Here is a 72089-nt window from a genome sequence, read left to right on the forward strand (position 1 = left end):
TATGAAAGAAACACATATTTAATTCATTTGACACAAACACACCTGAAAGATTGAATTCTCAATTAGTTTGTGAGAGGTGTATCCCCATTGATCCAGTCTCTAAGAAGCTGGTTGAAGAGTGCAGAACAAATGTTTGCTCTGAGCACATTGCTGAATCTTTTTGCTTTTTTAGCTGCAATAACAAACAAGCACGTTTGAGATTCTTATTTAATTCCAAGACTAGACTAACAGAAAACCAACCTGTTGGAGGAGATGGAAAAACAAGGTAGGAACTGTTTTGTCAGTTCCATTGTGGTTCCATTGCGGTTCTATTGTGGTTCCATTGCGGTTCCATTGTGCTTCCATTGTGCTTCCATTGCTCGTGTCTTTGTAGATCAAGCGTTTTCTTCTGCAACACAAACGCTGTTCATTTCTCTCCCTGTCTGTGACAGCAGAGTGCCAAACTCATAATCTCTTATTACAATTCACCTCTCAAATCAAATTGTTTTCTTGTTATTAGGAATAAAGTCCATCATTTGGTCTTGCCAGTTTAGCCTCCCAATTAAGGACCAGCACCCTCCAGCCTTGTAATGGGGAATGAATAGTGTGTATACCTCCAGGGTGGGGTCACACAGGCAACTTCAGTGTTCCAGGTTTTCAATTGATGTTTCACAGTCACAGCAACACTTTATAATGAGAAGATACTGAACCTTTCAGTGGAAAATACTGTAATGTGCAGGAAATTCCTTACAAATTCTTGTTTGTCAAAACTTTGCTCCAGTTTTCAACACCTCTGAAGATCCATCAGCAATACATATGTAGTTTTTTATTTTTACAATATAAATTGTTACAATGTTCCAGAAACTTTCTCAAACCCAGTATATGGAAGAAATATTACCAACCATATGTCAGTTCTTGTTGTTTTTGGGGTACACAAACAGAACCCTGTTTTAGGGGACCAATCCTCCCGACAGCCCGTTGCAAATGCCACGTTGGTATCTGCATCACATTGTGCTTCTACTGCAACTACAAGCTGCAGAAACTGGGCTGGGACAGTGGAACTGATGGGGAAATGTGCTATCTAGTGGAGACACAAAAAATAACCATAGACAGCTGCAGTTTAACTGTTTAAACTCCAATAGTCCTTCCGATCTCAATCAGCACTTATGTTTTACTCAAATAATAATGCATTCCTCGAGCAAAAACTAGGCAGACACATGCTTGAAATTACCTTCCAACTGCATTAAAATGCCTTCATGTATTCATATCAGTGACTAAAACCCATTGAAACTGCAACTATAGTTAGAGTTTGAGTAAAGTGGAGGTTTGGGTTGTGTCGTTGATCAGTGGGTGGTATGGTATAGCTGGACAGGTCCTGTAACACTGTATGAGAGCTCTGCCTCATAATGCTGTTCCAAGTTAAATATGGGAAATAAATTCAATATGTGAAAATGTAGACTTGTCCTTAGTATGTATTTAAGTACACACTATGAGTTTAATGCTGCTGTGGAGTTTGATGTGAACCAAACCGTGTATCCCAGTGGTACAAATCTCTCAGGCACATCTATTAAACTCCTTCTGATACTCAAACTACTCTCTGGGGAAGATTCAAGATACACCTTGAAAACCTGCATTTTAAAAACATATAATGTCTACTAATCTGCAGTTCAGCGTTTTACAAATAATTGTTTTAGTATGATTTAATTTACCCTACTACTGCTACTACTACTAATAATAATAAAATAATAATAATAATAATAATAATAATAATAATAATAATAATAATAATAATAATAATAATAATAATCAGGCATATGAATTATCTAAACTGCACTTAAAAATGTAAAAAGAAATCATACTTCTACTTCTAAAGATGTTCAGTCTTTGGAATATGAAATAGCGTAAATATTTATGCATTTGTCGTTGATACTGTAGAGAAGTTACTGGAGACTATTTAGGACAGAGACCAAGTACAAACTCTATCACAGCAGCCTCTGTCTACAGCTCCGTCTGTGAAACAGTGTTCAAGTACAAACTCTATCACAGCAGCCTCTGTCTACAGCTCCGTCTGTGAAACAGTGTTCAAGTACAAACTCTATCACAGCAGCCTCTGTCTACAGCTCCGTCTGTGAAACAGTGTTCAAGTACAAACTCTATCACAGCAGCCTCTGTCTACAGCTCCGTCTGTGAAACAGTGTTCAAGTACAAACTCTATCACAGCAGCCTCTGTCTACAGCTCCGTCTGTGAAACAGTGTTCAAGTACAAACTCTATCACAGCAGCCTCTGTCTACAGCTCCGTCTGTGAAACAGTGTTCAAGTACAAACTCTATCACAGCAGCCTCTGTCTACAGCTCCGTCTGTGAAACAGTGTTCAAGTACAAACTCTATCACAGCAGCCTCTGTCTACAGCTCCGTCTGTGAAACAGTGTTCAAGTACAAACTCTATCACAGCAGCCTCTGTCTACAGCTCCGTCTGTGAAACAGTGTTCAAGTACAAACTCTATCACAGCAGCCTCTGTCTACAGCTCCGTCTGTGAAACAGTGTTCAAGTACAAACTCTATCACAGCAGCCTCTGTCTACAGCTCCGTCTGTGAAACAGTGTTCAAGTACAAACTCTATCACAGCAGCCTCTGTCTACAGCTCCGTCTGTGAAATAGTGTTCAAGTACAAACTCTATCACAGCAGCCTCTGTCTACAGCTCCGTCTGTGAAACAGTGTTCAAGTACAAACTCTATCACAGCAGCCTCTGTCTACAGCTCCGTCTGTGAAACAGTGTTCAAGTACAAACTCTATCACAGCAGCCTCTGTCTACAGCTCCGTCTGTGAAACAGTGTTCAAGTACAAACTCTATCACAGCAGCCTCTGTCTACAGCTCCGTCTGTGAAACAGTGTTCAAGTACAAACTCTATCACAGCAGCCTCTGTCTACAGCTCCGTCTGTGAAACAGTGTTCAAGTACAAACTCTATCACAGCAGCCTTTGTCTACAGCTCCGTCTGTGAAATAGTGTTCAAGTACAAACTCTATCACAGCAGCCTCTGTCTACAGCTCCGTCTGTGAAATAGTGTTCAAGTACAAACTCTATCACAGCAGCCTCTGTCTACAGCTCCGTCTGTGAAACAGTGTTCAAGTACAAACTCTATCACAGCAGCCTCTGTCTACAGCTCCGTCTGTGAAATAGTGTTCAAGTACAAACTCTACCACAGCAGCCTCTATCTACAGCTCCGTCTGTGAAATAGTGTTCAAGTACAAACTCTATCACAGCAGCCTCTGTCTACAGCTCCGTCTGTGAAATAGTGTTCAAGTACAAACTCTATCACAGCAGCCTCTGTCTACAGCTCCGTCTGTGAAACAGTGTTCAAGTACAAACTCTATCACAGCAGCCTTTGTCTACAGCTCCGTCTGTGAAATAGTGATCAAGTACAAATTGTGTCACAGCAGCCTTTAACTTAAAACAATTCATAGATTCACATCATGGCTTTTAAAAATACAAAGCAGAGAGCAATCCCAGTAAAACCTTGGGATGTTATGAGTTCAAAATGTTAAATGTGGTGAAATGAAGTGTCTGCTGATACATTGTCTTCTGACACTGTGTGAAATGAAGTGTCTGCTGATACATTGTCTTCTGACACTGTGTGAAATGAAGTGTCTGCTGATACATTGTCTTCTGACACTGTGTGAAATGAAGTGTCTGCTGATACATTGTCTTCTGACACTGTGTGAAATGAAGTGTCTGCTGATACATTGTCTTCTGACACTGTGTGAAATGAAGTGTCTGCTGATACATTGTCTTCTGACACTGTGTGAAATGAAGTGTCTGCTGATACACAAATTCTGTACTAATATTGTAACGTGACTATCAGAAAATATACGCCAACTAGGACTGGCTTCAATGGTTGTGTACAAACATACCACATATAACAGTAAAGCCCCAGTAATGCCTCTCTACAGCCCAGCCCTACGGTCTTGAATAAAGAAGACTATGTGGCAACCTGATCAAGCATTCAGAATTCTAAAAGGTTTGACAATGTCGACCCAGGGGACTTTATCGACCTGAAAAAGAAACAAGGACCAGGGGTCACAAACGGAGATTAGATAAAGGGGCATTCAAAACAGAAAATGGGAGACACTTTTTTTACACAGAGAATTGTGAGAGTCTGGAACCAACTCCCCAGGAATGTTGGTGAATCTGACACCCTGGGATCCTTCAATAAGTTGTTTGATGAGATTCTGGGATCAATAAGCTACTAACAACCAAATTACCAAGACGGGCCATTTGTAAACTTTCTAATGTTCTTATTTTTGTATTATTTTATCTCATTATTGAACCCTGCTGGAGCCTGGCTGTGCTGTCTCATTATTTAACCTCTCTTGACAATACTTCTGTCCCTCTGCCTCCTGGCTTGCAAACTGTACAAGCTGCTAGCCCTTGTCTTTGGCACCCCCTGGTGGTTGACTTGGTGCTTGGATCCAGTGAAGTAACTTTGATTTAAAAAGTATTTCACAGCCACTCTATGACAATAAAATGTAATTGTGCAAATAAAAAACCTTTGTATAGTATTGTGACAGTAGACATTTAAAACGACTGAGAAATTTCACAATGTAAAAGTTATTTACTAGCAGGCTCCACTTTCTCCTCTTGAGATCGCCCATAAGAGGTTGCTCCTTTCCTTTTTGGCTATAAGATTAGAATGAGCATCCTTTCTTGGATCTACCTTCCTCACAAACAGGGACATGAACCAGCTGTCCTCACCATGTCTGTGGTTGGAAGCTGCCAGCTCCCTGCTTGAGAAAACAGCCAGTCCTTGTGTTTGGAGTCTGTTTCAGGGTTTTATTGAGGGTTCATGCCTTCTCAGCTGGTTTCACAGACCCTGAGTTTCAATGTTTTATAGAGGGTTTGTGTCTTGTTGGCTGGTTTCATGGACCCTGAGTTTCAGGGTTTTATTGAGGGTTTGTATCTTGTCGGTTGGTTTCACAGACTCTTAATTTTGATGTTTTATTGGGGGTTCATGTCTTGTCGGCTGGTTTCATAGACCCTTAGTTTCAGGGTTTTATTGAGGGTTCAAGTCTTGTTGGCTGGTTTCACAGACCCTGATTAACATCATCTTCGACTAGGTAAGGAAGTCCAAGTTCAGCGTAATCGGGGTTCGTGAAACACAATCAATATATTTGCTTTATTATATATAAATGATGATGATACAATGAAATCTTTAGTTAAAATGCAAATAAATAAAATAAACCAAAGACAACCAGTAGCTAACTTTCCTGAGAGGTTATATTAAAAAAAAAGATAAAATTTAAAAAAATAAAATAAAATTGAGACTATGCACTGTAAAACAAAATGCATCTAAATCTAAATTAAAGAATGAATCCTTTTTCACTGAGTTCCTGCTCATCACTCACGCCTCAGCTAAGCTCTTTTCTATTCTCAGTTTGCTACAAAAAAAAGTAACAATCCCTACAGGGATTTTGTGGAAGTCTTTAGAGTCACAATCTAGTGTATTATTATTATTAGTAGTAGTAGTACTGGTAATACTACTACTACTACTAAATAATAATATATAATAATAATATAATAATTTATTAATTTTATGTTTTGTTTGTTGGGGGAGTGGGGGGTGGGGGGGGGTTTCTTGTTAGTGTCTTTGTAGGCCTATGGATCATTGAAAGGCTGTACCAGTTGCATGGTGCTTATTTAAAAACAAAATCAGATAATAACTATTGAAACAATGGTTACACTCAAAATTATACTTGAGTGATTTTGTCTCTTTCATTGGCAAGGGATTGTGACAAGTGGCGCTCTGGCTCCCTCTGGTGTTTAGAGTTGGAACGGGGCAGGCTCAGATTCTACATGAATTACTGAAGTACTTTATTGCCTGGCACTGAAGCTTTTTTTATGTCTGTGATCCATATTGCAACATTTTGTGTTCTATGTTCCTGCGGATGCTTGAATGTTAATTAAAATTATCATTAACAACAGTAAGATTTAATTATTATCACTTGCATGTGATTTCTGTCATATGGTACAAGGCAATAAAGGCATACACAGTTTAACAAGCCTCATGCCCAGCTATGATCAGCAAAGCAAAACTGTATAAGAACAACATAGGCTATGTAATAACCGCGGACAGATGAACACATTGCTGATGTTTCTTACATTTATATATGGCACAAATGCAGCTCCTATATATATACATTCCCCTCCATAATGAATTATAAAGTGCAACGCCAATCACATTGACAATAAAAGCTTTTTTTTTTTTTAAATGCAATTCTCAACTCTGCAAAACATAAAAGTGTCTAATGTTGTTTTGAAACTGGAATTGTAATGGTTATCATGCACAGGCATGAAGGGAAGTACTGTACAGTGACTATGTTTGTATTTGTCACCTTGCTTTGCTTTAACTCTTTTGTGCAAACTCCACGAACCAAACATGTATTTAAGAAAAATAAAACTGTACTCAGTTCTTGTCCATGCTGTGAAAGAGCTCCGCTCCCCTCCTCCATATACAATTGGCCCGCTCCGCTCCCGGCTGTTATAATTCATTGACCCAGTGAAATCGATGTCTGTATTTGATATGTCTGTATTCAGTTTGAATCAATATGAAAATATGTCTGTATTCAGTTTAATAGTGCAAAGTCAGTAACAATCTACAATGCTACTGAGCGCTATTAAATACAGTCCAGTCTGTTTGCAGACTGTACATGAAACAGTATCAGTCAAACACAAAATCTCAGTCCCCACAACTGAAGGAGAGCTGCACCAGTCCCCACAACTGAAGGAGAGCTGCACCAGTCCACAGTGACTGAGGGAGAGGTGCACCAGTCCCCAGCCTGAAGAGCCGCACCAGTCCCCCCACAACTGAAGGAGAGTGAGGTAACTAGCTTGAGTGCCTGTGTTCAATGAGATGCAGTCTCACTGTACAGTGAGGTAACCAGTTTGAGTGCCTGTGTTCAATGAGATGCAGCCTGCACTGTACAGTGAGGTAACCAGTTTGAGTGCAATAGAGGGGCCCCTGTGTGTGTTAGAGGTATTAAAGTTCTGCTACAACTTACAGCACTATATTCAGATGAGGGAGATTGCCAGTGGTTTTAATTACCCAAGGCCTGGCGTTATGGGCGGGCCTGAGGGGGCCTGTCCTGTCCAGTTTAGGTCCAATGCCGCCCTAGTTTCAGATTCTAAATTGATTCAGTACCGTCAGCCAATCAGCGTCGAGTTCAAGTGGAATGTCTCATCAGCAACTGTGAATCAAGCAAGTGCTGTTTCTTTCTTTCTTTTTAACTTGCTGTATTTTTAAGAGTAGTTCACTATTGAACAGTAAATACTAAACAAAGACACACTTGGTCCAAATTAATTTTATTATCCACCAAAACCAGCCAATCAATACTTTGCACTGATGAAAGCAACCAATCCTGTACTAATAACTGCCGAGATCCAATCACAGCCTGTCAGCTCGACTGGCGCGCAGACACAGCATCTTTCAACAAAAACAAAGCGAGACGCGGACAGTTCAGTAATATTGCTCCATTCACGTACAGATTCAGGAGAGAAAGGCATCGTCTGAAGTTGAAAGTAAATTGCACTCACTGCAGAGGGCCTGCTCACTGTATGATTGTATTCATCTCAAGTTGCCGAGACACCCCCCTTGTTGCTGAAGCGGTAATAATAATAATAAAAGAAAATCGTGCTGTGTGGATAGGTCATTATATTGCGCTGTCATGTGATTTATTTGTTTATTGTCATCAAAGTAAAGTAAAATTGTAGAGAATACCTATAGTTATTGAGGACTTTAGGGTCTAAATTGTGTTTCTTAAGCATAGGCGTAACCACAGCGACCTCAAGCATAGACTACCACAGCGACCTCAAGCATAGACTACCACAGCTACCTCAAGCATAGATTTTACCACAGCTACCTCAAGCATAGATTTTACCACAGCTACCTCAAGCATAGGCTTTCCCACAGCTACCTTAAGCATAGGCTTTCCCACAGCTACCTTAAGCATAGGCTTTCCCACAGCTACCTTAAGCATAGGCTTTCCCACAGCTACCTTAAGCATAGGCTTTCCCACAGCTACCTTAAGCACAGGCTTTACCACAGCTACCTTAAGCATAGGCCTTACCACAAATAAAAATCAAACAAAACCCTAGCTCTTCGAGCACAAACTAAACATAAACATGAACCTAAATCAAACAGGACAGCTAAGCTGCTCACCTGTTAAAACAAAAACAACCAAAACAGAAACAGTACCTTTTTCTTTCTATACGCTTGAACACACTCTCAAACAGGCTTCTTCACACACACCAGCCCTGAGCCAACTGGCTGCATGCTTTTTAAACCCTGCACCTGGCATTAATTTACAATCACTACCAGGTGAGGGTGATAATTATACAAATTAGGGCTTTTCAGCCTGTTTCCTTCTGGAAGGTGTAGTCCTGTGTTCCCCACACTCCAGACTATACTTTCTCACACTACACACATACATATATACACACATACATGCATACACACATGCACACACATACATACATACATGCATATGCACATATATATATATATACACACACACACACATACATACATACATACATACATACATACATACATACATACATACATACATACATACATACATACATACATACATACATGCACATACACACACACACTGTATTCCACTGGTTTGTGTATAATGTCTGTGACAATATTTTTTGTAAACAAGACCTGAAAGCCCCACATTGTACTTTTTAACTATTATTTACAGAATACTTAAAAACTGTTGCTATAACCATTCTTCATTTATTATTAATACCGTCATAATTAAATTATACCAAATCACATTTTTTTATTTACAATGAAGGTAACCTATAATGTGTCATCCAAATGCTTATAAAGTCAGCAAAAACATGTTTTCCCTTCATTGTAAATAATAACGTGATTTGATATAGTTTAATTATAACAATGTTAATAATAAACATATCACAACATGGTCCTAATAGCAGTTGTTAAGTATTCTGTAAACATTTTGTCTAATAGTTATGTTAAAAGTGCAATATGGGGCTTACTTTCAAAAGATATTGCCATGAACGTGAATGTAATACCTAATATGATCAAGATTATGGACATGAATTTGTAAAGTTGTCAGACCCCCCCTCCACACACACACACACTGTATGTACAGTGTACACTCTCACCTTTACACGTCTGTATGCACATATTAGAACATCATCTTATAATACTGTAAGTGTTTGCTGGCTACTTCTATTCATGTTTATTTATCGCAAAGGCGAGCAAACAGTACCAGAGAAAATGCATGATTAGAGGAATTCACCAAGCAATTCATTATAAACAAATTGTGTTTTGCGTTGGGGAGTTCTATCATAATTGTAAAAGCTTAATAAATATATAATGAAGTGTTACATACATGGTATGCATGTATAATAAATAACAACTACTAACACCTATGGCACTTGAAACATATGTATTTATATATAGCCTACAATCGTACATAGTAAAATACTGTATGGATGATCCAGGCCTTGATGTCTTGAATGCAGTGGGCCGGACCATGGCAGAGGGGCTTCCAGGGTCGAGTTTTATTAGCACAGCCTGCAATGCTTTCCTGGACTCAATGGAAAGGTTGTTTGACAATCACCTGGGTAGCTAAGAGAGCGAATAAGAGACAGCACAACACAGCTAGCCTGGACTGTAGCCAATGTTCAACTGAACAAATTAAATCAATCCGGAGTTTAAAACAGTGCTGTACCTCAGTGTGGAAATACACTTTTCATCAACGCTGAAAAAGCAAGCCCCCAGAAAGATCTTTATGAACTGTCTCAAGTATTACAGTTTGAAATCTTTAAAAAGCTATTTGATTTCATGGTAAAAACAAGCTTGCAATTAATAGGGTTGTGTCTAAAACTACAGTAGGTTTGAGACTAGAAAAGAAGGAAACTTTAAAACCCCAACTTTTCTTAAAGACTTTAGTTAACTTAATTTGGGTGAACTTGAGTTTCAAAAACTTGCTGTCAGTTTGTGGGCATAATGAATGCCTTTCATTCTCTACTAGCCCTTACTGCAGGAGATCCACAGTGAATTTCAACACAAGGTGTAGCACGATGTGGGCATAATAAACACATTCTCATTCTCTACTAGCCCTTACTGCAAGGAGATCAACAGTGAATTTCACAGAAGCAAAGGTGTTGAGACCTATAACTGCAGCAGTGCAAATTACTGTGCCATTTCAAAACTGTAGCCGATCGATGAGGCCACTCCTTTAGCATGGCGGAAGAGGCAGAAAGTGGAGGCATTTGTCTGCAATGCCCAGAGGTAGAACAGCAGACTGAAACAGGCATGTAGTGATCTAAGATTCTGAACCACGATGACTGGCTCAAACCCATATGAACCCTAGGAAATAGAGAAGGCCAATATCTGTAGATTGTAGAGGTTCAATCAACAATCAACCAGTTAATCAACTATCAAACCAGTAATAAAAAAGACAACAAAATGGGTACTACAATACAGCTGAACATATGCATGCACATATTACTGTACATGTAAATCAACTATCATTCAGTAGTAATGATAGTTTTAAGTTTCAGTTACAACGTAATGTTTCTGTGCAGTGACAAGCCCTCACTCTCACTGTCTTTGTAAATGACTTCACTCCTGTCTGGCATTCCGGTCTCTCACACTTCATTTGAAACAGACTTAATAATAATAAGTTAATTTTAATACCCTCGTATTTGTTTATGTTAGTGTTCCTTGTTATTTGATGGTGTTTGTGGCTCGGGTTTGTTTAGCATACTATTGCGTTGCTGTCATTTTTCTACAAAACGCTTTGGCTTTGAGTTTGTCTGGTGACTCCAAGTGCTGCAGCTGAACCGTTCAAGTCATGTGACAACATGATCTTTCCACAGGGCTGGCAGAGTTGAAAGGTCATGTTTGTCACATGACTGGATGGAAACCACATAAATAGTTATGGAAGTTTAAACAACAACAATTATATGCAAAGCTACTTTAAAAACGACAGCAGGGGTGAATAAATCCACAAAACATACACATAACTTATTTTTCATGACTAAATTATTATTATTACACACTTTACAGGAAGAGAGAAACTGGTAATAAAATATATAGATGTCACATTTCATCTTTAATTGTCAGTACATACTCAGGACGCATATCATGCTCAGCTGTTGCTATGCACTGTAACGGGTTAAAAACTGTTTATTACAGGAGTCTTTCACTTTCGGTAAAGCTCCATCGCTCCTTCCGCTATCCGCACTTCACACTCTAAAAAAGCCACGTATCATTATTTCCTTCACATTTTCCACCGACCAATTAGCGCCAGGAACCCCCGAAGGTACGGTACGAAATCCCTTCAGTAGTTACTCACCCTTAGCAACGACTTTGATTGACACGATATGCTATCCATTCAACTGCTACATTGGTTTTTCTGTAGTACTGAATCCACCAATCAGCTTACGACTGACTCGAAGTCACCTTTCTATTCGTCAAAAGGTGCGTTTCAAGGAGCCAATCGCCAACTCCAGCCACGGCTGCTGTTCAAAGGTGGATTGGGCTTTTCCATCCAATCAGCATCTGGAGACGAGGTGGGCAGAGTGCTGCGAAAGCAGGCTTGGCTTTTAACTGTAAAGGGAGTAACATGGTGCCCTGGTGGCTGTTTGTGTTTACGTTAAAGAGAGAGGTATTTCTGTTGTAAGTACGGTAATCCACACACACATTTCATCCCTCGCTATTTATTTGTATCAATGTGCAATCCCCCTCGATGGGAAAGGGTTTGCGGTTTGGAAACCTGAGCATTTCTGTGGCGCTTCTGCTCCTGCTGAAAGTAGCGCTCACTGGGACATCGTACACCTCCGCCGAGGGGAAGCCCGGAGCTGCCGCCGCTGAGGCCGGGGCGGAGGCCGGCGAAGATGGTGGCAGTGCAATAGAGAGAGGGCTGGAAAGCGTGTGGGCTGCAGCGGCATTCGGGGATGTCACTGTGGAAGACGATGAAAACGCAGCGGCCGAGGAAGCGGGCGATTCAACAGCGGAATCAAGTGGGGACGGAAAGATCAAAAGGTTCATAAAAACTTATTCTACGTTCATAAAAAGGACGTTCACAAGCGCTTTCAACGTTTGAGGCACTATATATATATATATATATATATATATATATATATATATATATATATATATATATATCTCGCGCTTTGGGGGAAATCCCGAGTCAGTCATTAGTGGAGCAGCAGTGGTATTGTTGTTGTTTGTGGTCTGCGACTTGTTGGAATGTGTTGAGACAACGCAGGGTACCAATACTATACATATGAATCCAGTAACTTGATTGTATTTCACACTCGATATGTCTACTTGATTTAAGTGCCACTATTTCTTATTCTGTCGAGACCGAGAACAAAACTTGTTTTTAAATAGGATTTCTGCACAAGACACATTGCGTGGAATTGCAAACAAATGTAATTTTATAGCAAAAAAAAAAAAAAATTGGGGGCAAGAAGATATTTAAAGTGAGCAAATCGTAGTGAAGCAAGCTGCTGTTTGACTTGGACTGAGTGACTCGCCATGCATGTTAATACTACTGGGGTAGACAACGTAATTTAAACAGCAAAACGCTTTTGCTAGTTTTCAGTTGTGTTCTCTGTAAACCTGAAAACGGTTTGTACATTTGTTTGTCCTGACAAGTTTCTTAATATTATCGGCGCTTACTAGTGCACCATTGTACTTCAGTACTACAAATACTCATTTATTCGCAACATCTTTCTTAAGTTGCTTTCTTAAGTCTTTCGTATAACTGCAGACCCTTTTAAAATGATAAAACGCTTAGTATAATTTTTTTTTTTTTTTTTTTGTAAGCAACCATTGATAGGATGTTAGAAGTCGTAGAATGAGAAACTCCTCTTCAATGTTGTGCCGCAGTAGAGAAAGGTGCTTGACCAGCTGCTGTTGTGATTTGTGCGCACAGTCGAGTCCCTTCATGTTTCCAGGGTAGTTGTTACAGACTGGTGATCGTGCACACTGTGTCCCTGGTAAAATAAATCTGTATCTGAGCTCTTACAAGGCAGGGCACAACCTGCTTCTTAAATCTTGCTTTTAATAGATAGTTATGACTAGTTATTTCAACTGTACATCATGTTTGCTCTAAATGTAAAAAATAAATTGATCTAAATTACTGTATACCTATACCTTTTATGAAGTAGTAGTTTGTGGGAAATTGGAATACACGTCTCCTAACTGGGAAAGCTAAAGTACAAGTACTTTCAGGGAAAACTAAGAATACATATTGAAACTCTAACAAGTCAAAGAACTTGACATGATGTAAGGATGCTTGGGTTCTTGTAGATCTGTCTGGACCTGTACTTTATATGGATGGCCGTTTTCCTCCGAGTTGTCGTGCAAGTTGATCTCCCTAACAGAAAGCAGCAAAGCTGATTAAATACGGAGATATTGGACTAAAACAAACTTTACTGCTACTAAAATATCAACTCTGATTCTACTCTGTATTCTGTAAACCAAGAAGTTGGCTGTGGACGCGGTGCAGAAACCTCAAATCTTTTTAGATCTGACATATGAAGCATCCTAGCAAAGTCACGTTGGATATTACAGAATGTATTTGAGGTAAGACTGTATATGGTCTTGGATAAACTGAATGTCATGCCATATGAAATCAATAAAAAAAAAACAGCCATTTTTTGCTTGACCTCTGATTTTGATAACCTTTTGCACATATTGTCTTTGGAAGAAATGATTACACTGTGAATTGTAGGCCTGAGTGACCTCCCATTGATGAGATGCAGTTCAACACAGCTTGACCTGATTTGGACACCCACTGTGCCTTTCCATTGTCAGAACTTCCTCCAGAACTGACATAGAAAGCTGGTGTTGGTGTTTTCAAGCTATCAAGTAGACTATATCAAAATTGATGTGAAGTTCAAGACAAAGTTATGTGAATCTGTGACCTTTGACCTCACCCAGGTCAGATTGCGTAACCATGGAGCGGTGAGTTGAGCCTAAAAATTAGGTGAAAAAATTGTAAAAAAAAATGTGAACCACAAAATACTTTTTTTTTTTTTTTTTTTTTTTAAATGTATGAACTTAATGTTGCTTTAATTTGAAAACTTAATTTTAAAGGTTGAAAAGTTCCTAAATGAATGGGATTTGGTAGGACTTTTATTACTTCGTAATTTTACGTATTCTTTTTTATGTATTAATTTTATGTACCCTATTCTTCACCTGTGTGTTTAATTTAGTCAGCCCACAGTCCACATTGACAGATTCCATAGGGGTGTCTGTGTTGTCTATACATTGTTTACGGCGAGGCTCGGAGAGTTTGGTGGCTGACTTTAACAACAGTTCGGTGAGCACATAGGCTGACTGGTGGAGCAACCGGAGAATAAAACAACACGTCCACTGTATCACCCTGCTGGGCAAGTTAATAGCAGAGTAATGTGTTAGGTTGTGTGTTAAAGCCATTCAAAACAAGACAAAAACAAGCTTATGGATTATTTGTTTAACCATTCTGATTATGTGTTTACCATATGTTTAAATGGTAATGGCTGATCTATTTTAAATCTGGCTTGTTGTACATTTAACCTGCTTTGACAAGATGACAATATAAAAATAAAACCGGTAGTTATCTGCAATAAATTCACCCAATGTTTAATTTTTGAACTATTGTGTTATTTTTATATACTGTTATTTTTGGCTTCAGCGTTGCTACGGGGTCAGAAAATTTAAAAAAAAAAAAAAAAAAACTGTTTATTTTAACTGTGGAAATATGGGGCGGGGACAGTGCGAGAAACTGAAGCTGGTAGAACTTTTTTCAGACACCAAAACACGACAAAACTCACAAAATAGTAAAACATATTCAACCTTTTCTCTAATTACTTTAAGCCATTTAACATGCACACATTGGCGCGCTTGTCAGAAAATGAAAATACTGTTAAGATTTGAAAATGTATGTGTACAAATGATATTCGTTTTTTTTACAAGCAAATTTGCAACCGAGCTGTTAGCAACGCTGAAAGATTAACAGATTTATACTAATCATAATAGTAAACCCTGTTCAAACAATCCTAATTGATTTCATGACCCCTGAGTGAATAGCCTGGATTAGCTTATCAGATTCACTGCTACAAATGCATTTGAAATACACTTCAGTATCTGTACATAACTGTCCCAGGTGCAATTTAATTTGTGATGTGTGTAATCCATATATTCTAATGCTAATCCATCACAGAACCTTCAACAGTATTTCTAATGTGAAGACCTCCCAGCACTACGACTTGCACTGTACTGCTCATTCCCTGCACACATTGAGACTCCTGTACTGTACTGCTCATTCCCTGCACACATTGAGACTCCTGTACACATTGAGACTCCTGCACAGCACTGCTCATTCCCTGCACACATTGAGAGACTCCTGCACTGTACTGCTCATTCCCTGCACACATTGAGACTCCTGCACTGTACTGCTCATTCCCTGCACACATTGAGACTCCTGCACTGTACTGCTCATTCCCTGCACACATTGAGACTCCTGCACTGTACTGCTCATTCCCTGCACACATTGAGACTCCTGCACTGTACTGCTCATTCCCTGCACACATTGAGACTCCTGCACTGTACTGCTCATTCCCTGCACACATTGAGACTCCTGCACTGTACTGCTCATTCTCTGCACACATTGAGACTCCTGCACTGTACTGCTCATTCCCTGCACACATTGAGACTCCTGCACTGTACTGCTCATTCCCTGCACACATTGAGACTCCTGCACTGTACTGCTCATTCCCTGCACACATTGAGACTCCTGCACTGTACTGCTCATTCCCTGCACACATTGAGACTCCTGCACTGTACTGCTCATTCCCTGCACACATTGAGACTCCTGCACTGTACTGCTCATTCCCTGCACACATTGAGACTCCTGCACTGTACTGCTCATTCCCTGCACACATTGAGACTCCTGCACAGCACTGCTCATTCCCTGCACACATTGAGACTCCTGCACTGTACTGCTCATTCCCTGCACACATTGAGACTCCTGCACTGTACTGCTCATTCCCTGCACACATTGAGAGACTCCTGCACTGTACTGCTCATTCCCTGCACACATTGAGACTCCTGCACTGTACTGCTCATTCCCTGCACACATTGAGACTCCTGCACAGCACTGCTCATTCCCTGCACACATTGAGAGACTCCTGCACTGTACTGCTCATTCCCTGCACACATAAGAACATAAGAACATAAGAAAGTTTACAAACGAGAGGAGGCCATTCGGCCCATCTTGCTCGTTTGGTTGTTAGTAGCTTATTGATCCCAAAATCTCATCAAGCAGCTTCTTGAAGGATCCCAGGGTGTCAGCTTCAACAACATTACTGGGGAGTTGATTCCAGACCCTCACAATTCTCTGTGTAAAAAAGTGTCTCCTATTTTCTGTTCTGAATGCCCCTTTTTCTAAACTCCATTTGTGACCCCTGGTCCTTGTTTCTTTTTTCAGGCTGAAAAAGTCCCTTGGGTCGACACTGTCAATACCTTTTAGAATTTTGAATGCTTGAATTAGGTCGCCACGTAGTCTTCTTTGTTCAAGACTGAACAGATTCAATTCTTTTAGCCTGTCTGCATATGACATGCCTTTTAAGCCCGGAATAATTCTGGTCGCTCTTCTTTGCACTCTTTCTAGAGCAGCAATATCTTTTTTATAGCGAGGTGACCAGAACTGCACACAATATTCAAGATGAGGTCTTACTAGTGCATTGTACAGTTTTAACATTACTTCCCTTGATTTAAATTCAACACTTTTCACAATGTATCCGAGTATCTTGTTAGCCTTTTTTATAGCTTCCCCACATTGCCTAGATGAAGACATTTCTGAGTCAACAAAAACTCCTAGGTCTTTTTCATAGATTCCTTCTCCAATTTCAATATCTCCCATATGATATTTATAATGTACATTTTTATTTCCTGCGTGCAGTACCTTACACTTTTCTCTATTAAATGTCATTTGCCATGTATCTGCCCAGTTCTGAATCTTGTCTAGATCATTTTGAATGACCTTTGCTGCTGCAACAGTGTTTGCCACTCCTCCTACTTTTGTGTCGTCTGCAAATTTAACAAGTTTGCTTACTATACCAGAATCTAAATCATTAATGTAGATTAGGAATAGCAGAGGACCTAATACTGATCCCTGTGGTACACCGCTGGTTACCACACTCCATTCTGAGGTTTTTCCTCTAATCAGTACTTTCTGTTTTCTACATGTTAACCACTCCCTAATCCATGTACATGTGTTTCCTTGAATCCCAACTGCGTTCAGTTTGAGAATTAATCTTTTGTGCGGGACTTTGTCAAAAGCTTTCTGGAAATCTAAATAAACCATGTCATATGCTTTGCAATTATCCATTATCGATGTTGCATCCTCAAAAAAATCAAGCAAGTTAGTTAGGCACGATCTCCCTTTCCTAAAACCATGTTGACTGTCTCCCAGTACCCTGTTACCATATAGGTAATTTTCCATTTTGGATCTTATTATAGTTTCCATAAGTTTGCATATAATAGAAGTCAGGCTTACTGGTCTGTAGTTACCTGGTTCAGTTTTGTTTCCCTTTTTGTGGATCGGTATTACGTTTGCAATTTTCCAGTCTGTCGGTACCACCCCTGTGTCAAGAGACTGCTGCATGATCTTGGTTAGCGGTTTGTAAATTACTTCTTTCATTTCTTTGAGTACTACTGGGAGGATCTCATCCGGCCCAGGGGATTTGTTTATTTTAAGAGCTCCTAGTCCCTTTAACACTTCTGCCTCAGTTATGCTAAAGTTATTTAAAACTGGATAGGAACTGGATGACATGTGGGGCATGTTGTCAGTATCTTCCTTTGTAAAAACTTGTGAAAAGTAATCATTTAACATATTTGCTATTTTTTTTTCTTCCTCTACGATTTTGCCATTTGTATCTCTTAAACATTTAATCTCCTCTTTGAATGTTCTCTTGCTGTTGTAATATTGGAAAAACATTTTGGAATTGGTTTTAGCTCCCTTAGCAATGTTCATTTCTATTTCTCTCTTGGCCTTTCTAACTTCCTTTTTGACTTGCATTTGCAGTTCTGTGTACTCTTTCTGTGTACTTTCTTTTTGGTCCTTTTTTAATGCTCTGTAAAGTGCCTTTTTTCGCTGAATATTTTTTTTTAATTGATCTATTAAACCATTTTGGCAATTTAGTTTTACATTTAGATTTGTCTACTTTAGGGATATAATTGTTTTGCGCCTCTAGTACTACGTTTTTGAAGAACAACCATCCTTCTTCTGTGGGTGTTTTCTCTATTTTACTCCAATCTACTTCTGTTAGTCTCTGTTTCATGCCTTCATAGTTTGCTTTTCTAAAATTGTAAACCTTAGCTTTAGTCTTTACTTTTGAGGATTTAAAAAACACTTCAAATGAGACCATGTTGTGGTCTGAGTTTGCCAGTGGTTCTCTGACCTCTGTTTTAGTTATTCTATCTTCGTTATTTGAAAAGACTAAATCAAGGCATGCCTCCCCTCTAGTGGGTGCCTTCACAAATTGTGTTAGGAAGCAGTCATTTGTCATTTCCACCATTTCTATTTCATCCTTCGCGCTACCCACCGGGTTTTCCCATTTTATTTGGGGGAAGTTGAAATCCCCCATTAGTATGGCTTCTCCTTTGCTACACACATTTCTAATGTCATTGTATAACAGATTATTGTGCTCACCGTCTGAATCTGGCGGTCTATAGCATGCTCCTATTATTATGCCCTTTGAATTTTTGTCTGTTATTCTGACCCATATTGATTCGGTTTTATTTTCTTTGTCCAGGTTTAACACCTGGGCTTCAAGACTGTTTCTTATGTATAGCGCTACCCCTCCTCCTCTTCTGTCCTGCCTGTCTTTCCTATACAGTGTATACCCACAAATATTATATTCGTCCCCATCACTCTCAGATAACCACGTTTCTGTAACACCTATCACATCATAGTTACCTGTTAGTGCAGTAGCTTCAAGTTCTAGAATTTTGTTTCTGATACTTCTAGCATTTAGATAAATACATTTAATGGTTGTCTTACCTGAGTTGTTGTTCTTGTTTTGATGCGGTCTCCCTTCTGTTTTTTTGTTGATTTCTCCCCCCTTCCTTTCTAGTTTAAATGCTTCCGAACCTGCTCGAGGATCTTTTCTCCAAGTAGACTAGTTCCCTTGTTATTTAAATGCAGTCCATCCCGTCTATACAGATAGTCCTCGTTGTAGAAAGTGGTCCAATGATCAAGATAGGTGAAGCCTTCCCGTGTGCACCACGTCTTCAACCATTGGTTTTGATTTATTATTTCCAGCTGTCCATATGGTCCTTTGCAAGGTGCGGGTAGTATACCAGAAAATACCACAGTTTTGGTTTTCTCTTTTAATTTCCTTCCTAGCTCTCTGAATTTGTTTTGCAGGGATTTTGGTCTGTCTCTTCCAATGTTGTTTGTACCGATGTGGACGACTACTACCGGGTCGTCTCCTGTTCGTTCTAGGAGCCTGTCCACGTTCTCAGTGATGTGCTTGACCGAGGCTCCCGGAAGGCAGCACGTTGACAACATAAGGGTTACTACAACACATTCCCTGCACACATTGAGACTCCTGCACTGTACTGCTCATTCCCTGCACACATTGAGACTCCTGCACAGCACTGCTCATTCCCTGCACACATTGAGAGACTCCTATACTGCTCATTCCCTGCACACATTGAGACTCCTGCACAGCACTGCTCATTCCCTGCACACATTGAGACTCCTGCACAGCACTGCTCATTCCCTGCACACATTGAGACTCCTGCACTGTACTGCTCATTCCCTGCACACATTGAGACTCCTGCACAGCACTGCTCATTCCCTGCACACAGTGAGAGACTCCTATACTGCTCATTCCCTGCACACATTGAGAGACTTCTGTACTGCTCATTCCCTGCACACATTGAGAGACTCCTGTACTGCTCATTCCCTGCACACACTGAGACTCCTGCACTGTACTGCTCATTCCCTGCACACACTGAGACTCCTGCACTGTACATAAGAACATAAGAAAGTTTACAAATGAGAGGAGGCCATTCGGCCCATCTTGCTCGTTTGGTTGTTAGTAGCTTATTGATCCCAAAATCTCATCAAGCAGCTTCTTGAAGGATCCCAGGGTGTCAGCTTCAACAACATTACTGGGGAGTTGATTCCAGACTCTTACAATTCGCTGTGTAAAAAAGTGCCTCCTATTTTCTGTTCTGAATGCCCCTTTGTCTAATCTCCATTTGTGACCCCTGGTCCTTTGTTTCTTTTTTCAGGTCGAAAAAGTCCCTTGGGTCGACACTGTCAATACCTTTTAGAATTTTGAATGCTTGAATTAGGTCGCCACGTAGTCTTCTTTGTTCAAGACTGAACAGATTCAATTCTTTTAGCCTGTCTGCATATGACATGCCTTTTAAGCCCGGAATAATTCTGGTCGCTCATCTTTGCACTCTTTCTAGAGCAGCAATATCTTTTATAGCGAGGTGACCAGAACTGCACACAATATTCAAGATGAGGTCTTACTAGTGCATTGTACAGTTTTAACATTACTTCCCTTGATTTAAATTCAACACTTTTCACAATGTATCCGAGCATCTTGTTAGCCTTTTTTATAGCTTCCCCACATTGTCTAGATGAAGACATTTCTGAGTCAACAAAAACTCCTAGGTCTTTTTCATAGATTCCTTCTCCAATTTCAGTATCTCCCATATGATATTTATAATGTACATTTTTATTTCCTGCGTGCAGTACCTTACACTTTTCTCTATTAAATGTCATTTGCCATGTGTCTGCCCAGTTCTGACTCTTGTCTAGATCATTTTGAATGACCTTTGCTGCTGCAACAGTGTTTGACACTCCTCCTACTTTTGTGTCGTCTGCAAATTTAACAAGTTTGCTTACTATACCAGAATCTAAATCATTAATGTAGATTAGGAATAGCAGAGGACCTAATATTGATTCCTGTGGTACACCACTGGTTACCACACTCCATTCTGAGGTTTTTCCTCTAATAAGTACTTTCTGTTTTCTACATGTTAACCACTCCCTAATCCATGTACATGTGTTTCCTTGAATCCCAACTGTGTTCAGTTTGAGAATTAATCTTTTGTGCGGGACTTTGTCAAAAGCTTTCTGGAAATCTAAATAAACCATGTCATATGCTTTGCAATTATCCATTATCGATGTTGCATCCTTAAAAAAATCAAGCAAGTTAGTTAGACACGATCTCCCGTTCCTAAAACCATGTTGACTGTCTCCCAGGACCCTGTTACCATATAGGTAATTTTGGATCTTATTATAGTTTCCATAAGTTTGCATATAATAGAAGTCAGGCTTACTGGTCTGTAGTTACCTGGTTCAGTTTTGTTTCCCTTTTTGTGGATCGGTATTACGTTTGCAATTTTCCAGTCTGTCGGTACCACCCCTGTGTCAAGAGACTGCTGCATGATCTTGGTTAGCGGTTTGTAAATTACTTCTTTCACTTCTTTGCGCACACTGCTCATTCCCTGCACACATTGAGAGACTCCTGTACTGCTCATTCCCTGCACACATTGAGACTCCTGTACTGTACTGCTCATTCCCTGCACACATTAAGACTCCTGCACTGTACTGCTCATTCATTGCACACATTGAGAGACTGTTTGGTTTGTATTTGGATAGGACTGGAGCAGCCTGTGTGTACTGTTTTGGCTGAGGAAAGTGCTCTGAGTTTAAGTAATGGGCATAAATATGTGACGGCAGAGCTGGCTGAGTGTAACAAGGATATACTCTTCAGTAAATTGCTTATTTAAATAAAATACTTCACTTGTTATTCCAGGTGATATTTCCTCACAGCTTCTAAAGGCGTAGCTCCTAATATTGGAAGACTGATATTCCTCATGTTTACCTTTTCCTTGCAGCTTATTTTTCCACAATAGTTTCTTCACACGTAAAAATCTCTGTGACAGACGGGGGTGTGCAATTCAATCTCAGTGACAGACGGGGGTGTGCAATTCAATCTCAGTGACAGACGGGGGTGTGCAATTCAATCTCAGTGACAGACGGGGGTGTGCAATTCAATCTCAGTGACAGACGGGGGTGTGCAATTCAATCTCAGTGACAGACGGGGGTGTGCAATTCAATCTCAGTGACAGACGGGGGTGTGCAATTCAATCTCAGTGACAGACGGGGGTGTGCAATTCAATCTCAGTGACAGACGGGGGTGTGCAATTCAATCTCAGTGACAGACGGGGGTGTGCAATTCAATCGCAATTCATGTGCGCATGCTTGGTGTCTGAACTGCAGTACTTACCGTGGTCGCCCTGACTCAGTCTAGCTGGGTTTTTTTTTTTTTTTTTTTTATGCACGTAACATTTTTTTTTCCTTTTTTTTGCCATTTAACAATGTCTGATAAGAGCAATTGACTCAAAATGAAACCTAAGATGTGAACTCTGTCACATGATGAGGGGCTTCACTTCAGATGATCGTATTTCCTGCTAGGAGTACCGCATACACACACTGAATACGTCATTGGAAAGCCTGAGTCTGTACTTTTAAACAAGCCAGGAAGTTGTCTGAGTGATATGCGTGTAACCACAGGGCTGAGTGTAAAGAGTAAATATTTGCATGAGTACAATATAACGGGTCATTTTTGTAAAACTATTATCTGGCTGAAGAGTCTGGAACATAACCCCAATTTATAACATTGCCTGTATTTATTTTTTCCTCTGTTTATTCTGTTGCTAGAAAAACACTGCATGTTTCTAGAGAGTCACACTAGTTTCTGAAAATGCACACCTACCACTTCTGATTGGATATCTGATCTATGGTTGCAAGGAAACTCAGAAATGGCTGTCAAGTGAGCCTCAGGCAAGGCAGACTAATCTTTTCAACTTCAGGTATTTATGCTTTTTGTAAATTGGCAAGTAAGTGATTCTGCTTTCTTAATTCATGAACCTGCCATTTAAATGCACTAAGTCTAGTAAAGTTACCAAAAAAAAACCTGCCATAGTCGGTAAGGTATTAGCAGGGTAGAGACTTTCCAGACAAACTTTCTCTGCAAAAAATTGAATGTAGTTTGTCGTTTACCATAATTACATGTTTTTTTAGATTTAAACACTTAAAAAAATTATTTTAACAAGAGCTATTAATGTATTGGACATGCAAAATCCATCATTTGTGAAACACAACTACAGTATTAAAACATGAAGATTGACAAATGTTTATAATAATAGAAATCAAATTTATATATGAGATTATCTGTACAATATTTTTTATTTAAAAATAAGACTAAATCTCATGGCAATGTGTTTGTCTGAACTTAATGTATTTTTTTTTCAGTGAGAGTAGTGCAGGGAAAGAATGTTGCCTTCTCAAAAAAAAAAACAACCAAAAAACCCACCGACTGGTATGAATCCAGGATCCCCTGCTGCTGCAGCAGTGTGTTCCAGTTAGCCATCGCAGGACAACATGTGAGATGAGGAAAAATGGCTGTAATGTGTTGTACACTTTAATAATATAAATTAATTAAATAAATAAATAAATATACATAGTGTCGTGAAAGTATTTGCCCCCTGTCTGATTTTCTGCATTTTTGCATATTTTTGACACTGAATGTTATCTGATCTTCAACCAAAGTCAAATATTAGATAAAAGGGACCCTGAGTGAACAAATAACACAATGTTGATACTTTTTTCATTTATTTATTAAAGAAAGTTATGCAACACCCAATGCCCCCGTGTGAAAAAGTAATCGCCCCCTTAGACTCAGTAACTGGTTATGCCACTTTTTGCAGCAATAACTGCAACCAAACGCTTCCTGTAGTTATTGATCAGTCTCTCTCAGTGCCGTGGAGGAATTTTGGCCCACTCCTTCATGCAGAACTGCTTCAACTCAGTGACATTTGTGGGTTTTAGAGCATAAACTGCTAGTTTCAGGTCCTGTCACAACATCTCAATGGGGTTTAGGTCTGGACTTTGACTAGGCCATTCCAAAACTTAAAATTTCTTGTTCTTCAACCATTATGATGTAGACTTGCTTGTGTGTTTCGGGTCATTGTCTTGCTGCATGACCCAGTTGCGCTTCAGCTCAGACGGATGGCCTGACATTCTTCTGTAGAATTCTCCAATACGGTGCAGAATTTAGGGTTCCTTCAATGATGGCAAGTCGTGCAGCAAAGCAACCCCAAATCATGACACTACCACTACCATGCTTGGCTGTTGATATGAGGTTCTTACTGTGGAATGCAGTGTTTGGTTTTCGCCAGATATAACTGGGCCCATGTTGGCCAAAAAGTTCCTCTTTTGACTCGCTGGGATTCATGTAACTGTTCAGGTGGCCGTCGGGCACCCATGGACGTGGCCTCCGGCCAATTTTATCTCGCTGTTGTGGAGTGCGTTAATTTATTATTATTCTCCATTCATGGTTTGCCGGCCTCTTCTTTTTGGAGAGAGGTGGCCCATAGCCACTTCCTATCTGCGGCACTGATATGCATGTCACTGTTCATGTATTTCCAGCCGGCCTCACTCCGGTAGCTGTCAGGCACCCACGGATGAGACCGCCGGCCAAATTTATCTTTCACCCCGAGTGCCCTCCATGGTCACCGGGGCCCCGAGCGCCCTCCGCGGTTCATACATCATCTGCAATTGCAATCGCAATCATCATTCATTGCCGTTCGTTCATAGCGGATTCTCCATGCTGAGTCTGGGGTTCAGCAGATACGAAACTGAAAGAACATCAAGGAAAATCTGCAGCAGTAATAGTTGCCAATGATTTCTTATCTGTGATGCAACAGGAGTTGAGTTCAGCTGATAGAAGAGGAGAGGCAGAAGCTATTTTTATATTTGAATAATTGCCAAGTATTTCTTCTTATAGTTGTACTCTTGGTATGTTACTTAAATGTACTAGCAAATGTGTTCCAAACTGCACTGAAAGGAGCATTTCGTTAAAGTATGTTAGACATGTGTAGCGGTGAGGTCGGGTCACAGGGAACCTTCTGTGTGTCTTGAATTTAGTGAACCAGTCAAGCTACAAGGCTAGATCTGCCCCTGTTAATCACTGATTGATTGATTGTGTTCACTGTTAAATAAAACCACAATCCTGCAAGTTATATTCCACTTTTTTCTTTGTGTGTTTTGTGCGACAAGGAGGGGGCAAGTAGATGTTTAAGAAGGACAAGTAGGTTTTTCTAGCGTTTTGTCTGGTGGACAGCAAATGGCACACCTCTGCATATGTACACACACAATCATTTGTACTGAAGATCATCCAAGCCGCGTTTGCGTTTCATGCAAGTGTGACAGACTGATAGACAGAGTGCTGTACCTCATGGTTCTGATACTAAAATGTTGTGCTTCTGTACTAGTATTTGATTTCCTGTTGCAGAATAACAGGATACATAATAAAGCATCTGTTTTTATCTGGAGAATGTCCTTAATAAATCTACAATTGCAACTAATCTGAAGTGGTTCAATAACAAAAGTATGATGCACAATTTTCAGTGATGATTCTGCAACAGACTTCCATGTGTGGGGCTTTGAAGAGAAGTTTTTGTGAGCAGGTTTTTAGAATACTGCAGTACAGGTGTCTCATTGGGGTGGCCCAGGTTTCCCTGTAGACACTTTGAACCAGTGACCTGGTACTCCAGAGGCCATTGTCAGCCCCCAGACATACTTGGGTTTTGACCTGAAGTAGCAGTTTGCTCAGCTGTGAAGTGACCAGGAAATATAAGCTGTTGCTTTCTCCTCAGTACCAGGATACTTGCTTGCTACTGTATGTTGGTGTCCTTATTGAAGCACAATCCCATTGAAATACATTTCACTTGAACATACAACAGGTAGCCAGATCTATTTGCTGGCTACAGACTCCAGAGGCAATTTTGTTTTTTTCAATTGACAGTTATTGAGTCATTCTTTTGATACAAACCCATATTAGGATTTTTAATTATTATAATTAACGCCTTGTTCTATTTTCTGACCAGTAAATACATACATCCAGCACTCCCAAATGATTGCATGAAAAGCAGATTAAATGATGCAATTTGTTGCGATAGTCATGATCATGTTGATTTTCAGCCCTTTTATACATGAAGGAAAATGCCATCATTGTATGTTGTGTACCTGTACTGTGGTCATACAGCTGTTCTGTGTTGCAAGTTGAAGTACAATAACGAGAAAATTGAGCTGGGCTGCACTTTTTTACTTCCTTATAAAAAAACAAGTCATACTTGATACATATTTATGCATTTGTTGGGGCAGCGTATCACAAACTGTCATTTTCCAGAGTGCAAAAATCCACCTGTTAGAGCTGCAACACTGGAAGATCAGTCTGTCAGCCATAGTCCTCAAGAACCCCAAATCTTGTTCATTTGTACTGTTGCAGTCTTAACGTAGGTGCTGTAGAAGTGTTGCTCTATAGCAGCTACAGATGATTTAAAGCATGACCGTCTTCGAATGCTGTTTGCAAACTTTGGGCCGCCTTCTGTGCCCCTTTCTATGAGAAGCGCCCTTCTCTGACCCTCCAGCATCTCCTGAGGGTGTTTAATGCCAAGGAAATATGAGAGGTTACAAATGAGAGGAGGCTGTTTGCTTGTTTGTTTGTTAGTAGCTTATTGATCCCAGAATCTCATTTAAGCAGCTTCTTGAACGATCCCAGAGTGTCAGCTTTGACAACATTACCGGGGAGTTGGTTAACCACTCCCTAATCCATGTGAATGCATTTCCTTGAATTCCTACTGCGTTCAGTTTGAGAATTAATCTTTTGTGCAGGACTTTGTCAAAAGCTTTCTGGAAATCTAAATAAACTGTCATATGCTTTGCAGTTATCCATTGTTTGTTGCATCCTCAAAAAAATCAAGCAGGTTAGTTAGACACGATCTCCCTTTCTAAAACCAAGCTGGCTGTCTCCCAGTGTACTGTTACCATATAGGTAATTTTCCATTTTGGATCTTATTATAGTTTCCATACTTTTGCATATAATAGAAGTCACGCTTATTGGTCTGTAGGTACCTGGTTCAGTTTTGTTTCCCTTTTTGTGGATCGTTACTATGTTCGCAATTCTCCAGTCTGTCAGAACAGCCCCTGTGTCAAGAGACTGTTGCACGATCTTAGTTAGCGGTTTGTAAATAACTACTTTATTTTCTTTGAGTACTATTGGGAGGATCTCATCTGAAGTAACTTAACAAAATAGATGGTGAGTAAGTAGATTCCAGAAAATGCACAGAGTCCTTTTCTTCAGTCAGTTGTTAGGTTTATTGAAATATGCAGGGAGTCTGGTCCCAGGTACAGGACAAACACAATACTCAACATTACAATGTTTGCATGACATTAAATACCCTTCTGTATAGATGGTCCACCTCCCCTTTCTCTGACACTTAACCAATGGTCAAGGTAATTTAATTTATTGTGCGAGCGAGTGTGTGTGTGTGTGTCTGTGTGTGTAGGCTAGTGTGACAACCTCTGAACTCGGTGCATTCTTCACACTCCTGGAGACAAAAGGTCCATACATCTGCCTTTTGTTATCTTCTTGCGACCCCCTTTGATCCTAGTGGCATTATCTCTTTCGATCTCTCTGAAGTCTTTAGAGCCTGTTCCCTTCTAGCACAGCATTGTTATCTCGTTAGCTTGCAGTCAATGTTGGGCAAGAGCTTGTAGACGCAATGTCTCTATCAATGGTTAGCAGTACATGCAATTTGAACCAAACAGTCTGCTATCTGCAATATTAGTCTCTTTTCAGAAAAGAACACCAGTATAGCTCTGCCAGTCCACATGCGTAGCAACTACTAATCAATTCTCGATCCATGTTTTCCAACATCATCCGGCCCAGGGGATGCGTTTATTTTAAGAGCTCCTAGTCCCTTTAACACTTCTGCCTCTGTTATGCTAAAGTTGTTTAAAACTGGATAGGAACAGGTTGACGTGGGGCATGTTGTCAGTGTCCTCCTTTTGTAAAAACTTGTGAAAAGTAATCATTTTAGTGTATTCGCTATTTTTTTTCTCTTAGTCTACGATTTTGCCATTTGTATCTCTTAGACATTTAACCTCCTCTTTGAATGTTCTCTTGCTGTTATAATATTGGAAACACTTTTTTGAATTGGTTTTGGCCCCCTTAGCAGTGCTCATTTCTATCTGTTGGACTGTCTAACTTCCTTTTTGATTTGTGTTTGCAGTTCCAAGTACTCTTTCTGTGTACTTTGTTCTTGGCCCCTTTTAAATGCTCTGTAAAATGTGTGTTTTATCTGAATATTCTTTTTAATTGATCTATTAAACCATTTTGGCATTTTAGTTTTAGATATAAATTTGTCTGCTTTTGGGATGCAGTTGTTTTGCTTCTCTAATACTACATTTTTAAAAAACAGCCATCTTTTTCCTGTGTGTGTTTTCTCTATTTTACTCAAATCTACTTCTGTTAGTCTCTGTTTCATATCTTTTCAAAGTTTTTGCCTTTCTAAAATTGTAAACCTTGGCTTTAGCTATTACTTTTTGAGTTTTAAAAAACACTTAAAATGAGACCATGTTGTGGTCTGAGTTTTCCAATGGTTCTATGACCTCTGTTTTAGTTATTCTGTATTATTTGAAAAGACTAAATCGAGGCATGCCTCCCCTCAGTCGGTGCCTTGACAAATTGCATTAGGAAGCAGTCATTTGTCATTTCCACCATTTCAGTTTAATCCATCGTGCTCCTCACAGAACTGTAACATTATGCTGGCTGTACACACCTGGGTAAACAGTGCATACTGGTTGTTTAAACACGCTGCTGTCCTCCTAGTTTCTCTGAGAAGTGACATTGTCAAGCAGTACTGTGTTTCAAACTGTATTTACATGTTTCTCCTCACATGCAGTTGAATGTGACGAGCTGGCATGTTTACTGCACAGTCACATAGCTGTAGGTCCTGTTGGATGACTTCTTTATAGAGAACTGATATTCACTGCCACTGTCTTGTGCTGTGTGGTACTGATTAATAATCCAAATATTTTATGAAATGAGGAACGGAAAGATCATGCTTGCAATGCACACCATTTACATTTAACTCAAGTGCCAAGTATGCCCTTCTAATAATTGACCATAGTAGTGTAATAAAACACAGGTAAGCATTGTAGAGCCCAGAGAGGTGTGGTACTTTTTAAAAGCATAATGCAATAATAATAAAACAAAATCATGGTAAACTGTGGTAAAAGCATTGGGAATGAGTGAGAGACAGACAGACGAAGTTCAGATCCACAGACTCCCTGTCTGCGCTCCTCCAGTTCATGTTCTCGGCTGGGATTCAAACTCTCAGAACCAGATTAGAGCATCTGAACCAGACAGTGCATTGCAGTTCAAATAGTGAAGCTGCAACATTGTGTAGTAGTCCCAGAAACATCACTGTTGATAGCAGCTGTGCGCAGTTACTTTCTTTGACTGCAGATACACAATGTATTCATTATAATGTATGTAATGTTCTCCCCCAGGTCTCTGGTGATCATCAGCACTCTAGATGGGCGGATATCTGCCCTGGACCCAGAGAATCATGGCAGGAAGCAGTGGGACCTGGATGTGGGCTCCGGGACTCTGGTCTCCTCAAGCCTCAGCAAGCCTGAGGTAAGTCCTGTACGCCTTCACATTCCTAACCTGAGGGAGGTCCTCTACCCCCTCACATTCCTCGCCTGAGGGAGGACCTGTACCCCCTCACATTCCTTGCCTGAGGGAGGACCTGTACCCCCTCACATTCCTACCCTGAGGGAGGACCTGTACCCCCTCACATTCCTCGCCTGAGGGAGGACCTGTACCCCCTCACATTCCTCGCCTGAGGGAGGACCTGTACCCCCTCACATTCCTCGCCTGAGGGAGGACCTGTACCCCCTCACATTCCTAGCCTGAGGGAGGACCTGTACCCCCTCACATTCCTAGCCTGAGGGAGGACCTGTACCCCCTCACATTCCTAGCCTGAGGGAGGACCTGTACCCCCTCACATTCCTAGCCTGAGGGAGGACCTGTACCCCCTCACATTCCTCGCCTGAGGGAGGACCTGTACCCCCTCACATTCCTAGCCTGAGGGAGGACCTGTACCCCCTCACATTCCTAGCCTGAGAGAGGTCCTGTACCCCCTCACATTCCTAGCCTGAGGGAGGACCTGTACCCCCTCACATTCCTAGCCTGAGGGAGGACCTGTACCCCCTCACATTCCTCGCCTGAGGGAGGACCTGTACCCCCTCACATTCCTAGCCTGAGGGAGGACCTGTACCCCCTCACATTCCTAGCCTGAGGGAGGACCTGTACCCCCTCACATTCCTAGCCTGAGGGAGGACCTGTACCCCCTCACATTCCTAGCCTGAGGGAGGTCCTGTACCCCCTCACATTCCTCGCCTGAGGGAGGACCTGTACCCCCTCACATTCCTAGCCTGAGGGAGGACCTGTACCCCCTCACATTCCTAGCCTGAGGGAGGTCCTGTACCCCCTCACATTCCTAGCCTGAGGGAGGTCCTCTACCCCCTCACATTCCTAGCCTGAGAGAGGTCCTGTACCCCCTCACATTCCTAGCCTGAGGGAGGTCCTCTACCCCCTCACATTCCTAGCCTGAGAGAGGTCCTGTACCCCCTCCCATTCCTAGCCTGAGGGAGGTCCTGTACCCCCTCACATTCCTAGCCTGAGGGAGGACCTCTACCCCCTCACATTCCTAGCCTGAGAGAGGTCCTGTACCCCCTCACATTCCTAGCCTGAGGGAGGACCTGTACCCCCTCACATTCCTAGCCTGAGGGAGGTCCTGTACCCCCTCACATTCCTAGCCTGAGGGAGGTCCTGTACCCCCTCACATTCCTAGCCTGAGGGAGGTCCTGTACCCCCTCCCATTCCTAGCCTGAGGGAGGTCCTGTACCCCCTCACATTCCTAGCCTGAGAGAGGTCCTGTACCCCCTCACATTCCTAGCCTGAGGGAGGACCTGTACCCCCTCACATTCCTAGCCTGAGAGAGGTCCTGTACCCCCACCCATTCCTCGCCTGAGAGAGGTCCTGTACCCCCTCACATTCCTAGCCTGAGGGAGGACCTGTACCCCCTCACATTCCTCGCCTGAGAGAGGTCCTGTACCCCCTCACATTCCTAGCCTGAGGGAGGACCTCTACCCCCTCACATTCCTAGCCTGAGAGAGGTCCTGTACCCCCACCCATTCCTAGCCTGAGAGAGGTCCTGTACCCCCTCACATTCCTAGCCTGAGGGAGGACCTGTACCCCCTCACATTCCTCGCCTGAGGGAGGACCTCTACCCCCTCACATTCCTCGCCTGAGGGAGGTCCTCTACCCCCTCACATTCCTAGCCTGAGGGAGGTCCTCTACCCCCTCACATTCCTAGCCTGAGAGAGGTCCTGTACCCCCTCACATTCCTAGCCTGAGGGAGGTCCTCTACCCCCTCACATTCCTAGCCTGAGAGAGGTCCTGTACCCCCACCCATTCCTAGCCTTAACGAGTCGCTGGGCTCTAAAGAAATAGTGTTGCACGTTCCTACATATTGCTACAACTGTTTAATTAACATACCTGTATTTCTTTCCACTGACATCTTGACAACTTTTACACATAACTTTTTAAAGTCTGTTTTCAAAGCTGTTTTCAAAATGTCTGCTCTAGTGCCCTAGGATTTGAGATCTGTCCTCTAATTCACTGCAGGAAGTGCGATTTTTAAAAAAACAAAGACCTGCACCGACTGTACACTTTCATTTGCCAGCTATAGCACCTGTCATTTAAAGCGCCTACTTTGAAATTAGTATATGAAGGTGTAGGTAAGCTTTTGTTATTATAGGTATATACGGTGACAGTTACTAGTTTTGATTTGAAAATGGGGCGCAAGAGGAAAAAACTTAATGAGTATTGTGCACAATACCCTGACCGACTGAAGTCTCCACGGCAAGACAAAGCAGGCCTGTCTGCCTTACCTTCCAGTGACTGAGTCAAGCTGCTCTGAAGCGGGGGGGGGGGGGGGGGCTCTGACTCCCCAATAATTGTTCTGTGCAAGCTAGTTCTGTTCAACTATCTAATGTTTTGTTCCACACATATTTTTTTTACTCGTAAATGTATGCTATGAAAGTCTGTGTAATACTTTTTCTATGCTGCATTTCCTACGGTTTAAATGAATTTAATTGTGTAGGATCTTTATCTTTGCAATGTGTAGCTCGGCTGTGACCAAACATTATTTCAATTAGGATGTTGGTAACCATTGTTTTGTTGCATGTTGAATATGATAAAGGGGTTTCACTAAATGAGGCGTTTCACAATGACATTTTTGTTTTTAAAGCATACGTGTCGATTTCACCCATTCTCTGCTTGAATTGAAAAGAAAAGATAAAAAAAAAACTGGTAAATTCTTTCTAAAACAAACATCGATATTAATCGTCGATTTCGCAATAAAAATCTAACAGTAGCTAGCCTAGTTGTAAGTGTAAAAGCTTTCAGGATATTAACAATGAAAAGAAAAATTACAGGTATGTTATTTAAACAGTTGTAGCAACATGTGGGGAACTGTAACCCCGCCACTTACTCTCTTAATAAAAAATATATTAAATTGAAAAAAAGGTAGGTTGGAGAACTTAGACGAAACATTCATTTTACAGAGTACCTGCACTTAAAACAATTGCTTTCAAGCACAAATTCATTCATTCTTCCTTGATCATTTTTTTGGAAAACCTGCTGCCTTGATCTGCATGCTGTAGTTAATGGTAGTGCTGTATACTAGAATAAAGGGCTGGTTTGTTCATTCAGGGGTTAAGATCCCAAGCTTGCAGAAGTGTTGTGCAGTTCAGATTGCCTTTTTTGCCAGATCTGTAAGCAGGCTTTTCAAGGCACTGATGAGAAAAAATACGTTTCCTGTGTGGTTCAGCATTCGGGTTGCAAATATCCAGTTCATGGTGTTTTGTTTGCAAGTAGCTGCAGCTGAGGTCGTAGTCATTTCCTCCTTTTACCCTAGTTATTCTCTTGCTTTTGCTGGCTCTTTGAATGTGTATGTTTGACCCCCATGAAGCTTGCAGTACAACTAGCCTTTCTTTATATAAAAAATGAGGACAACCCTAGGCTAGAAGCTTTTCACACTTTGAGGCCAGTCTGCAGCCTGCGTCTTGACATGAGCTTCTTCGGCAGAGAGGAGGTGGAGGAGACCATACTTGCAACACTTTGCAATCAACATGTATATGTAAAGGAAATGCCCTGAAAGACTTCATATAGTAAAAGCACAGCAAAGTGTAGTGAAAACATACTGTATGTAAGCATTGTAAAGAGTATGGATAAGCTTATTAATAAAGATGGCAAACCAGGGTAAACTGTGGTAAATGCATTCTCTAACCATTGTACATTAAACATGCAATTCCCAAAAAAGTTAGTTGGGCTGAAATACATGTATATTTCAGAAAGTTAACAATGAAAGGGGAGGGCATTTAATTAAAAGCTGTCTCTATGACATGATATTCATCTGAATGTTTACATCTTGTTTTGCCAGTGTTATTATATAGCGCTTACAGCATGGGTACTGTAATGGGTTTCTCTTTTATTCATTGTTGGATCAGGGGAAAGCAGTTAGGCTGTGCTCCTTTTAACATCCATCCTGGGAATGTTTCACTAGCCAGGTCTTCTGGTTCTGCTTTTTTAAGCAGTTTCTAAGCTATTGTCAGACGGCACTAACCTTGTGTTTTAGTCTTGCTGTTGCCAATGGAGAGCCTGCTGATTGGCTGCAAGCTCCAGCCCTGCGTTGTGTAACCAGGCAGTTTGATTTGCCAGCCCTGCGTTGTGTAACCAGGCAGTTTGATTTGCCAGCCCTGCGTTGTGTAACCAGGCAGTTTGATTTGCCAGCCCTGCGTTGTGTAACCAGGCAGTTTGATTTGCCAGCCCTGCGTTGTGTAACCAGGCAGTTTGATTTGCCAGCCCTGCGTTGTGTAACCAGGCAGTTTGATTTGCAAGCCCTGTCCTTGAGACACTAGTCTGCTTCATGATTGGGGCTGGCTAATGCCACTGGTTTAGCAGAAACAAAGTATTTACCTATGGGGATCTTAAGAATGTGGCAAGTGTGAGATAAACAAGAAGAGACAAGGAGGCAGCCAATCTGGCGAGTCATCCTGTTGTGGATTAGGGGTGAGGTAATGCTCTAGCAGTGGGTGTTGGCATGCTTTAGCCCTACCCTCCTCAGTCTCCTCTACATGCCTTCATAATGCTCGCTCTGTGTGTCGGGAGTGCTTGCAGCTCAGAGTGAGTGAGGGGTTCTCCCCTGCTTTCTTTTTGTTCCCTTTTCACTTTTCATCCTTTATTTCTTGTCCATAGTTTTGTAAAGAAACAGATTAATAGTCTGGTCTTTTATAAATTAATGGTGGGAAATCAAGTCCCAGTTTTGAAGAAATATTATATATAAAATAACAATTTCTAATATTCCTCCTTTTCTGAAAAACAAACTTATAGTGAGAGAGCTAAGCTGTCATGGAAAAATAATGTCAAGTATTACAATGTTTCCTCTGGGTTGTAAATCCCTTGATAAAGCATATAGTTTCTTTCAGAAGACAGTTTTATATATGCTTCGACCCAAAAGGTGGAGCAAAATGTAGTGCTCAGGTTTCGGGTAGATGAGTGAATTTTTTGCTGCTTCTGAAACGGTGAAATATTTTGTAAAGAGCATATTGTGAAGAGCTGCAAGAGGACTGTAGGAGAAACTGAGACGAGGGGAAGAAGCAGGCGAGTGAATCAATCAGCTGAGGAGCCAGGTTGATGGACCCTCAGATCACAGTGCTAGAGAGAGAGAGAGAGAGAGAGAGAGAGAGAGAGAGAGAGAGAGAGAGAGAGAGAGAGAGAGAGAGAGAGAGAGAGAGGAGAGAGAGAGAGAGAGAGAGAGAGAGAGAGAGAGAGGAGAGAGAGAGAGAGAGAGAGAGAGAGGAGGAGAGAGAGAGAGAGAGAGAGAGGAGAGAGAGAGAGAGGAGAGAGAGAGAAGAGAGAGAGAGAGAGAGAGAGAGAGAGAGAGAGAGAGAGAGAGAGAGGAGAGAGAAGAGAGAGAGAGAGAGAGAGAGAGAGAGAGAGAGAGAGAGACCCCAACCTGGTTTGGTTGAGTCTGGTGTGGTAGAAGGCGAAAGTGAGTTGCAGGAACTCTACTGAGGTAGTGTGGAACTCCCAACCATTTCCTGATGTATGAACTGATTAAAGCTTCCAGCTTCTCAGCTGTTGTCAAGTAAACCTTGTACACAATCATTGGCCACAGCAGTCTTGGCAGTAGACCAAACTGAAATCACCAGAGTTTCAGTTTGCCCTGTAAACAGTGAAATATTTTGTAAAGAGCATATTGCGAAGAACTGTAAGAGGACTGTAGGAGAAACTGAAACGAGGGGAAGAAGCAGGCGAGTGAGAGCGCAGCAGAGCTGAGGAGCCAGGTTGATGGACCCTCAGATGAGAGAGAGAGAGAGAGACATAGGGGCGGGCATTATGAACAGAAAAAGGAGGCACTTTTTTACACAGAGAATTGTGAGGATCTGGAAACAACTCCCCAGTAATGTTGTTGAAGCTGACACCCTGGGATCCTTCAAGAAGCTGCTTGGTGAGATTCTGGGATCAATAAGCTACTAACACCCAAACAAGCAAGATGGGCCAAATGGCCTCCTCTCGTTAGTAAACTTTGTTCTTATGAGGGAATCACAGAACAGAATGAGTCTGCGGTTTTAGTGATGGAGAAAGAGACGGAACCAGGTGAGTTTAAACTCCCCAAAGGGAACAGAAAGGCTAAATTCGGACACAGTACTGCAGCGAAAAGCAGCCTCGTTTCTGAGGATGGGGTCTCTCGGGCTGATGAATCGGAGAGTACGCTGTCTGAGAGTGGACTGCGCTCAAACACACAGCACAGTGGTCATTGGTGCCGATTTTAGCGAAGATCGGGGCAGCGATATTGACTCCTCCATTTAGCTCTGATCTGTCGGATAGTCAGCAAGCGAGAGGGGGGTATAGTGCTGAAACCATTTGGGCTTTTTTAAGCTCCGTTAATGGAAAAGAGGGATTCAAGTTATTGAGTACTAATTTGATTTTAAAATTGTTTTTAAATTTTGCGCAGCACATTTTAGATGGTAATTTTAATTAATTTTGTAAACCGAGCCTGGAAAAGCCCAGAATCACTAGCAGGTGAGCTGGGTGTGAAATCAGTGTGGGTGCTAGAGGGTTTTTTAGAGCAGCTCGAAGCTGTTTTGTCTGCAGAGGTGCTATAGAAGTGGAGTCTTTTTTTTTTAGGCAAAATTCAGCTGGAGACAGAACTGCCGGAGTTGGATCTGCAATAGGGCAGACTACTGACTGGGGCCCGGGTATAGGATGTCAAACCCATTCCCATGTTTCAGTTGGGGGGTTGGGGGTGGGGGTGGGGGGGGGGTGGGGGGTGGGGGGGGGGGTGGGGGGGGGGGGGGGGGGGGGGGGGGGGGGGGGGGGGGGGGGGGGGGGGGGGGGGGGGGGGGGGGGGGGGGGGGGGGGGGGTGGGGTGGGTGGGGGGGGGGGGTGGGGGGGTGGGGGTGGGGGGGGGGGGGGGGGGGGGGGGGGGGGGGGGGGGGGGGGGGGGGGGGTGGTGGTGGGGGGGGGGGGGGGGGGTGGGGGGGGGGGGGGGGGGGGGGGGGGGGGGGGGGGGGGGGGTGTGAAAACTTTTTTTTTTTTACATACATGTATGTGTATCAAAATGTTACACATTGACGAGAGAGGCTGCAGATAGAGGACTCATCATACCTGCATGGAGGAACCTGTATGCCAGTGCTTAAGAGTGGGGGATCTACAGTGGAGAGTGTTGCCCACCATTGTGGCCACCAACTCCCTTCTCTCCATCATTCAGCCCCGGGGGGGGGGGGATACATGTCTTTTGTCCTTGGTTAAAGCCTTTGTTTGAGTTATTAAATTAATTGTTTAGTGAATTAGGTCTGAGTTTTACTCAAACTATTATTTATTGGGTGAAGAATGCTAAAGGAAATGAAACCTGTGTCAATTGCTAAATTACAACTAGGCCCGACAAAGCTAGAAATGTTTCAGACCATTTGGGCAATTGGGGAGGTGGTGTGTTTGGTTGAAGATGATAAATTAATAATGTGTTTGTAGTTATTGTGATGGAGAGTTTTGTACGGACATTTTCTGTGTTTTTTTTTTTTTTTTTTTTTAGTGGTTTTTGTATAATCTAACTATATTAGATTGGTAATTTATTAAAATATAAAATGTAATACACTGTTAGCATTTTGGATGTTTGAATAAATAACTAATACATTATGTTGGTATAAAAGTATCATTTATATATAAAAAAAAAAACAAAAACACACCAGTTTTTGATCCAGTGGTCTTTGGTGTGCTGGGCAAAAGTGCTAACCACTACACTACAGACTGCAGCTTCATTCCCAGCCTTCCCCATCAATGATGTAATCGCCTCGGACACAACTGACAAGCAGGCAGGGAGAATGAGCCGGTGTGGTGAGAGAGACAGAGCGAGCAGTAACACACAAGCACAACCACACACATTCAAAAAATGATATATAGATCGAAAGAACTCACGAGAAACTAATTCAAAATCTATTAACATTTTATGATATTCTGACTAACATTTGGGAAAAAAAAAAAAACTAACAAGATGGCAGCAACAAAAAAGGAATTTTCTCAAAAAAAAAATCAGATCTGACGAGTTTCGTGATGGCCACGTGCTTTTTTCATTTCAGAAAGTGGAAATCCCATTGAAAACCTCTGAACGGATTCATATTTCTACACTAAACAAAAACAGCTCTACTCGGTCACCCTAGCATGTTCTACCTCAGAAACGTTCAGATTAAAATTCCAAACCATCTTGGTGCAGGAAGAGGGGAAAAAATTGTAAAAAATAATTTAAAAGATTAAATTGAGATGAGGGGCATGATACCTAAATGCTGTGGCCCTGACAGAGTTCAAACTAATTTTAGGGACGCGGGGAACATTTGACATGGGGAACCCTTCACATTTCAGGTATCTGATTTGATGTGGGGAACCCTTCACATTTCAGGTATCTGATTTGACGCGGGGAACCCTTCACATTTTGGTTATCTTAATAAAATAATAATAATAATAATAAATAATAATAATAATAATAATAACAAATAATAACAAATAATAATAACTATAGTCCTTCTTTGGTAAACATCAAGGTTGCAATTTCTTCAAATTCAATATTTTTTTTAGCGAATCCAGTTGTTACAACATTCACAATTAATTTGGCACAATATCTGCACAGAATGTTTAAATCGCAGCCAATGTGTTCATCAACACTAGTGTTGCAATCCTGCTTGGTGGGTGGAGTTTGGTGCTTTCAGCTTAAATAGGTGTTTTGAGATTTTGCTGAATAGTCAGTGTAGAATCAAAAGCATTGGAACCCTGTCAGACAGGTTGGTGATTACCACCCTTTGATCACAGAACCCTGAAAAGGTACAGTTGGCATGCAGTGCTGATTTTAACTTTGTGTAAAATGTTTTCTCATAATCTGAGTAAGCAGGGTGATGAACTGACATTGCATTTCAAGTTAAGCCTTTAACAGTGTGTGGAAAATAAACCACAAGTGTGGAAATACATTGGACCTGACATGCGCTGAATAAATGGACCTCTGAGAGTTAAACCGAATAACTTTTTTCTTCTGAAAATGTAATTAACTGAATTGTAGATTTGAAGAGGTAACAGCATGTGTTGGCTGCAGGATAACTCTGCATCCGAAATACCTGGTGACATGGTACCAATCAACTACAGTTCTTGTCTTCAGGGATAGTGATACAGTAAGTGATTTTGAAAGTAGAAAGCAAGCCTCCTTCACTGGCCTGTGTGTGTGTGTCTGCCCCCCCGTCCCGACAGGTGTTTGGGAACAAGATGATCATCCCCTCCCTGGACGGGGCCCTGTTTCAGTGGGATCGGGACCGAGAGAGCATGGAGGCCGTGCCCTTCACTGTGGAGTCGCTCCTGGAGTCTTCCTACAGGCTCAGAGAAGACACTGTGCTGGTCGGAGGCAAATCTCTCACAACTTACGGACTCGGAGCCTACAGCGGCAAGGTAAGGACTAGACATCAACAATGGCTTTCATATCCACTTACTGTAGATCCTTATCTTAATGTGGTGATAAAAGTTATGATAAAGTAATTGTAACATACATGCTTAATATAGCTCAAGACAAGTAAACATGTATTTGGAGACCTGCTCAAGATCAGTCTTTAGCTTTGTATAAATAGTTTAATCTAGGGTTTTACCACAATATCCTTCAAAACTACATTCATATCCAAGTGCAATCAAAAGTTAGACTTAAACACATGAATATGTATTTTACAGTAATCGCAGAATTCTGGCTATAAATGATTGATTCATTCAGCATATGATTGAGGTCTAGACAATATTCAACTTTGATTCAATTCAGTGTTATCATATAGCAGTGCTTGTTTCAACATACAAAAAATAAAATGACAAATCTTGTTGAAAGTAAATACCTCAAGGTTACAAAAATAAGATTAAAAGTAGACTGCACTAGATTGTAGTAATTAAGTGTTCAAGACACATTAACCATATATTCAGTTTGTAATTTAAGATTCTAAATATTTTCAACAATGCATTCATATTCAGTCATGTAATTACTCCATACTCAGGTTAAACAGAATTAATCATACAGTTGATTTATGCACCATGGAAATTCATAAGTTGTTTGGTTCATTGTCCTTATATGTGCAGAAAGCTGAAACAGTCTTGCAAGGAAGAATTATACAGCTTTCTCAGCTTTGGTTAAAACATTTCAATTTCTGAGGCTTGGTCTCTGTGCTTTACACATATGTTATTCTCTATAAAACAGACCCCCTACCAATTACCAACATATGGAATAGCGTTAGCAACATCTGATTTTACTCCAGACTGGGAACAAATATGGGATAATTTAAGAAATTTGACACATCAATTAATACATTTTTAAATTTGCCCATAGAGTTTATGCAACCCCACAAAGAAGATACCAAATGAAAATATTGGGAGACCCCCCTCTGTCATGGGTGTACACAGGGTGCAGTTGGCACTTATCTTCATATATTCTGGGAGTTCCCCAAGGTCCAGCCCCTCTGGAAATGTTTAGTGTTAGTACTTTCTGGTCTGATTGATGTTCAGGTGCCGTTGTCACCCAGAAGGATTACTCCTGGGCACGATTCGCAACTTGAAACTCGCAGAATGTCAAAACGCTTGTTGCTTGCTGGATTGACTGCAGCCAAAAAGGTGATCTTGAGGGTATGGGTAGAGCCTGATATTTCTCTTCTCAACATTTAGTTATATTTTTTTTTATGAGATTATTTTATTAGAAAGATTCATGGCAAGACTACGTTTAGCCAGTTCGGCTACTCTAAATTCATGGTCGACAGCAGCTGATGTCAAAGCTGAGCATATTCTCAACGGGGTTCCCCATTATGCAAATTGCTCTGCACACTGCTTTATGATATATTGTATTAATTTCTGTATGCATTTGTATATTTATTTTTGTTGTCATTTATTTTATTTTTTTGTTTCTTACTGTTTTTTTTTTTTCAATTGTCCTGTTCTTTGTTTTTCGTAAGGTTAGAACAATAAAAAAATTGTTCACAAAAAAGTTTCAATTTCAAAACTTGAGATCTGAAGGGGAGTCCTCTCCTTTTCAAGATCTGAAGAACAAACAAGACAGCTTATGCTTCAGGACTCCATGTCCCATGATGCAACGGAACCACCCACCAAGGGGTTTCCTCTTCCTGTTACAGGCTACAGCAGCCGTGTTTTAGTTTACATTCCTTCAAGTTAAATTGTTGCATAGATGTTAAGTCTTCAGCGATTCAGTCCAGTTGTACACACTTAGATGTTTCTGTGTAGCTTTTCCAAGAGTCAGCTTTTTTTAGACATTTACATTTTCAGAGAGTCATATTTCCATTGATCAAGTCCTTGGAGAATGTTGATTTGTTTATTTACTTAGGAAGTTGTTGCAGAGAGACCTTTTTCCATGCTGCAAGCATTTTTCTAACAGTTGAGAATAGGTGTATCTCTCAGATTTTTGTCTTTCAGTTGGTGAACTCTGCTAGTCATTCCATTGGTAAACTTTCCATCAGGTAATTTTATTGGCTGTTTTGAATGTAAGCAGATGACATTGTACCTTCGTCAAAAAACACCTCCCCGTTTTCATTTGAACAAAGTGTCGTAAATCACAGAAAATACGTTCAGTTAAAAATACTTTTCCTGAGTTAATTTTTACTAAGTGATCACATTTCTATTTTCCTTTGTGATTCCACACAATGATGTACCAAAATAAATCATGTAAGTCCCATAATTATCATTGTAATGAATGCATTAGATTTTAATCAATTTCCTGAATGATAAATTACTTAATTTAAAATTTTTAGGCCTTTAATATCCTACATTTTAAAAGTTTGTAGATTTACAAGTTCACAAGAATACTGTTTTTATAACAGCAAAATAAATCACCAGCAAAGCCAATGTATTTTAATTACAAACTGAACCACCTCCATCGTCCTCTAGATTACTATAGAGTATATAGAGTATTACTCTATTTTTGACCGGATTTCGTATTGAATATCCATTTGGAGACACGATGTCTCGTAGATGGGACAGTAAATTCCTAAGTGTGAAACTCTTTGTTTGAAGCTCGATACTTAGTTCCTATAACAATCTAAATGTGCTTAACAAAGTCAAGCCAAGCCAGGAATTTAGCACAGCAGGGATTAACAAATGGCTTTCTTTGTCTTAGATGGGTTTATCCAGATCTTTTGTCAGAGTTGTCCTTAGAAATAAAGAGTCAATAGATATGTTTTTCATTTAAGCAAATATTAAATTGTACTTTTTACATCTCATTAATGTTTATTTTTACTAGCTGTAACTACCAAAAGGCAACCTGTCCTGTGTTAGTGTGGCTTATCTGTGGGTGTTTGCATCGTGGATGTGGGCTGTTCTGTATATTGGGTCTGAGGCAGGTGTTTCTAACGCTGTGGTTTGTTTGCCTCCAGCTACGATATATCTGCTCTGCGGTGGGATGCAGCCGCTGGGACGAGGAGGAGTCAGAGCCTGAGGATGTGCTGCTTCTCCAGAGAACACAGAAGACTGTCCGTGCAGTGGGACCTCGCAGTGGCAATGAGAAGTGAGCAAAACAAGTGGGGGGGAGTGGAGCCAATACATTTAGGGGAGGACACAGATTTTAGCATTCCTCTTTGGCTAGCCTGCTAACACCTGTATTGGCCTGCAAGCCTTTTGACAATGGTTTTATAAAGTATGGAGGAAATTGTAAACGTTGAATGCTTGGTGATCACTAAACTATTTAAACCCTTAACAACCCTGGTTTCTTGTTGTTAATTTTGTAATGAGTTCAGTAGCATTTATGATTAAGTAGCAGAGCTGTTTATAATGAAAGCCTAGTCCAGCAGCAGAGCTGTTTTATAGCAGAGCTGTTTATAATGAAAGCCCAGTTCAGAAGAAGAGCTGTTTTATAGCAGAGCTGTTTATAATGAAAGCCCAGTTCAGAAGAAGAGCTGTTTTATAGCAGAGCTGTTTATAATGAAAGCCCAGTTCAGCAGCAGAGCTGTTTATAATGAAAGCCCAGTTCAGAAGCAGAGCTGTTTTATAGCAGGGGTGTTTATAATGAAAGCCTAGTCCAGCAGCAGAGCTGTTTATAATGAAAGCCCAGTTCAGAAGCAGAGTTGTTTTATAGCAGGGCTGTTTATAATGAAAGCCCAGTTCAGAAGCAGAGCTGTTTAATAGCAGAGCTGTTTATAATGAAAGCCCAGTTCGGCAGCAGAGCTGTTTATAATGAAAGCCCAGTTCAGAAGCAGAGCTGTTTTATAGCAGGGGTGTTTATAATGAAAGCCTAGTCCAGCAGCAGAGCTGTTTATAATGAAAGCCCAGTTCAGAAGCAGAGTTGTTTTATAGCAGGGCTGTTTATAATGAAAGCCTAGTTCAGCAGCAGAGCTGTTTTATAGCAGAGCTGTTTATAATGAAAGCCCAGTTCAGAAGCAGAGCTGTTTAATAGCAGAGCTGTTTATAATGAAAGCCCAGTTCGGCAGCAGAGCTGTTTATAATGAAAGCCCAGTTCAGAAGCAGAGCTGTTTTATAGCAGGGCTGTTTATAATGAAAGCCTAGTCCAGCAGCAGAGCTGTTTATAATGAAAGCCCAGTTCAGAAGCAGAGCTGTTTATAATGAAAGCCTCTATGTCCTTGTCCAGGTGGAACTTCAGCGTGGGGCACTTTGAGCTGAAGTTTGTCCCCGAGGTGCAGCCCGGAGTGAACTTCCTGGAGGGAGATGGAGTGAAGAGGGACGACCCCAAGGTGATCCGGGAGGAGGAGGAGGAGGCAGCCGAGACCAAGGACACGGTCATCAAGGTTTCCGTGGCAGACTGGAAGGTCATGGCTTTCACCAAGCGTGGGGGGCACCTGGAGTGGGAGCAGCAGGTAGGTGCTGGTACAGCCCCTCAGTTCAGCGCTGGCTGTTAACACTTAGCACTGTGCTACTAACGGGCAGACGATAGGGGTATTTATTGCACAGCAAATCAAAGCACCGGCTTTTGATTGCTTGCTTACTGCCAACTCCTAAAATACAATCGAGTATTGAATGGTTAGTAATTTTATTATACAGCAGAAGGGTTCAGGTTAATGCTATTCGCATGGTGCTTCTCACCCCCACTGCAGGCCCCAGCCCAAGCAGGACCTAACTTAAAATCCTTCTCATCCATTAGTTGTACTTGCTACTTGCTCTAATGGAATTTACTCTTTGTAAGCAAATATTTTTACTTTGTTTAGCTGCTCGTAGTTGAAATCGCTCTAAAACAGAATAACTTTTTTTTTTTATTCTCTCATTTGAATTTGCTCTTATTTACCGCTGACCTTGTATTTCATAACTGCTCTTGTCTGTGATGTGATATTTTGTAACAGCTGTAAGTCACCCTGGATAAGGAAGTCTGCTAAGAAGTGAATAATAATAGTAATAACTCCTCCTCCTATGGCTTCCCTAGTTCTGCACACCCATTGCATCTGCCTGGCTAGTGAGGGACGGCAAGGTGATCCCCATCAGCCTGTTTGATGACACTAGCTATACCGTGCGCCCCGAGGACCTGGAGGACGAGGAGGACATTGTGGAGGCTGCCCGTGGAGCCACAGAGTCCAGTGTCTACCTGGGTAAGGAGGAGTGTGGGTCCCGGAGGATGATTTACAGAATCTGCTAGTTTCAACATGGGGAATGAAAGAGAATCTAGTCTGTCTGATGGTATTATTCCACAGACCGTGTCCTCTGTGTGCTCTTAGTGGAACATCCACAGCAGTCTTAGGTCCTTTGTGTGCTCTTACTGGGACATCCACAGCAGTCCGAGTTGGAATTACAACATTTCATCCTTTTTTTTTCTTTTCTTTTTTTTCGTTCAGGAATGTTCCACGGGCAACTTTACTTGCAGTCATCCGTCCGCATTTCGGAAAAATTCCCAACAAAGTCCAACGCCCTGGACACTGAGACTGGCATCATCTCCCTTCCCACAGTGAAGTGGAAACCATTGATACGTAAGGGTTACAGTTTTTATACATGTTGCAGGTTATTTATTTCTTTATTTATTTCTTTATTTGTGTTGCAGGTTATTTGTTTTACATTACACTTGTGAACAACTCTCTTTTATCTTTGTAGACTCCCCGTCCAGGACTCCAGTGTTGGTGGGTTCAGATGAGTTTGACAAGTGTCTGAATAATGACAAGTTCTCCCATGAGGAGTACAGCAACGGAGCTCTGTCTGTCCTGCAGTATCCCTATGGTATGTACAGTGAAGAACCTGCTGTAACCGTGCTTTTCAGTGTGCTCTCGGGGGTAACGGCTGGTGAAGTAGTTCTGTGCTTTTCGGTCTGCTCTCGGGGGTAACGGCTGGTGAAGTAGTTCTGTGCTTTTCGGTCTGCTCTCGGGGGTAACGGCTGGTGAAGTAGTTCTGTGCTTTTCGGTCTGCTCTCGGGGGTAACGGCTGGTGAAGTAGTTCTGTGCTTTTCGGTCTGCTCTCGGGGGTAACGGCTGGTGAAGTAGTTCTGTGCATGCTGATGTCTGGAGGTAGTGAGTGAAGTTTAGGAGAAGTTTAGTACTGTAAGTGCTTAGGGCTGAGGAATGGGAAGAAGCGTGCCCTGATTTAAAGCTGAGCCCTTTTTAATACATGTTGGTGGTTTGAACGAAAACTTTGAGTTGTTTTCTGGTTTGCTATGAGATCTAGTGGTTAGAGTTTAGAACTGCACGCAACAATGTGAAACAGAAACACATGTGCAGTTATTAATGGTGCATGAAGAGAAATCTAGTGGTGGCAAACCTGACCGACTGTCAGCTTTGTTTGTGGGGATGGCAGTAATGTGTTCCCTCTCTCTTGGCCCACAGACAATGGGTACTACTTCCCATACAGCTGGCGTTACCGGGGCCGACGGCACACGCAGGTGAGCTTGCTGGAGCACCAGGAACCCTCGCGGGCAGAGCTGCGCAGGAAGGACCCTGTGCTGCTGCTTCCCTGGTGGAAGGAGATCCTGGGAACCATCGTATTCTGCATCGCCGCCACCACCTACATCGTGTGCAAGTTCTTCCACCCCCCCACCCTGCACATGAGCAGAGTGAGTTCTGCTCGCTTAGCTTTGTGTGTTCAAGAAGTCTGCACCTGTTTCAAGTTGCTTTACAGTTGCTGTGTCATTGGATCAGAATCAGCGCTAAAAAAGTACCATAATCTGTAATCTGTTTTCACTGTATTATTATTATTATTATTATTATTTATTATTATTATTATTATTATTATTATTATTATTATTATTATTATTCATACTTTTCAGTGACACAGCAACTGTTTACACATTGTTTAAATGTGTTTTTTAAAGCAGCGAAAGGAGTCTGAAACCCAATGCCAGACGAACAGTACGTTCGAGGAGGACGGTGAAGAGCTGAAGGACAGTAATGGGACAGAAGGGAGGGACAGCGAATACGTCTCCAGGTGAGCACTGCAGGACTCTTTGGAAAGGGTGCAAGCTAATACAATAAAGTAGTGTTGATGGACTGCTCAGGCATGCTGTGGGGCGGGTCTAAAACAAGAATATATCTTTAAGGGGTTGGAGTTATGCTTTGTTATATTAGAAGACATTTCATTCATCCCCTTTGTGAAATCCTCAGAGGCACTAGTACTTTGCTCCAGACAATGCACTCATTCCTGGTTTCAATAGCCCTGTGCTAGATACCGTGGCAGTATTTCTGCATCCTGTTTAAAAAGCATCTGGCAGCAATTCAGAACAAGTCAATGCTTCTGAGTAAACTGTGTAAAGTATGCATTTTCTTAAGAGATCATTGATTTTGTTTTTTCCCCTTTTCGTTTCATATGTGGTGAATATAAAATATGAACCTGACATGACAATTTGGACTTTACACTGACTCTCAAATGTATGTAAAGAAAAAGAGGAAAAAAGAAACTGTTACTTTGAGTACCAATAGAGAAAGCTGTTTCCAGTGTATGTCCCCAGTTAAACCAGGTGCAGCATGCAATTAATGTGTATATCAAGTGTCCCTTGTAGGCAGTGAGTAAGGAGCCCTCTCAATAGATCCTGGGCAGCTTGCTTGGTGTCTGCAGTCTGTAATGGATTTCCATTGCAGTTGTATTAATGCCATTGAGGTTTTAATGACTGTGCAGTAGATGCAGGGGTGGAGGGGGTCTGGTTCACAAACTCATCAAAACCTATTAACTGCCATCTGTGTCCTGGGTAGTCCTGGCCCAGGTGTGTCTGCATTTGTAGGAATGTCACTATTGGGTGGATTATGATGCATGCTTTGAGTTAGAGCTTGGGTTCTGCTTCATGAGAACTAGAAACTGCAACACCTCCAGTTACTATGCAGGGATTTCTGTTCATATTTCTACAAATGAGGGAAAAGAAGAAAGAAGGATGGAAAAAAGTAAAATATCAATATTGAGCTGTGCATTTCCTTTGGTGGGATGTATATTGACACGGAAGAAGGGCTTTGGTTTGTCCTGCCAGGTACCTGACTGACTTTGAGCCCGTGCAGTGTCTGGGACGAGGGGGCTTTGGTGTTGTTTTTGAGGCCAGGAACAAGGTGGACGACTGTAACTACGCCATTAAGAGGATACGTCTGCCGAACAGGTGATACCCTGGATGAGGGACAGGTTGGGGGTTTGCATTAACAATATCTCTCTATTATAAAGGATGGGCGGTGATGCAGTACAAGGCTCTTCAGTACAGGTTCAGATTTGATTCCCATTTTTCATCCCAGCACCTTGTAAAGGTGAACTGGCTGGTATGGGGTTAACCCAGACACACAGCACAATTCATACTGTACTATACTGCACACCATCCCTTTTATCACATGCATGTGTGTCACATACATACAGTCACCTTCACCATTGATAAAGATGAGCAAAAAAGGCTGTATTAAATGCACAGGTAATGAGCTAGATTTTATGCTCAAATATGGGAAAACTATATTCTTTTATACTAATACAATTGCTCAGAGAAAACCATTTATTTAACAATAATATTTTTTTTTCTCAAAGATGGGTGTAAAAATTAAATTAAATCTGCATTAACATTCTACTTTAAGTACCTCTCAGTCTTAAGGAACTGTATTGTGGCCTTCCATGGCTTCCTGTTTCACTGGGGTAAAATGAGGTCACATGCATGTAAAATCCACTTGTCATCCATCACCATGGGGAAAGGCAAATAACTCACAAATGAAAAGAGACAAATAGTTGTTGACCTTCTTAAATCAGGCAATGGGTACAAAAAAATAGCTAAAAACCTAAATATACAACTTACCACTATTAGGGAAATAATTAAGAAGTTCAAAACCTGTGGAACAGCCGTAAATCTGCCTGGTAGAGGACACTAGTGCATCTTGCCCCCACGCACAGTGAGGAAGATGGTTTGGGAGGCAAAGAAGAATCCAAGGGCCACAGTTGGAGAATTACAGAATTTGGTTGCATCTTGGGGTCATCAAGTTTCCAAATCTACAATTAGACGACAAGGGTTGCCAGAAAAAAGCCTTTATTGAGAGCAATCAACAAATGTAAGCGCCTGGAGTTTGCTAAACGGCATTGGCACTTGGATTGGAACCAGATTGTCATAAGAACATAAGAACATAAGAACATAAGAACATAAGAAAGTTTACAAACGAGAGGAGGCCATTCGGACCATCTTGCTCATTTGGTTGTTAGTAGCTTATTGATCCCAAAATCTCATCAAGCAGCTTCTTGAAGGATCCCAGGGTGTCAGCTTCAACAACATTACTAGGGAGTTAATTCCAGACCCTCACAATTCTCTGTGTAAAAAAGTGCCTCCTATTTTCTATTCTGAATGCCCCTTTGTCTAATCTCCATTTGTGACCCCTGGTCCTTGTTTCTTTTTTCAGGCTGAAAAAGTCCCTTGGGTCGACACTGTCAATACCTTTTAGAATTTTGAATGCTTGAATTAGGTCGCCACGTAGTCTTCTTTGTTCAAGACTGAACAGATTCAATTCTTTTAGCCTATCTGCATATGACATGCCTTTTAAGCCCGGAATAATTCTGGTCGCTCTTCTTTGCACTCTTTCTAGAGCAGCAATATCTTTTTTATAGCGAGGTGACCAGAACTGCACACAATATTCAAGATGAGGTCTTACTAGTGCATTGTACAGTTTTAACATTACTTCCCTTGATTTAAATTCAACACTTTTCACAATGTATCCGAGCATCTTGTTAGCCTTTTTTATAGCTTCCCCACATTGTCTAGATGAAGACATTTCTGAGTCAACAAAAACTCCTAGGTCTTTTTCATAGATTCCTTCTCCAATTTCAATATCTCCCATATGATATTTATAATGTACATTTTTATTTCCTGCGTGCAGTACCTTACACTTTTCTCTATTAAATGTCATTTGCCATGTGTCTGCCCAGTTCTGAATCTTGTCTAGATCATTTTGAATGACCTTTGCTGCTGCAACAGTGTTTGCCACTCCTCCTACTTTTGTGTCGTCTGCAAATTTAACAAGTTTGCTTACTATACCAGAATCTAAATCATTAATGTAGATTAGGAATAGCAGAGGACCTAATACTGATCCCTGTGGTACACCACTGGTTACCACACTCCATTCTGAGGTTTTTCCTCTAATCAGTACTTTCTGTTTTCTACATGTTAACCACTCCCTAATCCATGTACATGTGTTTCCTTGAATCCCAACTGCGTTCAGTTTGAGAATTAATCTTTTGTGCGGGACTTTGTCAAAAGCTTTCTGGAAATCTAAATAAACCATGTCATATGCTTTGCAATTATCCATTATCGATGTTGCATCCTCAAAAAAATCAAGCAAGTTAGTTAGACACGATCTCCCTTTCCTAAAACCATGCTGACTGTCTCCCAGGACCCTGTTACCATATAGGTAATTTTCCATTTTGGATCTTATTATAGTTTCCATACGTTTGCATGTAATAGAAGTCAGGCTTACTGGTCTGTAATTACCTGGTTCAGTTTTGTTTCCCTTTTTCTGGATCGGTATTACGTTTGCAATTTTCCAGTCTGTCGGTACCACCCCTGTGTCAAGAGACTGCTGCATGATCTTGGTTAGCGGTTTGTAAATTACTTCTTTCATTTCTTTGAGTACTACTGGGAGGATCTCATCCGGCCCAGGGGATTTGTTTATTTTAAGAGCTCCTAGTCCCTTTAACACTTCTGCCTCAGTTATGCTAAAGTTATTTAAAACTGGACAGGAACTGGATGACATGTGGGGCATGTTGTCAGTATCTTCCTTTGTAAAAACTTGTGAAAAGTAATCATTTAATATATTTGCTATTTTTTTTTCTTCATCTACGATTTTGCCATTTGTATCTCTTAAACATTTAATCTCCTCTTTGAATGTTCGCTTTCTGTTGTAATATTGGAAAAACATTTTGGAATTGGTTTTAGCTCCCTTAGCAATGTTCATTTCTATTTCTCTCTTGGCCTTTCTAACTTCCTTTTTGACTTGCATTTGCAGTTCTGTGTACTCTTTCTGCGTACTTTCTTTTTGGTCCTTTTTTAATGCTCTGTAAAGTGCCTTTTTTCGCTGAATATTTTTTTTAATTGATCTATTAAACCATTTTGGCAATTTAGTTTTACATTTAGATTTGTCTACTTTAGGGATGTAATTGTTTTGCGCCTCTAGTACTACATTTTTGAAGAACAACCATCCTTCTTCTGTGGGTGTTTTCTCTATTTTACTCCAATCTACTTCTGTTAGTCTTTGTTTCATACCTTCATAGTTTGCTTTTCTAAAATTGTAAACCTTAGCTTTAGTCATTACTTTTGGGGTTTTAAAAAACACTTCAAATGAGACCATGTTGTGGTCTGAGTTTGCTAGTGGTTCTCTGACCTCTGTTTTAGTTATTCTATCTTCGTTATTTGAAAAGACTAAATCAAGGCATGCCTCCCCTCTAGTCGGTGCCTTGACAAATTGTGTTAGGAAGCAGTCATTTGTCATTTCCACCATTTCTATTTCATCCTTCGTGCTACCCACCGGGTTTTCCCATTTTATTTGGGGGAAGTTGAAATCCCCCATTAGTATGGCTTCTCCTTTGCTACATGCATTTCTAATGTCATTGTATAACAGATTATTTTGCTCACCGTCTGAATCTGGCGGTCTATAGCATGCTCCTATTATTATGCCCTTTGAATTTTTGTCAGTTATTCTGACCCATATTGATTCGGTTTTATTTTCTTTGTCCAGGTTTAACACCTGGGCTTCAAGACTGTTTCTTATGTATAGCGCTACCCCTCCTCCTCTTCTGTCCTGCCTGTCTTTCCTATACAGTGTATACCCACAAATATTATATTCGTCCCCATCACTCTCAGACAACCAAGTTTCAGTAACACCTATCACATCATAGTTACCTGTTAGTGCAGTAGCTTCAAGTTCTAGAATTTTGTTTCTGATACTTCTAGCATTTAGATAAATACATTTAATGGTTGTCTTACCTGAGTTGTTGTTCTTGTTTTGATGCGGTCTCCCTTCTGTTTTTTTGTTGATTTCTCCCCCCTTCCTTTCTAGTTTAAATGCTTCTGAACCTGCTCGAGGATCTTTTCTCCAAGTAGACTGGTTCCCTTGTTATTTAAGTGCAGTCCGTCCCGTCTATACAGATAGTCCTCGTTGTAGAATGTGGTCCAATGATCAAGATAGGTGAAGCCTTCCCGTGTGCACCACGTCTTCAGCCATGCGTTTTGATTAATTATTTCCAGCTGTCCATATGGTCCTTTGCAAGGTGCCGGTAGTATACCAGAAAATACCACAGTTTTGGTTTTCTCTTTTAATTTCCTTCCTAGCTCTCTGAATTTGTTTTGCAGGGATTTTGGTCTGTCTCTTCCAATGTTGTTTGTACCGATGTGGATGACTACTACCGGGTCGTCTCCTGTTCGTTCTAGGAGCCTGTCCACGTTCTCAGTGATGTGCTTGACCGAGGCTCCCGGAAGGCAGCGCACTGTTGTAGTAAGAGGGTCCAAACTGTGAATTGAACTTGCTGTGTTTCTCAATATGGAGTCCCCAACAATCATGACCTCCCTTCTTTTTGCTGTCTGGTCACCACTGTCAATAGGGTCCTGGATGTTGTTCCTTTCATTCTCTTGTTGTTGGTTCTGCTCATCAAAATTCTGAAGTGACTCAAATCTGTTGGTTGTTTTGATTTCTGGTGGTTGTGTTTGACGAAGTTTCTTTTTTTCCCTGCTTCTGCCTACCTGAACCCAGCTGTTCTGACCTTCTATCTCCTTGGTGGCTTTCAGTCTGTTAGGGGTGATGCAGACTTCCATGAATTGTGGGTGTGCTGGTTCCTCAAGATCCTGTTGCTGTCTCGCTTCTTCCAGCTCCATTTCTAGCATACTTACTAGTTTATGCAAATCCTGGATCGCGCGGCACTTTACGCACACTTGGTTTAGCTCCGCTGGGTTTTCTCGGATTTCCCACATCAAGCAGGTATCACAGATTACTGGCTTGAAGACCATGTTGAGGGTTTTTCCTTTTTTGAAGTTTATTTTCTTCTGCAGCCGTCAACCTGCTTTCAAACTGCTTCTAAACTGTTCTGTACTTTTCCACGCCTGTACTTCTCGCTGTCGCTTCCACTCGCTCGCTGTCAGATGAGACTAAAGTAGAGCTGTTTGTCCACGCAAACCAGCGGTGGGTTTGGTGTCGAAAGAAGGGTGCATATGCAAAAAAGAACCTCATACCTACTGTAAAATATGGGGGTAGGTCTTTGATGTTATGGGGATGTTTTGCTTCCACTGGTCCTGGGGCCCTTGTTAAGGTCAACGGCATCATGAACTACCAAATACCAGGACATTTTAGCCAAAAACCTGGTTGCCTCTGCCAGGAGGCTGAAACTTGCCGCAAGTGGATCTTCCAGCAAGACAATGACCCCAAGCACACATAAAAATCCACAAAGAAATAGTTAATTGACCACAAAATCAACATTTTGAATGGCCATCTCAGTCTCCAGACTTGAATCCCATTGAAAACCTGTGGTTTGAATTGAAGAGGTCAGTCCATAAGCGCAGACCGAAGGATATCAAGGATCTGAAAGATTCTGTATGGAGAAATGGTCCAAGATCCCTTCCAATGTGTTCTCCAATCTCATAAAAAAAATACATAGAAAAAGGCTCAGTGCCATTATCCTTGCAAGAAGAGGGTGCACAAAGTACTGAAAACAAGGGTGCCCATAATTATGACACTTATTTTTTTTGGAAATTAATTTATAATTTGAGAAGTGTGTAATTTTGGTTGATTTGCCTCAAACCATTAATAATGTACAATATATTCCACATGTTGGAAATTTACAATCTAGCTCATTACCTGTGCTTATTTTATACAGCCTTTTTTGCTCATCTTTATCAAGGGTGCCAATAATTTTGGAGGTGACTGTATGTGATCAGACGTTTATTCATTTTTAAAATTAAGGTAACTTTATAATAATGGTGAAAGTAATCATATGCCAATTGGAAAATTATACTTATTATGAATAAAATATTTTTGAATTCTGAGAAACGCAGAAATCAGCTGCTGTACCTCAGTAGAGGAGTTTCTCTGTTTTGAGTTTGTCTGCATGTTTTTGTATGATTTTGTCTGTGTTTTGTATGAGTTTGTCTGTTTTGTATGAGTGTCTGCTTGTATGCGTTTGTCTGCGTGTTTTTGTATGAGTTTGTCTGTGTTTTGTATGAGTTTGTCTGTGTTTTGTATGAGTGTCTGCTTGTATGCCTTTGTCTGCGTGTTTTTATATGATTTTGTCTGTGTTTTGTATGAGTTTGTCTGTTTTGTATGAGTGTCTGCTTGTATGCGTTTGTCTGCGTGTTTTTGTATGAGTTTGTCTGTGTTTTGTATGAGTGTCTGCTTGTATGCGTTTGTCTGCATGTATTTGTATGCGTTTGTCTGCATGTATTTGTATGCGTTTGTCTGCCTGTATGAGTTTCTCTGTCTTTGTTTGAGTTTGTCCATGCGTAGACTGGTTTGTTTATCTTGCCTTTATGGTTTAGGAGTGTATTGTTTTATATTTTGGCTAAGTTCATTAGAAAAGTATTGATATAAAAATGATTACTTTTGAGACTTCTACAATGACTTGTATGTTAACTGCATTTGCCATTGCCACACACCATAATGCCTTGCTGAAACAGTTCAATTGAGGGAAAGTAATGTTCATATTGAACTGAAATTCAGTACAGCGCATGGGGAATTCTTCTGAAGCAGATTACCAGGACACTAGCATTTAACCTCCTGTTTTTGAGTGTTCTCTTGCTGTTATAATATTATGGGAAAGCTTTTTGGAATTGGTTTTAGCTCCCTTAGCAATGCTCATTTCTATCGCTCTTGGCCTTTCTAACTTCCTTTTTGACTTGCATTTGCAGTTCCGGGTACTCTTTCTGTGTACTTTGTTCTTGGTCCCTTCTTAAACGCTCTGTAGGTGCATTTCTCTGAATAATATGCATTGGTGCTTGGGTCATCCTCAGATCCAGTAAATGTAAATGCCAGTGCTGGCCCATGCAACTGTTACCTCGTGTAGCAAATTAATTTCTCCAAAACTGTAGCATGTTGGTTAAATATGATGGCATCAGAACAGACTGTACACATTGTTTCTAGAAGTCCTGTTAATAGAATTTCCTTTTGGCATGTAGTCTTGTGAGAGATGAAACCTGGCTAAGTACTAAACCGGTGGCGGTGTTTTTAATGTAATGTTTTTATTTAGTCAATCGAACAGAGTTAGGAATATTCAATGCAGTTCGCTACTTTCATGTGCAGTGAAAAGGCTGGAACATCCAGATTACATTTTCTTCTCCCCTGAACAGTGAACACAAGCAGTAGGATTAACACAGATTGGATTTACGTGAATGCTAGATATTGATCATCATCTTTTTTTTAGCCAGCGTTATTAAAAAAAAGTCTGTAATTTTGACAAGACGGACTTCATAATGTGTAACAGTTATTTAGTGTTTGTTTCACATTAGAAAGCTATTTCAATTAATGGTGGCTTTGAAGGCTGTGCTTGATATTGCATCAAAGGGAGCTGTAATACATACATTTTTATAAACACACCCGTAATATCTTAAATAGGTAAAGCAGGAAAATGCAGACTTCGTACGTGTCTTCTAATTGTGTATCATGTGGTTAAAGGGGTTTGTTCTGTTGCTTAGTAGCACAATGTGTGATTGTGTAGAAATGGGATTTTGCAAGAACTGTGTAACTGAGTTGTTTGCAGACCACTTGGAGTTTACTCGTGGACCACAGGTTGGGAACCACTGTTTTATAATATAAATCCAGGGAACAAAGCCTCACCAGTAGAGATGGGGTACCGAATCTCTGGCTTTATTGGTCCCACACAATTCAGTGTGATGTCAATTGCTTTGCAGCACTGAATACTGGAGTTTGTTTAGAGAGGAAGTCTGCAGCAGATAACTGTCTGTCCTGCCTATTGTTACAGAGAGCTGGCCAGAGAGAAAGTGATGAGGGAGGTGAAAGCTTTGGCAAAGCTGGAGCATCCTGGGATCATTCGCTACTTCAACGCCTGGCAAGAGACCCCTCCGGAGGGCTGGCAGGAAGAGATGGATAGAAGGTGGCTGAAGGATTCCAGGTAACCCTTTACTGGGATAAAGCAGGATGAAGAACTCTTACCCAGTGCCTTGGAAACTGCTTCCAGAGCTGCATAGCACATGCTTCATTTACTTTGTTTATGTGACGTGCATATGGTGAATATCAAAGATTTCATTCAGAACTGGTTCAGTTTTACTTCCAATAGTCATTGTCCAGTAATCTTCTAAAAGAAAAATGACCCTAGCCTTACTGCTCTGTCCCTCTTTTACAGCACCACTGATTGGCTGCTAAGTTCCCCAGAGCATTTGGAGGCACTGTCAGTAAAGGTGCCTGTCCCAAAGCCCCTTGCCCTGGCCCTGTTCTCCCAGGGCCTGGACTCCACCACTAACACAGAGATCAAAGAAGCCACCGAGGGCCCTTCTGGCCATGTCCTCCATGAGCAAGACAGCTTTATGACGGAGAATGACAGTCCTGGGGAGCAGGAGCACTCCTTTGAATTCTGCCCCCCTCGGCCTGGCGACGAGAGGACCTCCTCCTCCTTTGACATCGTCTTCAAGGACTCGAGCTATGATCACACCTCCAGGTCCGTGGAGCCTGGCAACATCCTGACCACCAGCAGAAGCCCCCCGGTCCCCCTCTCCCACGCCCACTCGCCTCCCAGACACACCAACCTCACCCTGGGCCTGGTCCCTGTCCTGACTGAGCGCAGTGCCAAGCTCCCCTCCCCCAAGGTGTTCCTGTACATCCAGATGCAGCTGTGCCGCAAGGACAACCTGAAGGACTGGATGAGCAAGAGGGGCTGTGTGGAGCAGAGGAGCCGCCCGGAGTGTCTGGGGATCTTCCTGCAGATCGCGGAGGCTGTGGAGTTCCTGCACAGCAAGGGGCTCATGCACCGGGACTTGAAGGTGAGAACACTATGTAACACAATTTTTGTTCCTAGGTAGTAAGTGTTATTTCCTAATTGCTTATGCCTCAAAAGTATAGAAAATGGCTATTATTCCCCACAAACTTTGCTTTTGTGAGCAGGACAGTGATATTTCAAAATATCACTATTTCCTATGAGTAAACGGGCAAATGTGTGTCTTTTCTCACATAGTCAGAAAAAAAACAACATACGAATCCAAATTAACATGTATTTATACTAAAGTAATAAAAAATGACTACAAAAGATTTAGAAGTGAGTAGTTTTTCGAGATTTACGATTATACGGTAAATACACGGTGGAATCAATGAAAAGTCTAGAGAATTCCTACCTTTCTGAAATGCTTCTCTGTTGCTGTGCAGTTTCTTTAACTGTATTTGTTCTAAATTGTTTCGCTGATCCTCAGTGTTTTCTATTTAAGATCATACTTTTAGTATTATCACTTTTTTTTCTGTTTCTCGGCTTTTAAAATGTGAACTCAAATTGCTGGATTGCCGTGGGTGAATCGGGTGTCGTCTTTATGCTGTATATAAAGAACATTCTCTTTGAAATACGCCGATTTGGTCTTTGCTCTCCACAGCCCTCAAATATCTTCTTCACGATGGATGATGTGGTGAAGGTGGGAGACTTTGGACTGGTGACTGCAATGGAACAGGAGGAGGAAGAGGAGGAGGCTGCTGTGCTGAATCCCATGCCAACCTATGCCAGGCACACTGGACAAGTGGGCACCAAGCTGTACATGAGCCCAGAGCAGGTGAGCAGGTGTAACTATCTGCTGTATGACTGTGCATGGAGGCATGTCTTCCGACTGCTAAAGAAGGCACTGCACTCTGCATCTAGATCAAAGTCAAATTCCAGGCAGGACGATCTCTTGAACAATTAAAAACAGATTTTCATTCTTACCTGCATGTATTTTTCATTTCACTGCATTTAATAAATCTCTCTCTCTCTCCTCATAGCTTTCTGGAAACTCGTACTCTCACAAAGTGGATATCTACTCCTTGGGCCTGATCCTGTTTGAATTGCTCTGCCCTTTCAGCACCCAGATGGAAAGAGTTCGGGTGAGAGCTCATGGAACTGAGAGTGGGGGCATTTAATTGGATGCAGTACCTCTGGCATGCCACTAGACGTGCTGCTTTGACGTGCTGCTTTGCTAGATGGTGGAGCTTCACTGTGCTGCTCTTCCCATTCCAGTGTTATCTTGAGGCTGCTTCTGTCAGAAAACCTGGGGGGGGTGAATGAATACTGATATTTGTGTGTGTGTTTTTGTTTTTGTTTTTTTCTCAGACCTTAACAGAAGTGAGGAACCTCACATTTCCCCCGATGTTCACCCAGAAAAACACGCAAGAGGTGAGTCTCTGGAGGTTTAGTTCAGCAGACAGAACACATCTGTTATCACAGGATAGAGTGCAGGTGCCTGTGTTTATTACACATCTCCACAAAGCTGCAGTGGTAATGAATCTTGGTTAAGAGGTTATTACTACAAATTAAAAGCACCATGGAGAAACTGGTCCTGTCACTACAATCATTTTATTTTTACAGGGATGCATGTTACTAGCGCACTGTCTTTATTGTTAGATACTTGTACAAGTTGCAGTTCATGTGTATATAATTTTAAACAAGGTTTCAATATCTTTTTCTCCCAGCATGAGATGGTGCAGTGCATGCTGTCGCTGTGCCCGAGTGAGCGCCCCGAGGCAGAGGAGATCACAGAAACGCCCCTCTTCCAAGAGTTTGAGGTCCCCAGCAGGCTGGTCCTGAGGCAGCGATCGCGGACATACAGCTCAGGGAACAGAGACTGCAAGCAGCCCAGCACCTGAAAGGAGGATCCAGCTTCACACACACCAGGGCCTTTCAGTGTCTCTCCTGAGAGGAGGATCCAGCTTCACACACACCAGGGCCTGTCAGTGTCTCTCCTGAGAGGAGGATCCAGCTTCAAACACACCAGGGCCTGTCAGTGTCTCTCCTGAGAGGAGGATCCAGCTTCACACACACCAGGGCCTGTCAGTGTGTCTCTCCTGAGAGGAGGATCCAGCTTCACACACACCAGGGCCTGTCAGTGTCTCTCCTGAGAGGAGGATCCAGCTTCACACACACCAGGGCCTGTCAGTGTCTCTCTTCTGAGAGAAGGGGGCCAGTTTCACACACACCAGGGCCTGTCAGTGTGCATCTCATGGCTTCACACTGCTGGCACTGCCCTTCTCTAGAGGACGTCCGCTCCACACAACCTCCTCTCACTCCTGGGTCTCTCCTGGGTGAAACAGGACCAAGTGGGGAAAAAAACGAGCTACTGGATCAAATTGTATTTGTATTTTTTAACCCAATTTGAATTTAATCCTTAGTCCAAACCCATGTTACCGTTTTTTTTTCTGGTGACTGCTTGATAAAAAATCTGATCCCCTGCAGCTAAAGAGCCCGTTCTGTCTCTCCATTTAAAAAAAAAAAAAAAAAAAAAAAAAAAGTAAAAAAGAGAAGATGAGTAAGTCAGGTGCTGTTGGAACACAACGCTTAACTGAAGTTATTCCACATTTTAAAATGAGAACAAAATGATTAAATTGTAATTCCACGTTAACCCTGAGCTGTTCACATGCTGCCTCAGTCTCGTAGACCCTTGTGAGGGATTAGACTGCTTTTCATTTGATTAATGAATGCTCTGTGTCTCTATGCCATGCCTGGTTCAAACACAGTCTAGCATGCAGATGTGTACTTTTGATCAGGAGAAGTTTTAACTCAAAAGCAACATCTTCCTGTAATTGTTCATATTGCACCAGTTACAGACTCCTTAACATTTTTCTATTTAGCTTATCCTTGTGTGTGTTTTGGTTTTTTTTTTTTTTTTTTTTTAAACACACATACTGTACAATATTGTATTGGTAAAATGGACACTTACTTGGCTTGTGTAAAACATCATCTCAGGTAAACCTGTATAATTACTGCGACACAACAGCCTTGAAATTCAAAGCAGGCGAGCCAACTGTCTCCATACAATCACAGTCTTGGTTATAATAATGTAGTAAAAAGGTGTTCTAGCTGGATGAACAACGAAGTGGCATTTTTGTGTAAAACTGTCATTGCAAAATGTTGGAGGTTTGAAGGGATCTGAATATCTTTTTCATATTTCATATTTCTGCAGTGTTTATGCATTCAGAAAATGCTGTTAAATGTATTAACTTTCAATATATAAATCAAGCTCTCGTTCTTAAATTATGACTTAGACACGAAAAACTACCCTAAGTAAGGCATTATTCAGTTAATAAAACCATTAGGATCTTCTATTGCTCACACGAACTTGCTGGACAGAGTGTGAAAGTAAGGAGACAGAAAACTATATTTTAAATGGGGAAGAGTTTAAAACAAACTAAGAAAGAAAACAAGATTGTGTGAACTGCATGCAAATGGAATATTTGAACTTCTTACTTCGGTTGAAGTTATTCATTCATTATGTACTTTGGCCAGCAGAGGGAACTGTTGTCGCATCACTGCCTTGGCTTGAAAAGGACTGATTTTTTTGCAGGTTTATTTTTTATGTATTTTTTTCATACTTGTAAATAATGATTGGCTACTTTTTCTATCTTTATGAAATTACAGCTTTTAAAAACACTGTACATACTGTTTGCTCCCAGTTTTTGTATTTGAGTGCAGTTTTTTGATGTAATTGGAGATAAACCAGTGAAATGATACTGCGTCATAAAGAACACATAAAAGGAAGTTTAAATAATAAAGAAGGATTTGATCACATAAAGCTGCATAGCATGTTCAGCAAGGCTTGTGAATATCATTGCCTTGTGTTTAGCTATATGTACCTATGCCTCCTCTTCATTGTTTTGTATATTAAAAAGTCTTCAGCTTGTATGTGTTATTTTATTTCAGTGTGGATAGTACTCTGTTGCTCCTGGACACTAGCTGTTCAAGGGTATGGTTCATTCTCCGATGCCTGAATTGAGAGACAGCCCTCGCAACTCACACTACGGAAGGAATTTGCTGGGTTTTTTTTTGGGCAATTCTGTTCCCACGCATGTGACGAGATGATATTGATTTATTAAAAAGAATCCCCCACATGTCTGTTCTGCAGCCACGCAAATTCATTTTTTTGGTCTTGAAACAGTCTATGGTTTGTCTTTTTATGTTGGTATGTAAATGTACTACATATTTTTGCTTTTATTTGTGTTGATGCATAATCAGTCCCATTTGGATAGATGTTATGAAATAATGCACTTGCTGCAATAATGGACACCTGCATTGAAATAATGTGCTTCTAAGTGAAGTCTCAATTTAATAGAACTGTTCTGTGACGTTTTTAAAATTCTGTCAGTAAATTATTGGAATCTAGATAAGCTGTTGGATAGCATTAAACATGCTATTAACAAGCGTTGCATTCAAATATTCTCTTTTTCTGTGATGTATTACATCCACATGGAAACTATCCATGATCCTTTCACACCTTTTATTTAAATTGACAATGCAAATCATTTCTACTGTCTTATTGACTTTGAGGTACTAGTAGGATGCACACACATTTTTGGGAGCTAACGTCTCTGCAATTCCATCTATAATGACGCACCATTCAACACGACGCACCATTTAACACTACACCATACCATTCAACACGATGCACCATTCATACCATTCAACACGACATAACATTCAACACGACCCACCATTCATACCATTCAACACGACGCACCATTTAACACTACACCATACCATTCATCACGACGCACCATTTAACACTACACCATACCATTCAACACGATGCACCATTCATACCATTCAACACGACATAACATTCAACACGATGCACCATTCATACAATTCAACGTGACGCACCATTCAACACAACACACCGTTAATCACAACGCACCATTTAACACTACACACCATAAAACAAAATGCACCATTCATACCGTTCAACACGACTCATCATTCAACATGACGCACCATTAATGCTATTCAACACGATGCACTATTTAACACTACATACCATTCAACATGACACACCAGTCAACACAATGCACCATTCAACATGACGCACCATTCATGCCATTCAACATGACGCATCATTTAACATGACGCACCAGTCAACACGACACACCATACCATTCAACACAACACACTATTCAACACGACCCACCATTCGACACGACACACCATTCTACATGACGCACTATTCAACACGCTGCACCATTCATACCATTCAACACGATGCACTATTCAACACTACACCATACCATTCAACACGACGCACCATTCATACCATTCAACACGACGCACCATTGATACCATTCAACATGATGTACCATTCGTACCATTCAACCCGATGAACCATTCGTACCATTCAACATGATGCACCATTCATACCATTCAACCCGATGAACCATTCGTACCATTCAACATGATGCATCATTCATACCAGTCAACACGACGCACCATTTAACACTACACCATACCATTCATCACGACGCACCATTTAACACTACACCATACCATTCAACACGATGCACCATTCATACCATTCAACACGATGCACCATTCATACCATTCAACATGATGTACCATTTAACACGACGCACCATTCAACACAACACACCGTTAATCACGACGCACCATTTAACACTACACACCATAAAACAAAATGCACCATTCATACCGTTCAACCTGACGTACCATTCATACCATTCAACATGATGCATCATTCACACCAGTCAACACGACGCACCATTTAACACTACACACCATACCATTCATACCATTCAACATGACACACCATAAAACAAAATGCACCATTCGTACCATTCAACATGACACACCATTCAAGACGATGCACCATTCATACCATTCAACACGACGCAGCATAAAACAAAATGCAACATTCATACCGTTCAACACAACGCACCATTCAACACGACACACCATACAACACAACACACCATTCATACCATTCAACACGACGCACCATTCAACACGACTCATCATTCAACATGACGCACCATTAATGCTATTCAACACGATGCACTATTTAACACTACATACCATTCAACACCACACACCAGTCAACACGACGCACCATTCAACACAACGCACCATTCAACACGATGCACCATTCAACACGACACACCATTCAACACGACACACCATTCAACACGACACACCATTCAACACGACACACCATTTAACACGACGCACCAGTCAACACGATACACCATTCATACCATTCAACATGATGCATCATTCACACCAGTCAACACGACGCACCATTTAACACTACACCATACCATTCAACATGATGCACCATTCAACACGACGCACCATTCAACACAACACACCGTTAATCACGACGCACCATTCAACACGACACACCATAAAACAAAATGCACCATTCATACCGTTCAACCTGACGTACCATTCATACCATTCAACATGATGCATCATTCACACCAGTCAACACGACGCACCATTTAACACTACACCATACCATTCAACGTGACTCACCATTCAACACGACGCACCATTCAACACAACACACCGTTAATCACGACGCACCATTCAACACGACACACCATAAAACAAAATGCACCATTCATACCATTCAACATGATGCATCATTCACACCAGTCAACACGACGCACCATTTAACACTACACCATACCATTCAACGTGACTCACCATTCAACACGACGCACCATTCAACACAACACACCGTTAATCACGACGCACCATTTAACACTACACACCATACCATACATACCATTCAACATGACACACCATAAAACAAAATGCACCATTCGTACCATTCAACACGACGCACCATTCAACACGATGCACCATTCAACACGACACACCATTCAACACGACACACCATTCAACACGACACACCATTCAACACGACACACCATTCACACACAAATATTTTTGTGCTACGCACCATTGCATACCTCATTTTCAACACCGATGTACATAGTTTGTAAAAGCCTGTGGTGCTATGTTGTGTTGGTGTGGTCAGTTAACACGACACACCAACAACGACGCACCATTCAACACGACACACCATTTAACACTACATACCATTCAACACACACCATTCAACACGACGCACCATTCAACACAACACACCATTCAACACGACGCACCATTCAACATAACGCACCAGTCAACACGACGCACCATTCATACCATTCAACACGATGCACCATACATACCATTCAACTCAACACACCATAAAACAAAATGCACCATTCATACTGTTCAACACAACGCACCATTCAACACGACTCATCATTCAACATGACGCACCATTAATGCTATTCAACACGATGCACTATTTAACACTACATACCATTCAACACGACACACCAGTCAACACAACGCACCATTCAACACAATGCACCATTCAACATAACGCACCATTTAACACGACGCACCAGTCAACACGACACACCAGTCAACACAACGCACCATTCAACACAATGCACCATTCAACATGACGCACCATTTAACACGACGCACCAGTCAACACGACGCACCATTCATACCATTCCACACGATGCACCATTCAACACGATGCACCATTCATACTATTCAACACGACACACCATTCAACACGATGCACCATTCATGCCATTCAACACGACACAGCATTCAACATGATGCACCATTCATGCCATTCAACACGACACAGCATTCACACCAGTCAACACGACGCACCATTCTTACCACTCAACATGATGCACCATTCATCCCATTCAACACGACGCACCATTCAACACGACGCACCATTCAACACGACACACCATTCATGCCATTCAATATGACGCACCATTCAACACAATGCACCATTCATATCATGCAACACGACGCACCATTCAACACAACACACCATTCAATACGATGCACCATTCATCCCATTCAACACAACACACCATTCAACACGATGCACCACTCATACCATTCAACACGACACACCATTCAACATGATGCACCATTCATCCCATTCAACACAACACAGCATTCAACATGATGCACCATACATACCATTCAACACGACACAGCATTCAACATGACACATCATTCATGCCATTTAACACGACACAACATTAAACAGGACGCACCATTCAACAGGACGCACCATTCATACCATTCAACACGACACACCATTCAACAAGATGCACCATTCATACTATTCAACACGACACACCATTCAACATGATGCACCATTCAACACAACACAGCATTCAACACGACACACCATTCAACATGATGAACCATTCATCCCATTCAACACGACACAGCATTCAACATGACACATCATTCATGCCATTTAACACGACACAACGTTCAACAGGACGCACCATTCATACCATTCAACACAACACAGCATTCAACACGACGCACCATTCATACCATTCAACACAACACAGCATTCACACCTCTGTTATAATCTTGAACGAGTCCAATGGCAGTGTAATGGAAGTCTGTTTCCCTGCTTGTGTTGTGCCCTGTAGCTGAATATGTGTGGGGGGAACCCGAGAGTAGTCTTGTATAAAAAATAAATTTTATGACTTTCCAAAGACGTATCATGTGTTTGGATCGGCTGTTCATAGACAAACTTAAAATTGTTTACATTTGGCCAAATACAAGATTGCGTGCAGTTTGACAACATCTCCCCTGGTGGTTGACTAATGTAATTGGTTGCACCATAGCCTGTATATTTGCATATTACCCAGAATTCTATAGTTACTGATTTGTGAGGGACTTCAATAAGTGGAAATATATATATATATATATATATATATATATATATATATATATATATATATATATATATATATATATATATATATATAGACACACACACACACACACACACACTACCGGTCAAAAGTTTTAGAACACCTCCATTTTTCCAGTTTTTATTGAAATGTACGCAGTTTAATGTCTCTAAATACTCTGAAATTCAAGCATAGAACAAATAAACAATTAGAGATAAAAAAGAAATCATGGAATTGTTTTGTTTAACAAAATTTAATCTACATTTTTGACTCATCAAAGTAGTCACCTTTTGCAGATATAACAGCCGAACACACTCTTGGCATTCTTTCTACAATGGAAATCAAATATTGTTTGGAAAATTCTTACCAACACTGCTGCAGAAGTTCCCACAAATGTGTTGCACTTGTAGGTTGCTTTGCTTTCACCCTTCTGTCCAGTTCATCCCAAACCAGCTCGATGGGGTTTAAGTCTGGAGACTGTGCTGGCCATTCCATGATTTGAAGCCTACTGTCTTGTTCTTTTCTTCTAAGGTAGTTCTGACATAGCCTGGAAGTATGTTTTGGGTCATTAGCTTGCTGTAGGATGAACCCCTGACCAACTAGACATATACCAGAGGGTATTGCATGGTGCTGCAAAATGCTGTGGTAGCCGTTTTGGTTCAGGGTGCCACTCACTCTGTGCAAGTCGCCGACTCTGGATCCAGCAAAAGAGCCCCAGACCATCACGCTTCCTCCTCCATGTTTGACAGTTGGTGTCACACACCGAGGAACCATCCTTTTGCCTACTCGACGGCACTTCCAGTCTTCAGTAGTACACTGGCGGTGCTTCATGGCCCAGGCAAGCCTTTTTTTCTTACTTTGCAATCTTAGCAATGGCTTTCTTCCTGCCACTCGACCTGTCAAACCTGCAGCTCGAAGTCTTCTCTTCACAGTTGAAAAACTGAGACCTGCTTACTTCAACAAGTGTTAAGCTGTGCTTGAAGCTGTTGTCCTGTGAGCCATCTATCACGCAAGCTGTTGACTCTCAGAAACTTGTCTTTTCATTCTGTTGTGGCTTTGGGTCTGCCAGACCTCTTCCTGTCACAGTTTCCTCCATTTTCCAAGTGCCTTTTGATGGTGTAGGAAACTGTACTCACTAATACCTTGGCTTTCTTTCCAATTTCTCTAAAGGAAAGACCTACACTTTTAAGGGTTATAATGGTCTGTCTGTCTTCCTTTGTTAATTGCCTTTTTCTCGCCATTATGATAGCAATATACTACTTCCTGCAGTAAAATACTGTCCAAATAATAAGAACATAAGAACATAAGAAAGTTTACAAACGAGAGGAGGCCATTCGGCCCATCTTGCTCGTTTGGTTGTTAGTAGCTTATTGATCCCAAAATCTCATCAAGCAGCTTCTTGAAGGATCCCAGGGTGTCAGCTTCAACAACATTACTGGGGAGTTGATTCCAGACCCTCACAATTCTCTGTGTAAAAAAGTGTCTCCTATTTTCTGTTCTGAATGCCCCTTTTTCTAAACTCCATTTGTGACCCCTGGTCCTTGTTTCTTTTTTCAGGCTGAAAAAGTCCCTTGGGTCGACACTGTCAATACCTTTTAGAATTTTGAATGCTTGAATTAGGTCGCCACGTAGTCTTCTTTGTTCAAGACTGAACAGATTCAATTCTTTTAGCCTGTCTGCATATGACATGCCTTTTAAGCCCGGAATAATTCTGGTCGCTCTTCTTTGCACTCTTTCTAGAGCAGCAATATCTTTTTTATAGCGAGGTGACCAGAACTGCACACAATATTCAAGATGAGGTCTTACAAGTGCATTGTACAGTTTTAACATTACTTCCCTTGATTTAAATTCAACACTTTTCACAATATATCCGAGTATCTTGTTAGCCTTTTTTATAGCTTCCCCACATTGTCTAGATGAAGACATTTCTGAGTCAACAAAAACTCCTAGGTCTTTTTCATAGATTCCTTCTCCAATTTCAATATCTCCTATATGATATTTATAATGTACATTTTTATTTCCTGCGTGCAGTACCTTACACTTTTCTCTATTAAATGTCATTTGCCATGTGTCTGCCCAGTTCTGAATCTTGTCTAGATCATTTTGAATGACCTTTGCTGCTGCAACAGTGTTTGCCACTCCTCCTACTTTTGTGTCGTCTGCAAATTTAACAAGTTTGCTTACTATACCAGAATCTAAATCATTAATGTAGATTAGGAATAGCAGAGGACCTAATACTGATCCCTGTGGTACACCGCTGGTTACCACACTCCATTCTGAGGTTTTTCCTCTAATCAGTACTTTCTGTTTTCTACATGTTAACCACTCCCTAATCCATGTACATGTGTTTCCTTGAATCCCAACTGCGTTCAGTTTGAGAATTAATCTTTTGTGCGGGACTTTGTCAAAAGCTTTCTGGAAATCTAAATAAACCATGTCATATGCTTTGCAATTATCCATTATCGATGTTGCATCCTCAAAAAAATCAAGCAAGTTAGTTAGACACGATCTCCCTTTCCTAAAACCATGCTGACTGTCTCCCAGTACCCTGTTACCATATAGGTAATTTTCCATTTTGGATCTTATTATAGTTTCCATAAGTTTGCATATAACAGAAGTCAGGCTTACTGGTCTGTAGTTACCTGGTTCAGTTTTGTTTCCCTTTTTGTGGATCGGTATTACGTTTGCAATTTTCCAGTCTGTCGGTACCACCCCTGTGTCAAGAGACTGCTGCATGATCTTGGTTAGCGGTTTGTAAATTACTTCTTTCATTTCTTTGAGTACTACTGGGAGGATCTCATCCGGCCCAGGGGATTTGTTTATTTTAAGAGCTCCTAGTCCCTTTAACACTTCTGCCTCAGTTATGCTAAAGTTATTTAAAACTGGACAGGAACTGGATGACATGTGGGGCATGTTGTCAGTATCTTCCTTTGTAAAAACTTGTGAAAAGTAATCATTTAACATATTTGCTATTTTTTTTTCTTCATCTACGATTTTGCCATTTGTATCTCTTAAACATTTAATCTCCTCTTTGAATGTTCTTTTGCTGTTGTAATATTGGAAAAACATTTTGGAATTGGTTTTAGCTCCCTTAGCAATGTTCATTTCTATTTCTCTCTTGGCCTTTCTAACTTCCTTTTTGACTTGCATTTGCAGTTCTGTGTACTCTTTCTGCGTACTTTCTTTTTGGTCCTTTTTTAATGCTCTGTAAAGTGCCTTTTTTCGCTGAATATTTTTTTTAATTGATCTATTAAACCATTTTGGCAATTTAGTTTTACATTTAGATTTGTCTACTTTAGGGATGTAATTGTTTTATGCCTCTAGTACTACATTTTTGAAGAACAACCATCCTTCTTCTGTGGGTGTTTTCTCTATTTTACTCCAATCTACTTTTGTTAGTCTCTGTTTCATACCTTCATAGTTTGCTTTTCTAAAATTGTAAACCTTAGCTTTAGTCATTACTTTTGGGGATTTAAAAAACACTTCAAATGAGACCATGTTGTGGTCTGAGTTTGCCAGTGGTTCTCTGACCTCTGTTTTAGTTATTCTATCTTCGTTATTTGAAAAGACTAAATCAAGGCATGCCTCCCCTCTAGTCGGTGCCTTGACAAATTGTGTTAGGAAGCAGTCATTTGTCATTTCCACCATTTCTATTTCATCCTTCGCGCTACCCACCGGGTTTTCCCATTTTATTTGGGGGAAGTTGAAATCCCCCATTAGTATGGCTTCTCCTTTGCTACACACATTTCTAATGTCATTGTATAACAGATTATTGTGCTCACCGTCTGAATCTGGCGGTCTATAGCATGCTCCTATTATTATGCCCTTTGAATTTTTGTCTGTTATTCTGACCCATATTGATTCAGTTTTATTTTCTTTGTCCAGGTTTAACACCTGGGCTTCAAGACTGTTTCTTATGTATAGCGCTACCCCTCCTCCTCTTCTGTCCTGCCTGTCTTTCCTATACAGTGTATACCCACAAATATTATATTCGTCCCCATCACTCTCAGACAACCACGTTTCTGTAACACCTATCACATCATAGTTACCTGTTAGTGCAGTAGCTTCAAGTTCTAGAATTTTGTTTCTGATACTTCTAGCATTTAGATAAATACATTTAATGGTTGTCTTACCTGAGTTGTTGTTCTTGTTTTGATGCGGTCTCCCTTCTGTTTTTTTGTTGATTTCTCCCCCCTTCCTTTCTAGTTTAAATGCTTCCGAACCTGCTCGAGGATCTTTTCTCCAAGTAGACTAGTTCCCTTGTTATTTAAATGCAGTCCATCCCGTCTATACAGATAGTCCTCGTTGTAGAATGTGGTCCAATGATCAAGATAGGTGAAGCCTTCCCGTGTGCACCACGTCTTCAGCCATGCGTTTTGATTAATTATTTCCAGCTGTCCATATGGTCCTTTGCAAGGTGCGGGTAGTATACCAGAAAATACCACAGTTTTGGTTTTCTCTTTTAATTTCCTTCCTAGCTCTCTGAATTTGTTTTGCAGGGATTTTGGTCTGTCTCTTCCAATGTTGTTTGTACCGATGTGGACGACTACTACCGGGTCGTCTCCTGTTCGTTCTAGGAGCCTGTCCACATTCTCAGTGATGTGCTTGACCGAGGCTCCCGGAAGGCAGCACACTGTTGTAGTAAGAGGGTCCAAACTGCGAATTGAACTTGCTGTGTTTCTCAATATGGAGTCCCCAACAATCATGACCTCCCTTCTTTTTGCTGTCTGGTCACCACTGTCAATGAGATCCTGGATGTTGTTCCTTTCATTCGCTTGTTGTTGGTTCTGCTCATCAAAATTCTGAAGTGACTCAAATCTGTTGGTTGTTTTGATTTCTGGTGGTTGTGTTTGACGAAGTTTCTTTTTTTCCCTGCTTCTGCCTACCTGAACCCAGCTGTTCTGACCTTCTATCTCCTTGGTGGCTTTCAGTCTGTTAGGGGTGATGCAGACTTCCATGAATTGTGGGTGTGCTGGTTCCTCAAGATCCTGTTGCTGTCTCACTTCTTCCAGCTCCATTTCTAGCATACTTACTAGTTTATGCAAATCCTGGATCGCGCGGCACTTTACGCACACTTGGTTTAGCTCCGCTGGGTTTTCTCGGATTTCCCACATCAAGCAGGTGTCACAGATTACTGGCTTGAAGACCATGTTGAGGTTTTTTTTTTTTTTTAAGTTTAGTTTCTTCTGCAGCTGTCAGCCTGCTTTCCAACTGCTTCGAAACTGCTCTGTACTTTTCCACTCCTGTACTTCTCCCACTCGCTGTCGCTTCCACTCTTAATGCTTAAGAGGGTGTAGTAACACAGTCTGTGCCAACACTGCTTTTATACAGACACGGGGTTTGTACGTAATCATCAAAAGTTGGAACACCTGTAGGAATTGTTAGCATCAACTTTCAAGGCTTAATTTACTTCCATTGCTGCAGAACAGCTGTAAGATGTTAATCCATTACTTGTTCCCTGAAAAAGGCCTTTTGTATAACTCTGAAATGTACATTATTTTTCAGTTTTTGGTAACCTAAACTTTTTTTTTTAACCTCTGGCAGTTTACCGCTTACCTTTGTACCATTTCAGGTTATTCACTGGACTTGAACTGCTTAAATTTCAATAAAAACTGGAAAAATGGGGGTGTTCTAAAACTTTTGTGTGTGATATATCTATATATATATATATATATATATATATATATATCTATATATATATATATAATAGATTATATAATTATATATATATAATTTTAAAATGTTTTACAATATTTTGTATAATCCCCCATATTACCATTTAATGGTACAAAAACACTGTTATATTATAGAGATGAGTGTAAATTATATATACGTCACCCACATATATATATATATTATATATCTATATATATATTATATAATATAGTATATAGAATATATATATACTTTACCAGAGATATCACAAGTAGGCTTTTGACTAGCTCTGTGAGTTATAAATACCTATGGAAATCTTTACATATTATAACAAGAGCTGTGTGTCTTAAGCAAGGTGTTGGGCTTGGTGCATGTTGTCCCTTTTTATGTTTCTGGGATGATTAAGCCAAAATGATTTAATAGATCAATTTAAAAAAAAAATTCAGCAAATTCAGCAGAGCGTTAAAAAGGGACCAAAAACAAAGTACACAGAAAAAGTACATGGAACTGCAAACGCAAGTCAAAAAAGGAAGTTAGAAAGGCCAAGAGAGAAATAGAAATGAACATTGCTAAGGGGGCTAAAACCAATTCCAAAATGTTTTTCCAATATTACAACAGCAAGAGAACATTCAAAGAGGAGGTTAAATGTTTCAGAGATACAAATGGCAAAATCACAGATGAAGAAAAAAAATAGCAAATATATTAAATGATTACTTTTCACAAGTTTTTACAAAGGAGGATACGAACATGTCCCACATGTCATCCAGTTCCTATCCAGTTTTAAATATCTTTAGCATAACCAAGGCAGAAGTGTTAAAGGGACTCGGAGCTCTTAAAATAAACACATCCCCTGGGCCGGATGAGATCCTCTCAATAGTACTCAAAGAAATGAAAGAAGTTATTTACAAACCGCTAATCAAGATCAAGTAAAAGTCTCTTAACACAGCTGTTGTACAGACAGATTGGAAAATTGCAAACGTAATACCGTTCCACAAAAAGGGAAACAAAACTGAACCAGGTAACTACAGACCAGTAAGCCTGACTTCTATTACATGCAAACGTATGGAAACTATAATAAGATCCAAAATGGAAAAATTACCTATATGGTAACAGGGTCCTGGGAGACAGTCAACATGGTTTTAGAAAAGGGAGATCATGTCTAACTAACTTGCTTGATTTTTTTGAGGATGCAACATCGATAATGGATAATTGCAAAGCATATGACATGGTTTATTTAGATTTCCAGAAAGCTTTTGACAAAGTCCCACACAAAAGATTAATTCTCAAACTGAACGCAATTGGAATTCAAGGAAACACATGTACATGGATTAAGGAGTGGTTAACATGTAGAAAACAGAAAGTACTGATTAGAGGCAAAACCTCAGAATGGAGTGTGGTAACCAGCGGTGTACCACAGGGATCAATATTAGGTCCTCTGCTATTCCTAATCTACATTAATGATTTAGATTCTGGTATAGTAAGCAAACTTGTTAAATTTGCAGATGACACAAAAGTAGGAGGAGTGGCAAACACTGTTGTAGCAGCAAAGGTCATTCAAAATGATCTAGACAAGATTCAGAACTGGGCAGACACATGGCAAATGACATGTAATAGAGAAAAGTGTAAGGTACTGCACACAGGAAATAAAAATGTGCATTATAAATATCATATGGGAGATACTGAAATTAAAGAAGGACTCTATGAAAAAGACCTAG

The 72089-nt window shown here is 40.9% G+C and overlaps 1 protein-coding gene across 4 annotated transcripts; it reads left to right on the top strand.

Annotated features, from left to right (window-relative positions):
- Window positions 1-11606: 11606 nt before the first annotated feature.
- On the top strand, window positions 11607-59804 carry LOC121314894 (eukaryotic translation initiation factor 2-alpha kinase 3-like). 4 transcript variants are annotated; one of them, XM_041248673.1, is made up of 17 exons: window positions 11607-12065; window positions 29470-29599; window positions 38825-39019; window positions 41980-42110; window positions 43188-43413; window positions 43974-44136; window positions 44380-44511; window positions 44633-44755; window positions 45355-45581; window positions 45840-45952; window positions 46962-47105; window positions 54923-55072; window positions 55304-55937; window positions 56535-56708; window positions 56914-57015; window positions 57242-57304; window positions 57601-59804. In XM_041248673.1, exons 1-17 carry the CDS (start codon window positions 11770-11772, stop codon window positions 57772-57774), a joined length of 3177 nt encoding a protein of 1058 aa, XP_041104607.1. In that variant the 5' UTR covers window positions 11607-11769; the 3' UTR covers window positions 57775-59804. The 4 variants fall into 4 exon arrangements, with proteins under 4 accessions (XP_041104607.1, XP_041104696.1, XP_041104866.1 ...); XM_041248762.1 differs by having other exon boundaries at window positions 45843-45952; XM_041248932.1 differs by having other exon boundaries at window positions 45843-45952; window positions 46983-47105.
- The last annotated feature ends 12285 nt before the right edge of the window (window positions 59805-72089 follow it).

This window comes from Polyodon spathula, chromosome 1 (assembly GCF_017654505.1).
Source record: "Polyodon spathula isolate WHYD16114869_AA chromosome 1, ASM1765450v1, whole genome shotgun sequence".
Classification (NCBI taxonomy): Eukaryota; Metazoa; Chordata; class Actinopteri; order Acipenseriformes; family Polyodontidae; genus Polyodon; species Polyodon spathula.

Bases quoted from the DNA above. Each gene is read 5' to 3' on its own strand.
- LOC121314894 (XM_041248673.1), top strand. From the start codon at position 11,770: ATGGGAAAGGGTTTGCGGTTTGGAAACCTGAGCATTTCTGTGGCGCTT. The intron at 42,111-43,187 runs GTGAGCAAAACA...GTCCTTGTCCAG, and splicing joins CCTCGCAGTGGCAATGAGAA to GTGGAACTTCAGCGTGGGGC. The intron at 44,137-44,379 runs GTAAGGAGGAGT...TTTTTCGTTCAG, and splicing joins AGAGTCCAGTGTCTACCTGG to GAATGTTCCACGGGCAACTT.